The 72,089-nt window shown below is 40.4% G+C and overlaps 4 protein-coding genes across 6 annotated transcripts in view; 3 read left to right on the plus strand and 1 right to left on the minus strand.

The window, feature by feature from the left end:
* The first annotated feature begins 3,264 nt into the window (after positions 1-3,264).
* LOC133740748 (synaptotagmin-1-like) lies at positions 3,265-9,823 on the plus strand. Of its 2 annotated transcripts, XM_062168699.1 has the most exons (12): positions 3,265-3,562; positions 4,359-4,457; positions 4,570-4,620; positions 4,730-4,853; positions 5,159-5,277; positions 5,399-5,500; positions 5,920-5,994; positions 7,122-7,198; positions 7,282-7,528; positions 7,612-7,962; positions 8,710-8,841; positions 9,310-9,823. In XM_062168699.1, the coding sequence occupies exons 1-12, from the start codon at positions 3,452-3,454 to the stop codon at positions 9,439-9,441; spliced, it is 1,620 nt and encodes a 539-aa protein (XP_062024683.1). In that variant the 5' UTR covers positions 3,265-3,451; the 3' UTR covers positions 9,442-9,823. The 2 variants fall into 2 exon arrangements, with proteins under 2 accessions (XP_062024683.1, XP_062024684.1); XM_062168700.1 differs by lacking the exons at positions 3,265-3,562; positions 4,359-4,457; positions 4,570-4,620; ... (2 more) ...; positions 5,399-5,500; positions 5,920-5,994 and adding an exon at positions 6,018-6,168.
* Positions 9,824-10,690: 867 nt separating this feature from the next.
* LOC133735298 (L-ascorbate peroxidase 3-like) lies at positions 10,691-15,213 on the plus strand. The gene is made up of 9 exons (XM_062162717.1): positions 10,691-10,968; positions 11,150-11,274; positions 11,831-11,880; positions 12,006-12,071; positions 12,172-12,220; positions 13,210-13,292; positions 13,382-13,461; positions 13,592-13,694; positions 14,837-15,213. The coding sequence occupies exons 1-9, from the start codon at positions 10,856-10,858 to the stop codon at positions 15,023-15,025; spliced, it is 858 nt and encodes a 285-aa protein (XP_062018701.1). The 5' UTR covers positions 10,691-10,855; the 3' UTR covers positions 15,026-15,213.
* Positions 15,214-17,850: 2,637 nt separating this feature from the next.
* Positions 17,851-19,209, plus strand: LOC133735299 (myb-related protein 308-like). Its single transcript, XM_062162718.1, has 2 exons — positions 17,851-18,330; positions 18,448-19,209. The coding sequence occupies exons 1-2, from the start codon at positions 18,068-18,070 to the stop codon at positions 18,956-18,958; spliced, it is 774 nt and encodes a 257-aa protein (XP_062018702.1). The 5' UTR covers positions 17,851-18,067; the 3' UTR covers positions 18,959-19,209.
* A 50,030-nt stretch (positions 19,210-69,239) lies between these two features.
* LOC133740956 (uncharacterized) overlaps positions 69,240-72,089 on the minus strand; it is a 3,340-nt gene continuing 490 nt past the window's right edge. Inside the window, exons 3-8 of one of the 2 annotated variants that reach the window (XM_062168892.1) lie at positions 71,516-71,632; positions 71,320-71,430; positions 70,574-70,641; positions 70,376-70,438; positions 70,063-70,176; positions 69,241-69,974 (exon numbers count right to left, since the gene is read on the minus strand). In XM_062168892.1, coding sequence (XP_062024876.1) covers positions 69,564-69,974; positions 70,063-70,176; positions 70,376-70,438; positions 70,574-70,621 — 636 coding nt within the window. In that variant the 5' untranslated portion in view covers positions 70,622-70,641; positions 71,320-71,430; positions 71,516-71,632 and the 3' untranslated portion in view covers positions 69,241-69,563. Of the gene's footprint in view, positions 69,975-70,062; positions 70,177-70,375; positions 70,439-70,573; positions 70,696-71,319; positions 71,431-71,515; positions 71,633-72,089 lie in introns of those variants that run through there. The other variant, XM_062168891.1, reaches the window with a different exon arrangement.

Genomic DNA, 72,089 nt, shown 5'->3' on the forward strand with positions numbered 1-72,089 from the left:
AGGCAGCATTAACTGGGCTACGAGTTGTCTCATCAAGTCCCATGTTTGATAGATGTCTACTGTGTGTGGATAGCCATATATGCCCGTAAGCTGCCACTCATCTAGTGCTCTCCAATGGCTGCATCTACATGGCGTGTAGAGTAGTTTCGGATTCGTACCTGTGCATCAGTCATCCACAAGAACACTATACCTTGATTGTCATCCCCTTTTGGCCAACCTAAGCAGTTATCGAAACCAACTTTGATACGTAGGTTTCTAGCTGGTTCTTGTCGCATAAAGTCTCCGAAAGAAAGAGGATTTTTTGTTTCTCTTATCGGATTAAATCTATCAGTACGTGCTCTCCTTCTTGAATTACTCACAATCCCTTGACAGTTCCATGCCGGTATACGCAAAGCCATCACCACCGATCACTAGAGATCTTGTTTCCGTTCACGTTGACGGCGTTGTACCAGAGTTTCACTCTATAGGGTTTTATGTTATAATAACAAGCTTATCTTTTTAGAACTTTCGTGTTGTTTGAACCCCTTCCATGTTGTTATTATTGCTACTCCTTTATGGTCAACTACAAAAGTGAGAAGTTTCATAATAGACACACCCCCTGCTTTTTCTTTGAGTTTTCTTTCTTCAAATATTCCAAAAAAATTTGTGCATCTCAGATGGTCAACCACAACTTAAACTGAAAAGCCCACTGATCAACAGAAACAACATTTGTTGCTAAACAAAGGCAGCTCTTTCTTATCCTGGAGGAAACAGAAACACCAACTAGAGACTTTCTGGCACCACAAGGCAGTACAATAATACCGGATCTTGCCCTCCCTGAGTATCAAATGATATAGCAGTTGACATCTAAAGCATCCAAATTAAAGGCTGTGTTTTTTGGTTTCTATAGTCACTATGAAAGCCTTGTCAAAATTGAAACATAAGGCCATAAAAATCCGTAGCTGCTACTTCAGAGAATTTGGAGGAACTGACATCAATATTAAAAAGAAAATGAGGAAATTTTTTCAAATATGCAAGATATATATACTTTTTCAACTTCTAGTTCTTCTTCAGTAGTTGGATCTGTTGGTTCTTCTACAACAAATTTAGTACCAGTGGTACTTGTTTCTCTAGAGCTATTGCATCTTCTGAAATTTTTGTTTATCCTGATATTTTCAGGACATACGTCACTTTTTTTGTGATCGTCAAATTTTAAACTAATATCTCCAGTCTTTCTGCTTTCATAAATTATTGCTTTATCACTTTCTGGTAGTTTCTTTGGACCAGATAATTTCCATTCGATAGGAAAAGTTACTTCATTCCAAGTAACTTTATGTATTTTTCGTGAATGGTTCTTTTGGCTGGTGAGAAATCGAGTAGTAAGACCTAAGATATTTGATATCCTTGTCTTAAGTTCTATAGTGGGACTCATCAGTTTATAGTATATTCTGTATACTATTGCAAGTTCTTGCATATTTTCTTTCATTGTTATGCCATCTGTCTTGAATCTCAGTCTCAGACAGTGAGCAGCATATATAGAGAAGTTTGAGAAGCAGTTGAAATATGCTACTTGGTTGCATAAAGATGCTTCAAGTGTTCCCAACAGACTGGCTTGAAAATTTGTTAGTCTATTGTCTTGTAAGACACATAGTATTGAACACTTTATGCCTTCTCGAGTAAAAAGTTGTATGCCTACTTGGACTGCTCCAGTATGCATAAATTGATAATTTTTTGCTTTTGCTCTAGTAACTTCTTGAGGAATGATCATAAATAGATCTCTCCTATTGTAGATGGAGTTGTAAATTCCAATAATTTGAAATGGTGGATGTCCGTCGATCAATTCAAACTTTCCTCTTTTATAGATATGTTTGAAATCTAATTTAGAAATTGCAAAGTTTTTTACCTCTTGTTCTATTTCATTGTATTCGAACTCTTCTGCATTTAGGAGTTATACTCCTTTTTTTTTTTCAAAGATGCTCATCATTTTAACATCTCTTGCTACCAAGTGTTTTGGTTTTTCATATTTGATACTAGTCAAACTAGTAGAGGGTTCTAGAAAAATCATATTTGGAGTATGATTCTTTTCAGGTTTTTCTAATGGTTTGAACCCATTAGATTTCTTGGATTTTATTGGAAGATTTTTCTTATTTTTCAGTAAATGTTTCGTAGAATCCAATATTTCTGTATGTTCACTGATTTTTCTACTAACACTTGTTAGCTGTTCTTCTTCCATTTTAGAAAGTTCTTTGATATAATCTAGTTTAGTTTCCAATTTCTCTAATTGGAAGATTATATCTGGTAGTTTTTCTAGATGATATTGACATCTAGATAATTCTTTTATCAGATTCTGATGTTTCTCATCAGAGAGTTTTAAAAGAGAGTTCAACTTCTCTATAATTAATTCAGACATTGTCCCCATTGGGGATTCCTTTTGAGCTTTTTCAGCAAGCTCTGATACCAGTTTAGGTGGATCTAACCAATGCTCAAATAATCAAGAGGTTTTTGTTCCTCTTTAAGAGTATTTTTGATATCCTTCGAAATTTTATAGATTCTTTTCTGGACTATAAAAATAATATCTCAGTAACTTAGGATTTCTCTCCCGAGTCTAGATCTAAAATCTTGTAATTGTCTCAACTTTTCTCTTACTGCTAATTTTTTTACTAGTTTCTCTGTAAATAACTAATAACTCTAGCCTTGAAAGGACTGAAATTATGAAGGTGAAAATTAACTTTTTACCTTTGAATATAGAAGATGAATTTCAGCTGTAGTTGATATCTAAATAAATAACTTCAAAATATGGGCCCACCACGCTCCATCATAAAAATTAAAAATACTGTTTACACTAGTAGAGTAATATTGAAATGGTAATATTAAAAAGGATGGTAAAAGATAAAAGGGTTACTAATTGTATAATATTAAGTGAATTGGAAAGTTGGGAAGAAAAATGAAAAAAGTTAATGGGGTGTATGGAAAGTATTTTGATAGAAAGTGGGTAAGTGATCATTATTCCTTTATTTTTCTAAGAACATCTACTACGAATTTTGAAGAATATAATAGCTCGATTATACTAGGAAGATCCGGGACCCGAGCCCACACACATCTGAAGTGTCACTGGCAGGAGATTGCCAGCAGACGAAGATTCTTCCACGTGGCATCATATCTCTCACCACACTCCGCCACGTGTCAGCGAATGAGGTCAAACCGAGCCTTTGTGGAAACCGATTTGATTCAAATCGAATACGTTACGCTTTGCCTCGTTGCGTGACTCCCCCTCAACTCCTCTAGTTCCGAAACTGCCACCACCAGGTTACCCTCCCCCAGGCGAACCCGCCGAGGACAATTAAGTCATTTTTTAATTCTGAAATTTTGAGGCAAACGTAGTGATCTGAAGGAGTTAGAAAGAAGCAAAATGGGGATTTTGTGGAGGATTTCAGAGTAAGCCAAAGCTTGTGGAGAGGAGAGAGATTCGAAAATGGGATTCTTCAGCACCATTTTTGGCCTCTTTGGATTCGGACTAGGGATTTCGATTGGTCTCGTCGCTGGCTATTTCCTTTTCATCTATGTCCAATCCTCAGATGTTGAGGTTCGCTCTCTCTTCAATCTCTTTCTTCATACACACAATGCAAATCCTTCCTCTCAATTTCTAGGGTTTCATCTTTGTATTTTGATTTAACACGCCGAGGATGCTCAGTTCTATATCAACACGATGTGATTTGATTTCGCTAATTTGTTTTTGTTCTTGATTCTGTTGGAAATTTCAACCTGTAACTGATATTGAATTATAGGTTTCGTTTCGCTAATCGTCTGGAAATTATTGGATGTTAGAGTGTTTGTGTGTGTGTGTGTATAGATTATAGGCATGTGCTTCGGTTTTCGAGTTGTGTGTGCTGCAGCATTCTTAGGCATATAGATTTTACTGTGAGCTGTACAATATGAAGTAAGCAAAGCAATTTAGGTGCTTCCGAGCGCGAAATTGCTGCAGTTATGATAGCTCGGAAAGAGTAAGAGACTTGGCAGATCATGCATGCAAGGTGGTTTTACTAGGAAAGGGACTTTGCATAAAAGAGCATGTATACTTGCTCAGGCATACTTGTGGAGAATCGTTGATTTCTGTTAATTTTTGTAATCTTAGTGCACAAATCTACATGGACTGTGTCCGGAGAAACTTAGATGGTTCACAAATAGAAGTGACTTGAAATGGATTGAATAAGTTTATGAAAACTATCAGCTCACTAGGCAAACAGGTGTGTGTGTGTTGAATAAGTTTGACAAGAGTATATAGAGAAAAAAGACTGGCGAAAAAATTATGCAGCATGTTTCATGTAAGCACCGCATCTGTATCTGCCTTTGCTTAATGGTAATTGATTGCTGTTGTTCAGAACCCTGAAATTCGGCCGTTGGTTGAGCAAGACTCCGAAACTTTGGAGCGGATGCTTCCTGAGATACCTCTTTGGGTGAAGAATCCAGACTATGATCGCGTATGTAGTTACTCTGTTAAAAATTTCTTTGTTTTATATGTTGTGGTTCGTAACAGCATAGGTGTTTTAGCACTTATGTTCCTGCTGATAATTTTCTTGTGTCCTTGTGCAGGTTGATTGGCTAAACAAATTTCTTGAGTATATGTGGCCTTATCTTGATAAGGTGATTCAATATATTTGGATAATTTTAATTATTCATAGCTTATGGGTTTTTCATCTAATCTCGACTTTCTGGTTAAGCTTCATGGCTTTCTCTTTTTGTTCTTCTATAGGCGATCTGCAAAACTGCTAAAGATATTGCAAAGCCCATTATTGCCGAGGAAATACCGAAGTACAAGATTGAGTCTGTTGAATTTGAGAAGCTGACTTTAGGTTCCTTACCACCAACTTTTCAAGGTTAGCCGACCTGAGATTTCTCTTCGGAGTTTCTCTCACGACCAACTTTTTAAGTTTTAGAACATTAGGGTATCCTTTGTTTAACTTTGAGGCTAATTTATTATCATACATCAGAGGCACCTTAGTGGTCCTTGTTTCCTCTTCAATTACTGCGTATGGTTCATTTCTTGAGATAATTTGAAAATTGGTATACTAAATGTTAATGTACTTTGTAGGTCTTGTGTCATGGTTACATATATTTATTTTTATATTGATGTACTTTCAGAACACTGCATTTATGTTTCTTTAAATCTTATTATCTTTAGGTATGAAGGTTTATGTAACTGATGAGAAGGAGCTGATTATGGAACCCTCAATTAAATGGGCTGCAAATCCTAATGTCCTTCTTGCTGTTAAAGCATATGGAATGACAGCAACTGTTCAGGTCTTGCATCTTACTTTGCTAAGAAAATGCTCGAGTTAGTTAAGATGTGTGTGTGTGTGTGTGTGTGTGTGAGTCAGTGAGAGTTACTTCTATTAATATATTATCGTGTGGTTTATTTCAGGCGGTTGATGTGCAAGTTTTTGCTGCACCACGTATTACTTTGAAGCCCTTGGTTCCAAGCTTTCCTTGTTTTGCCCAAATCAATGTGTCTCTCATGGACAGGGTCTGTGTTAAAAGAGATATCTAACAATAGCATCTAACTTTAATTTGGGACTTGTTTACATGAATATATGTTAGATATGTTTTATATATTTTGTTCAAGAATCTTCATCTTTTTTATGCTACTATGATGCAAGTGCTAAATTATGTCTTGGGCAGTTGGTTATCTGGTTTGTTTTAACCTATAACTAGTGGCTTTAACCATGCTATATTGTTTTATTCTAGAATCCTTTTGGAGTTCCATATCATACATGTTTTACTTTACACGTTTAAATCCATTTCGGAAGTCCAGATTATCCTGGTATTTGCAGGATTGTGTTTCATCAGGAATATTTTTTGGTAAATCTATTCAGTATGGTTTACCTGCTGGAATAGTCTGTATATATTATTACTAATTCTTTACTTTTTCCCTCTCTTTTGCAGCCTTATGTTGACTTTGGATTAAAGCTTATAGGCGTTGATCTTATGTCAATACCTGGCCTTTACAGATTTGTCCAGGTGCTATTACTTTCTCTGGATGTCATTTGCAGAGGCGTATCCCCATTCGAAAAATACTTGTGCACTTGCTAAGCCTAGTTGGTTATAATTCATGCTAGAAACCTGATTGAGAGATCATAACTATATGGGTTATGTATCCCCATTCAAGATGAAATACTACTTCTGATCATGAGAGTATGCAAACTGTATTCTAATTTCATCTAAAATCATCCTTTACTAGCTATTATGAATATCATTTTGGGAGTTACTATGCTTTTTATTTGTAGTATTTGGCATCAATGTGTCATCAACTCATTTTACCTGTTTGACCAGTATAGGGAAGTTATTTCACAATTAATTTGGTGCAATATGTATAAAGATTGAAAAATGTTTGATAGTGTATATTTGAAATTGTAAGTACGCGCAACATATGAATGCAGACACATAATATATTCATGTGCCAGATAGAATGCAATAGAGGTTAGAGTATGGATTAAAATATCGGCCATGGGAGATTTACCAGGAGTCCAAAAAAAAAAATATAGGCAGATATGTCGTTTATTGATTGGAGATTTTTTATTAAAGACAAGTTCCCCAGTAAGATACTTCGGCAATAGGGATGTATTGGCAGATCTTTCATTTTCTTGGGTCAATGGGTTTCATTCTTTGGGTCAGGGGGTTAGAGTTGAATACATTTTAAGGATAAATGCATTCTCAAGATCTATGAGCTAGCAATAGTTTTCTCATTGCATCTCTCAGTCCTACTCTGGAGTAGGGTCCTTAGAACTGGCTTTCTGGTGACTAAGTTGTTGCTAGAAGTGTTAGTTTTGTATTTTCCAGGGGTTCTTAGCTATACTAATGCATATGTTATGCATATGAACCTAGTGTATAGATGGTTCAAAGCGGATGGTAAGTTGTGTTGGTTTCAACTATTATAGATCAGTGTGTAGATCAATTATGGAGAGTATAGGGTTTGATCTTCTTATTCTTGTGACCCCTCCATTTGCCTGGGAAGTTGAATGATTTGTTCCTGTTTATTCATCACTTCATACTTGTGCTGATTTTTTTAGAAGACTTCTTCCTCTTGCTGTTAAGCTTATCAGTTTGTAATATTGGTTTTGACTGCGTTAGAAATGGCTTTCCTGCAGGAGCTTATCAAAGACCAGGTTGCTAACATGTATCTCTGGCCAAAAACTCTTGAAGTACCGATAATGGACCCAGCAAAGTATGTTTCGGCATTCATCTGAAATATGTGGCAAGTACTTTCTGTTGCTTCTTTTGGCTGACAAAAGTTCTTTGAATTTGCAGAGCCTTTAACAGGCCTGTAGGACTTCTCCATGTGAAGGTTCTGAGGGCAATGAAGTTAAGAAAGAAAGATCTTCTTGGTGCTTCAGACCCTTATGTAAAACTAAAGCTCACAGAGAGCAATATGCCATCAAAGAAGACCACTGTTAAGCACAAGAACCTGAACCCTGAATGGAATGAGGAATTTAATATGGTTGTCAAAGACCCACAATCTCAGGCTTTAGAATTTTTAGTTTATGACTGGGATAAGGTATAATATTCCAGTTTATCAATCAGAAGTCATGTTTTCTGTTTTAGCCATGTATGTCTGAAGCATTTTATCCCTTCTTTTAGGTGGGAAAACATGAGAAAATGGGTATCAATGTAATACCTTTGAAAGACCTCCCCCGTCATGAGCCAAAAGTTTTGACTCTGGACCTCCTTAAAACTATGGACTTAAATGATCCTCAGAATGAGAAGAACCGTGGGCAGCTTGAGTTGGAATTGACTTATAAACCCTTTAAAGAGGAGGACATGCAAAAAGGGTATGAAGAAACACAGACATTAGAGAAGGCTCCTGAAGGAACGCCACCTGGTGGAGGTTTGCTTGTTGTCATAGTTCATGAAGGTCAAGATCTTGAAGGAAAGCACCATTGTAATCCATCTGTGCGACTTATTCTCAGAGGGGAGGAAAGAAGGACCAAGGTATGAGGGTTCTCGGAACATTTGAAAATAAAAATTTACCCTATTTATTTATTTATTTTTCTTTTTGAGGTATCCTGATTTTGATATACTTGCTCTTTTGTGCTCTTTTGAACTTTCAGTATTTGAATGTAGTGTAGATTTTTCTCTGCCAAGTATTATACCGTATGCCTGTGTAAAACTAGGTAATCTCTATTATACCCTATATGCCTGTGTAAATACTGTTTTTCCAGTCAAAAGATGACAAGGGATAAGAGTATCAATTCAACATGATTGTTAGATGTTCATATGTGAAAGGCTGGATTTTGGATTTTTTTTTAATAGATTTTTGTGCCTATCTTACTCACCGCCGCAGAATAGCATGTATGCATTCCTCACTTGAATATATAGGTTATACCATGTACAACTCTGTGTAAATCTTGGTAATGTATGTTATCCTTCAAAGTTACATTGATGGTGATATTTTCTGTCAGAAGATGGTAAGGTGGAGTCTATGAATTTAACGAGATTATTAAATATTGAAAGAGGCTGGATTCTGGATTTTTTTCTTTTCTTTTCATTTTTTGTGCATGTGACACACAGACTCACAGCCGGAGAATAGGATGTATGCTTATATTTTACTTGAATGGTGAAACTGTACAAAGTTGTTCTCTAAATGGTTCATCTTGTTAATAAAAAAAATTCAGAAATTGTAAGATTCTAAGATTATCACATAATGTATGCTTATGATCTTATTTTTTGATTATGCAGCACCTAAAGAAGAGTAGAGATCCAAGATGGGAAGAAGAGTTTAAATTTGTGCTTGAAGAACCTCCCACTAACGACAAACTACATGTAGAGGTTGTCAGTACCTCATCAAAATTGGGCCTGCTGCATGGAAAGGTGAGGATCATATTTGTTTTTTACATGGTATGCAACTATATATTGCACAAAAATGAACAGTTGTAGATTCTATTGTATGTCACTGCTAGGACAAGCATGCTGCATTTTGAGTGATCTGTTAAAATATAATTTTTGGTGAACTGCATTTTACCTTATCTATATCGACTAGATATCCCTTTGTGGGATCTTCTTGAGCCGTTGTTCATATTGATAATCAATGAAATAGCTTTAGAACAGAAAGCAAATCATGGTTTGTTGGCAAAGGTCCTAAGGTCAAAGTCCCCTCCCCCCAATATTCTTTGATAAAAAAAAAAACGATGCAATAACCTTGTGTTTCTACTGCCCTGATTTAGTGTAGCATGCTGGGAATATCTCCGGTACTTGAATTCTGGATCCTACAAAATTCTTTTTTCACATTTTGCTTTGTTTATGATACATGATTGAAACCATAATTTCTTTTGGAATCAGGAATCTCTGGGCTATGTCCAAATCAGTCTTTCTGATGTCATTTCCAACAGACGAATTAACCAGAAGTACCATCTCATAGACTCAAAGAATGGACAGGTCCAGCTAGAGCTGCAATGGAGAACTGCTGAATGAGCCGAATGTTTTTCATTTACTTTTATCTTTTAAACTTGAAACAGGGTCGATACTAGCACACCACATGAAATAGGATTCCTATACTATCTCCTAAGCAAATATCGGTTTGCTTCATCTACGTGTACATGGTTGTAATAATGATGCTACTGGCAAAGTGATACTAAATGGTTTGCTTTGCTCATGTATTAGCATAGATCTGGGTTGGCTGTGATCGATTACTTTAGTGAAGAAGATGCTCACATGGAAGTAATGGGAAGTAAAGTACTCGAGATGCTCACACGGAAGTAATGGGAACATCTTCCTTTTTGTCACAATGAGAATCATATAATTGACTTTTGTGTATTTCCTTATTTTTCTGTTGTGTAATCAAGCAATATCCATATATACTGTCTTTGGATAACACATTAGAAGAAGCTTTAGTGGACCCTCTATTTTGTAATCTCATAGAACTGTGAGACTAGATTGAGCAGATTTAGAAGCTGGCTAAAGAAAAAAAAATTGAGTTGAAGAAACTAGAAAATTTTCTGCTTACTAGAATTATTATAACCCAAACAAAATTGTTCAGTACGTAGATTACGGATTCAAATCTTACTGCGATTAGAGATAGGGGGATGAAAATACTAGTAGTGCTTTTGATGAATTATAAAAGTTCCTTTGAAGGTAGTCGGTGAGTCTTGGCATGTTTGTTAGCTGACCTAACTAACACCGTGAATGTCACAAGTTAAAATTTCACTAGCAACAGGGATGATTAGGGTGAGGATAAAAAAAGATTAAAAAAAAAAGGGTTTAATTCGAGAAATACTTGGACATGCACTTCTTGAAAGGTGCACCGCTCTATATGCTATTCTGCTTATACTCTTTTAGGTACCACTTAAATGGAGCCTAAGTTTCTCTTATAGGTATCTATGGAAGTTAACGCTCTAGGTATCGGTGGAAGTTAACAAGTAGAAGTTTATGGAGCATGGATTAAAGTTATGTGTCCGAATTTGACTGCGAAACTTGCAATTTTCTTTTTCTTTTATTTTGAGAAAGAGATTTGAACTTAGAACCTCATCCACTAGTAGATAGAAAATATCATTAGACCAAGATTACATGTAACAAAACTTAACAAAACTCTATTTTAATCTCCTAATTAGAATTTTAGTCTCAATTACTATTTTTCGACGCAAGCAAAGCTGCAAAGAGATATAAAATTCAGAGATGAATTTTCTTGGGTCAGAAAATTCTAGAAATGGATGAAAAAAAATCAAGTTATCCAATGGGGCTGGTGGAGCGCGCGTGATCAAGTCTAACAACCTCACTCTTGTCTATAGCCATTTCTCTTTCATCGCTCTCATTACTCTCACACTCTCTCTCTCTCTGATCGTTTCCTCTTCACTCCGAGTCGCCGCAGTAGCCCTCCGTCCTTGCTCCGATGGCGTCGCCGGTCGTCGACAAAGATTACCTCAAAGAAATCGATAAGGCTCGCCGTGATCTCCGTGCTCTCATTTCCAGTAGAAACTGCGCTCCGATCATGCTCCGACTAGCGTACGCTCTCTCTCTCTCTCTCTCTCTCTCTCTCTCTGTCTCTGTCTCTCTCAGTTGACTGAAGACCGTTCGGCTTGTTCTTCGTTTTCTGCGTCTTCAACGTAACTGTGTTCATACTTTCATGTGATTACTTGTACGGATTTTGTTTGAATTGTAATCGCCGTGATGTGAATGTTTGTAGGTGGCACGATGCTGGTACTTACGATGCGAAGACGAAGACCGGTGGGCCTAACGGTTCCATTAGGAATGAAGAAGAGTATACTCATGGCTCTAATAGTGGATTGAAGAAAGCTGTTGATTTTTGCGGTATGTTCATATTGTTCGTATATTAATCTTTGATTGACTTATTTTTCTTGTTAATCTTGATCTTGGTGAATTCTGTATATGAGAAGTGAGAATTGGTTTTGTGATTGTTGTTTGCATACCTGTAATTATTTTCTTGAGGAATGTATTCTGTCTTAGCTGTGAACTGGGAGCAAAGATAGAAATCTTGTTTGCAATTCGGATAGCTCAAGTACTTGTTGACAGGATATTCTCTTGGGTTTTAGATGGTTTTACTATCTTGTATATGTAACGGAGAATACTGGAGGAATTTGCTTAGTTTGGTTAGCTTTAGACCCCCATTTGTAACAAGAACCTGTACAGGGGAATGATAATAACATAAGCATGTCTATATTTCGGTTGTCACAAATGTGTGTATTTGTAACAACACTGTGAAAATTTCTATGCTTCTGGCTATAATGTAAGATAGTATAATTAAAATTTACAGTAACTACATTGATGCATTTGTTAGTCACATCTAATTATTTCAGTACGTTATTCTTTATACTTATATGGATGGTGGTTCTCTTTCTGATGTCAGAGGAAGTGAAGTCTAAGCATCCAAGGATTACTTATGCAGACCTGTACCAGGTGATTGTAGTTTTAAAAAGTGACTCTGTTTGCAAATGATAATACAAGTATTTTCCTTAAATTTCTTAGACGTAGCATGGATTCTTCAATGAAGCTATTAAAGGACAAAATTACTTTATTTTTAGCTTGCTGGTGTTGTTGCTGTTGAGGTCACTGGAGGCCCCACCATTGATTTCACTCCTGGCAGGAAGGTATGAACTGGTCACTTCTTTCTTATTTCAAGAAAGTAGCTAGTTTCCTCATAATTGCTTGTTAAATATTTCTATCTAAGCGTCTTGTTGTTATGTTTAGGATTCAAAAATTTCTCCCAAAGAAGGAAGACTTCCAGATGCGAAAAGAGGTCTGTTGCAATACCTTAGATATTTTTTGCAAGTTTTATACAACCTTTGCAAATATATTGGTCGTCCAGTTTGCTTTATGCTAGCATCTTGAGTGGATCGTAGATTCGTGAATGTTATCCATTGAGGTTTTGGAATCTTCTAGTTAGACTAGATGAGCAGTTCGTAATAACATTTCTGTAATATATTAGCATTCTGTTTGGTGTTGTTGTAGTGCAAGATGAGGAGAACAAAGAAGAGAGCATTTCAGATCTTATTTTGCCATCTCAATCATGTCAACTCATTATTTTCTTCCAATTTCTGTTCTGTATACATAGCTTGAGTTTCCATGCGATAGAAGTTTGCATTATTGCGTGATGGGATGGATTCGGTACTGAGGTCTTCTTTTATGTAGTTTAGAGGTGAAATTGTGAAAAAAATATATATATATGATGCACGGGGAGACTGAAGTGATGCAAGTCGCATGTCACCTGTGTGCACAGTGCATGGTCCTACATATGGTGGTCTTTTAATGCAACTATACTGTCATTGATTCGTAGTTGTGGACAGTTTCTTTACATCGCTTAATACTAGGCGTCAAAATGCTGTTCTTGTATTACAACAACAACAACTCAGGCTTTCCAAATTTTTTTTTTCATTTTATTTATTCCTTTTTGTCAAAACACTGTGATGTTCTTTGAGAAACTAGGAAGTAAAGCTTTTCTTCAAATACACTCTGAAATATACTTACAAGTTATAAGAATTATTTTTGAAGCACTGGGATGCATTGTGTCCTGTTAACCCATTTCATTTCTAGAAGCTGCTTGCTTCCATGTTGAACTCAACCATCCCCTCCAGGGCACCTTATCTTCTAACTTTGTTAATGTACTTAAGAATGCTAGATGCTTGGGTGAAGATGCCTGTTTGTTTGTTTGTTTGCGTTGCTTGTGCAATTTCAGTTAAGAAATTTGGATGTTGAATTCTTCTTCTGTCGATTGGATTCCAATTATAGGTGCACCACATCTGAGGGACATCTTCTATCGAATGGGGTTATCGGACAAGGATATTGTTGCACTCTCTGGGGCTCATACGCTGGTAAATCTTCCTTTTGTTTCTCTTTATGGCTTTTCTTTGGTATTAGATAGATTACATGCTCATTCTGTTAATCTTTTATGGTCTTATAGGGAAGGGCACATCCAGAGAGATCTGGTTTTGATGGTCCTTGGACTCAGGAACCCCTGAAGTTTGATAACTCATACTTCGTGTAAGACTTAAACATGACGATGAAAATTTCATAATTTCATATTATTATGCATGCATGTCTGTCATGCATTTGTACTCTTTCCATTTTGGTCTGAAATTCTGAATGCATGTGTACTCATTGTTGATACCAGAGAATTGCTGAAAGGGGAATCAGAGGGATTGCTGAAACTCCCATCAGATACAGCTCTGTTAGATGATGCTGAGTTCCGTAAATATGTTGAGCTATATGCAAAGGTAATTTGAGTTTGTTTAGTTCTATTTTACTGCTTGAAAGGTTGCATAGCACAGCCCTGCTTGATTAACAGTCTTGGAACTTTTAGAACTACTTTTACTATTATATAGAAGTTGGTGCTACCTTTACAAGAGTATCAAATGTGCCTCACCGATGTTCCCTTGGCTCATAATCTGGTCAACCCTAACCTGTGAACCACTGGAAATTGGTAGAGTTTGATTGAGCTATTTATATGATGGCTTACTTTTTATTAACCCCTGGTAAATTGTAAACAATCCCACCAAAACAAGTTTTGGTCTGGATTAAGAGCTTTTGTTCTTATGAACTAGGAATGGAGCGCACTCGAGTATAATAGCTTTCTTTTATTGTTGCTTGTGGTCTAAGTTTTATGAAGTCCCTGCGATTTTTTTTTTTTTTTAAATGAAAGTCCCTGTGACTTCTGCATTGACATAAACTTGATGATCCGCTACTTATTAGTGTAATCAATTTTATAATGGACTTTGCTGTGGTGACTGATTAATACTGGGTTAGACCTGGGGCTCATTGCTGTACTATGCAAATGGAAGAGCTCTTCAGGTGACTGTGCCACTTCTAATATGAGGCTAATTTGGTTAAATTTCGCACTTGCTATCACTAAGGTTATTTTGGGAACCATTTGGAGTGAATATGATTCTCCCAATCTGGTTCTTGGTTGAATGAAATGAATTATTTCAGTGAGATGCTTAGCTAGGGATGCGCATTGGTGGGTTCTAGTCCCTGCCCAAAATGGGTGATTCACTGATGGAGATGAGGATGATTGGTGACCTGTGCTGTCCAGTTTTCATACATTCTTACTTTATAAAGTATCATTGTTATTCGTTAAGTTAGGTAATGCTTTATTTGATTCTTCATTTTAGAACTCACATTGTATAGATCAATTACTGTTCTAAATGTCCATGTTTATATGGAAAAGAAAGGAGTTCCCACATGTAAGGATGGGGTATCAAAATTCCCCATGGGACATGGATTAGGAGTGAGTTTACCTTGAAAAGACGGCAGGGAAAGAATTTTAGGATAAGAGATGGGAAATACTGTTCTGATTGTGATATGTTTCTATTTGATATGCTTTCTCTTTTCACCTTTGCTAAAATTTGGCATATGGCAGGATGAGGAGGCATTTTTCAGAGATTATGCTGAATCACATAAGAAACTCTCTGAGCTTGGGTTTACTACAAGTTCCTCCAAGATTATTGCAAAGGATAGCACCATAATAGCACAAGGCGCAGTTGGAGTTGCAGTTTGTGCTGCTGTCGTGATCCTGGGCTACTTATATGAAGCTCGCAAAAGAATGTAGACTTGCTTGCTGATTACTCTGGATCCCTTATGAATAAGTGACATTGAATTTTGTTTCTTTATTTTTTCGTTCGCTTAGATTGAGAGAGGTCTGTACTTCATATCTTTGATAACATTAATATCCCATTCTTCCGTGCAGCTTAGCTGGTACATTTACTACTAGAAACATACAAGTGAAACTTTGAGTCATTTTGAAGTAAACAATATAGTGCACAGCTGACTTGAGTAGTTATAATCACAGAATATGACATCCTACAAAAAAAGTTGGTTATCGAATGATGAGGCATACTGGCTTGTTCAACAGATTTGTTTCTTTCAGTATTCTTCTTCTTAGTTCTTACATCAGATTAGCACCTGCTTTGTAAACTGGTATGATCCGCCGAGGAATCTTTATTCCTGATGGAGTACTTGACCTACTTCACTCCGGTTGTCATTCTTCTTGGATCACCTTCTTTGTGTCATTTATGTGCTTACCTGTCTTTGGTTAAATCCCTAAAACATGGTTTGGTTGGTGATGGTAGAAGGTTGCCATCTTGAGGGACTGGATTGAAGTCCAGCCTCCCCTAATATCGTTGGAAATTAATGAGAAGGGAAAAGCTGTTGTGTGTTGTCTATATCGAAATGGGTACCCAAACTAGGAACGTATTATTAGGAGGAACCCCAATTTTTATGAAGCTGTTTATCCACCATTGGTGGGTCATTGAAAAATAGACCCCTGCTTTGGTACAAAGAGCCCCACATGGGAAGGGGAGGGCGGCCAAAGAGGTAGGTAAAGGGTTTCACAGGACAGTCCCCCACTGTCCCACGAGTCTTGCTCAATACCTAAGCACATGCATGATCTCCACGTGTTAATGTGCTGGCTTGGTCACCACAGATTGTGTGAAATTGTTCCTCGATCCAGAACCACGAGAGACCCTGATCAAGTCCCTTAACCAATTTTACCTAATTCTATTTCTGATTTGATTCTTTATTCCACGTTTGTTGTCTAATTGTGCTTCATTGTCCATGTGCTAATGTAGGAAAAACCGGTTGCGGACAGAGACCATTGTGCTGCTTAATCACCGGTGTCATCCACACAGCCTAACACTGTGCTATCATTGAGTGCAATTCGTTGAGAATGGAGATTGCTGGAGAGGTTAGAATCAATCAATGCACTCTAGTTGCATCTTATTTCGATGAGTTACATGCTATTATCTTTTGCTGGTTCAGTTATGATTATCTTAATTTCTCTAAGACAATTGGTTGAACACTTTATCTATTGAATATTTTAATTAATGAATCGAAATGGTGGCACCCTCTTCGATCTGCTAGCTAGGGTTATACATGTGGGTTTTGAGATGAAAAGAAAGTAGTACTTTGTGCACTCTAGTTATTACACTAAGTTTAACAAACTACATCTTCTTGATTATGCTTTTTTGTCTTTGTGGGATTTTTCTGTTGCTAGATTATGGACCAATGGGTTTAATGCAAGGGCTATGGATGGGTTTTGAGAGGAAAGGAGAGCAAGTAGTTTGTGGGGAAATGAGATCAAAAATCATTAAATCATGCCAAAGGGTTCAACATCAGAGGGAAAGGGGCAGACTTTGGACTAGGGTGCCTGCCAGGATAGTTCAGAAAGGATGAAAAAAGGTAGGTGAAAGAAATACACACAATAATACAAGTGGACCTTTCTCTCACTCTCCCCCCTATGAAAACAACCTCTGCCCATGATCCTTTTAACTCCTACCTTCCACTTGAATTCCATGATGAGAGAGAGAGAGAGTGCATTTGTGGTGTAGTGTGGTGGGTAACAAATAATATGCAAATTGGGAAGGGTGATAACAACAAAAAGGTGAATCAACACCTTCCCATTCCTAACCCTACCCCCTTTTGTTGCCTAAACTTGCACCACAAGGTTGGGGATGAAAAGGAAAAGTGGAGGGTGAACCAAAGCCCACATACAACTACAACCACACTCATTACCTTTTCCTATACCCTTCTCCCTCCTTTTATTTTCATCATCTCTTCCAGCTCTTCTAGAAGCCCTCTCTCTCTCTCTCTCTCTCTCTCTCATGCATTTACCAATAGAATAAAGAACCACAACTACCATCTCTGTACTTATGCACGAGAATAGCCAAACCACTTGGGACATTTCTTCCCAAAAACCCACTACCAACAAACTTATAAAAGAATTCATTGGTTTATGAATCTGCCTCAGTTCAACATATGCTTGTAATTCCCACTCTACCACCTGCAATCTACATTTACTGATCAGCTGGCTCATGATGACATTCCATTGGAAGCTCTGAAGAATTCAAAGCTAAAACCAGTTGAAATAATCAAAATTCAAATCAAGTCTCATGGTCAGTGTAAATGGTCCAATTGGTTACCTGCCAACTACACCATTATTTTAATCATATTATGTTGTCTAGTGAGGCAGACTCGAATTTATTTTATCCTATAGTTTTTGGACCAGCAGATCACAAAGAATTTCTAGAAAAGAGTAACCAAAAAAAAAAAAAGAATTTCTAGAAAAGAAGTCTCTACGGTGCTCTGAATTATTAAAATTCCGAAGTTAAAAATGTATTTACGATATATCTCACGCAATGAACGATTTAAAATTTGAAACTCTAAAACATTATAGAACACATCGGAAAAATCTCACCCATCTTCTCTCATATTATATGTACTTTACTTTACACCTACCTGAAGGTTACCTGTAGGGCCTCAGTTAATGTCCCTTTAACTTATTATATGTGATTGATGCCATAATATCATCAAGTGAAGAGAGGCCACCAGCCACTCCCTCTAACCTGTCTCACCAACTCGCATCTAGAAGCAATTAGGGTCCCTTCTCTCTCCCTCTCCCTCTCTTTTAGTCAAAAGCCTATAAAATCATACGCCAAGTCCTCCACAAGGGCCGGCCTTTATGTTTCAGCAAATACAAATAGAAACTCCTCTACCATTTCCAGTTTCCACCACCACTCTGCTACAATAAAAATAAAAACCAAAGCCAACAACAACAGCTACTACTTCCAACTCTCCAAACTCTTGAACTTGCTTAATGGGGAGATCTCCTTGCTGTGAAAAGGCTCACACGAACAAAGGAGCTTGGACCAAAGAAGAAGATGATCGCCTCATTGCTTATATCCGAGCTCACGGCGAAGGCTGCTGGCGCTCTCTGCCTAAAGCAGCCGGCCTTCTTCGCTGCGGCAAGAGCTGTAGGCTGCGGTGGATCAACTACCTCAGACCGGACCTCAAGCGCGGAAATTTCACTGAAGAAGAAGATGAGCTCATCATCAAGCTCCATAGCCTCCTCGGGAACAAGTAAGGGCTATGGAAAATTATTTACTAGTAACCTCGTCGTCCCACTATGAGAACAAAAAGACACACACTTTTTCAAGTTCTTAAACATTAATGGGTTTTGTTTGGATTCTGTTTCAGATGGTCTTTGATTGCTGGGAGACTACCGGGAAGAACAGACAATGAGATAAAGAACTACTGGAATACCCATATAAGAAGGAAGCTTTTGACAAGAGGTATTGACCCTGCAACTCACAGACCACTCAATGAAACACCTCAGGACTCTGCCACAACCACCACTATCTCTTTTGCTGCTTCTTCTGCTATTAAAGAAGAAGATCAGAAAATCAGCACCAGTATTGGGATTGTGGGCAGCAAAGACTCAAAAAACCCAGTTCAAGAGAAGTGTCCAGATTTGAATCTCGAGCTTAGAATTAGTCCTCCTAGCCAGGCCAAACCAGCTGAGTCTTTGAAGAGTGGGGGAAGAGGTGTCTGCTTTTCTTGCAGTTTGGGGTTAAAGGACTCAAAGAGTTGCAGTAGCTGTGGGATTGATAATATTGGTGCCACAAGTGCCGGCACTAGTAATATTGCTTATGATTTCTTGGGATTGAAAAATGGGGTGTTGGATTACAGAAGCTTGGAGATGAAATAAGATTGATTAGTTGGAGTCATGAAATTGTAATATGTAGTTCTAAGTTGAGTGGGGGAGAAATCAGATGGAGATAATCTCTTGAGAGCTCTCTGTATGTTTTCCCTCTCTTATTATGTCTCTAATTTTTATTGACTATTAGAGCATATTTAGTATAATACCAGTACAGCTGATTGGGATTTCCCCAGATCATTTATCTGAATGTGAATCGTCTTCTGTTTCCAAAAAAAAAAAAAAAAATTATCTTTTACTTCTTTCCTCTTGAAAGGACAAATTGGGTTGTCAGGCTCACACCAAATCTTCAACTGGTGTTCTTTTATTTTTATTTCCTTTTCTTTTGGGGACAATTTTCAAATGGTGTTTATTGCTCTATGTTATGGTGGTTGTTGCTACCTGCAGCAAAGTAAATAAAGAGTTGGTAAATAATCTACTTGTACTTGCGCTATTCAAATGTGCACCCAAATTAAGGGAAGAGAGAAGTTAATTTTGTTGTAAATGAATGAGTTGGTTAAGTTGAGCCATGATGCATCTTCATCTCAATTTGCATGATGAGAAAAGAGAGGTTAAGGTCGCATTTTTATTTGGATCAAATAATGAAAGAGGATGCGGAAAGGGGTTTTAGATGTAAATGTTATGCTTTTGTTAAGTTCTTTCCTGCATCAAAAAAGCTAGGGGAGAAAGAGGTATTCTAAATCTTGTGTATTATCACTCTTATGCTACAACAAGTACTCTTCAATCGTAGATAACTAGATATTCAAATTCACATATATGGTTTTTTTTTTTTTTTTTTTAAATTTACAATGAATTTTAATAATTGAATTTTGAAATTGATTCATAGATTCTTTATTGGGGGGTTTGTCTTGTTGTTGAAGAAGGCATGGGATTTTTATTACGGAAAGGAAATGGATAAGCTCTGAGAGGAGGAGAAATAAGGAAGATAGGGAGTGGTGGGCAACCTATCATTTCTCAGTTAAAGGTCCGAAAAGAACTATTTAAAAAGCGTGAAGGAACTAACAACTGTCCGTAGTACCACTACCATCCCTCTACCAACCTCTTACCCTTTAAATTATCTCGATGGTGGCCTTGACCCAACCTACCATACCCTACTATTTATTGCATTTGCAAAATGAAGACCATATCTAGCTACATTTCCCGCCCTTATTTGAGTTTTCTTCTCCTTATTTGTAGGAACTCCTTCGAGTTAGAACTTTGAACCATTCGAGAGGAAATATATATTAGTCATTCATCGTGTCCTGTGGTAGCCTATAGTTACTATACGGTAGCCATTCCATATAGTAAACTTTGGGTTTTTAGAATCACTTGGTAGCTCGAAAGCATAAGCAAAAGCCATCACATACATTTTGAATGAAATTAATAAGATCAACATCCTTATAGTCACCGAATCACTGCAAAGCTTGGAAAACCAATTCGACATCCATCATTTGTAAGTCTTCTACTAAAGAGAATAGGTGTGGAGCGCATAGACCTTGTATTAGTATTAAAGAGGTACGTACAATCCGTAATCAACTGTAAGGTTCAACAATAAGTCCGGACTCACAAGCAAGAAAAATTGTAAAGAATTAGGGTTTAGATGTATAAAATGATGAATTGTTTGACAAGAAAATACTTATTTTTTTATGTAACATTACTTGTAATATTTGTTTGCAGGTTGGTGTCACCAGCTACCTCCATTAAGTATGTAATGGGGCATAACAGATTTAACAACATGGAGAGAACAGGCCGGAGAAGTATATATCGTTGGAGTACGATATACGAAGTCGGTGATCATAATTATATAAAAATTGGTTTTCATGAATTAAAGTCTCTTCTAACAAATTGATTAGACTTGAAGAGTCAACTCTATTCTTTTTCATCTTTCATTAATTCAGTATAGGACCTTCCATTGAACCCCCTTGTAAAGGGCAGCTGAAGGGCACAAATTGCTTGACTTCCGAACAACTTGATCGAAGCTTGAAATTATTTGATCCAATTAAGAGGCACACCTTTACAACTTGATCATAGCCAGAAGAGTTGAAGCCCTTATTTGTTGACTTCATTTAGAACCAGATTGTTATGTTATACGGTTATACCTAGAAAAGTAGAGCTACCAGATTTCATAGTTTTGTCAGCTACTGTAACCTAAAAATTAGTCTCCTCTTCGGTTTAGAATGACAGATAGACTCTTGTTTTGATCTAGTCATTTCGTACTTGATCCGCATTGGCTTAAGAACACTAGAGTATATATGCCCAGATAGTTGGAACTGATTAGTAAGGATAGATGAAAATAAACAATATTGGCAAAAACAATTGGGTCTAAAATCTAAAGCTAATAATTCTAATAGGCAATGAGCTTGATTACTTAAAGGCCATTATTTATTAGCTAAAGAATTTTCCATTCTATAGATCTATCTGTTGTGTATCATAATGTTTGATTATTGCCTGGCGTAATTTTCAATATTTATTGTTCTTGATAATTTGCTGTTTGGAGAGTAGAGAATTAGGGATCTGAATTGGAGACCTATATATTATACAGTGTTTGTGTTGCATGAGAATAGGACTGGAGAAAACCTACGATTAGAAACAAAAAGCTCTAGATGATTAGGGCACCGGTGTGTCACCCTTATACGATCAAATACAAGACGTTAATGAAGTAATAAGCATAGATTCGTATGAACAGCTTAACTTCTCATTGCGCACTGACAATATATATAGAAATTCTATCGTCATAATGACTAGAAAACCTTAAGTAGGCCACACATAATAACCCTAGTCGGTTATCCACTCTCTTCCCACATTAATTAGGTAGCAAAAGTCTAATTATGTGTCCAATATGGATCATACACATTTATAATCTTTAAAATTGTGACCGTAGTTACTATGAGTCGACTCGTTGACCCCAAATAAAGCAACCCTAGATATTGCCTCCACTCTCCTCTCGAGTCTCTCCTGATAGCGACATTCGCTATTGCTCGAAGTAAATGATTAGGAAGCATTTAACCGAGAGTATACCGACTCATGTAAATTTCAATTAATAATTAATTAAAAATAATAAACATAAAACTTCCGCTGTTTAACAGAAAATGCACCAAATTTCATTTGATAATTAATTAAAGGTAAATAAATATAAAACTTCCGTTCCAACTGACTAAAAATACACCGGATCATATGCTTAACTACTAAAGCAACAATTTCAACTACGTCGTACCTCCTTATATAACAATCAAAGTAATTTACTACCTGTCACTATAGTTACATGGGCTTTTTATATGGTTATAGTTCTCATGCTGCTTGCCTCGATCATGATCATGATCATGATCATGATCATGAATTTGACCAAAGTGGAGGTCAGTGAGTCACACCCACCATCCAATTTTTATCAACAAGCATCTAATTCAATTGGCTATGTCACTTGGGTCCGACCAGAACGACAAAATCAAATTCATCGATCGAGCTAGTAGTGCCCTAGCTGGCCTCTGTTTCTCTGGTTTAGACTTAATCCGTGACCACCAATTTTCCAATCATAGTAACAATTCTATTTTATACTAATCAGAATACTTATCATGGTTTCATGGATTAACAGAGGCAGACAAAATCTCCCAAAGAAGAAAGACTTCCCATTTCCCAAAAGGCGAATTCAAGAGTCCAAGACATAGAGATGGTCATGAACAAAAGGACACACAACAAAATTCCAAAAAATACGAAAAGTAAAATTGAAATTATAACATAAACAGAGGAAAGGGAAGGAAAGGAAAGGCCATCCCACATTGAGAGAAAAAGTAGCATACTTTTCAACCTTTTGCGCTCCTTTGCGTTTTCTTTTTCAAAGGTGTTAGGTAGAAGCATCGGAAGCTTCCATCGAGATATTTTTCATTCTTCTCCCTTATTATTATGCAATTGTCTCCTAATTATTACTGTTACACCTTATTAGGTTCTTAATGGGTTCTCTTGCAAATGGGTCCTATAGGGTTTTCTTCTGGATCCTTTTTTTTTGGGTCATAATTCTTCTGGATCCTTGGGGTTTTACTTAAGTGACCTCAGGGTTTCAATAATTAAGCAAAGTGCCTCATATACTCAACATGGTTTGGTAGAAAGGTACAATATCCCAACTGTTGCTAGATCACAACATGTCCAACTTAATGACAAAAATGTGCAATAGGGTCCATGTGCATGTGTAAGACTAATAATACCTCACCATTATCGTGCCCTATCTTCTTCTCCCATCAATAAAATTGAAATTGAATGTCAAATAGTTTGATGTAGCCAACTATTATTCACATTGCCTTGATGGCTTGATGTATCATTAAGAAATTGTGGGCATGTGTCCAGAAGTAGGTATATTCACTAAAATACTTATGAGTTCTTAGTTCTTACCTTATTCTCCTTGAAACAACTGCTTAAATATTTAATTGAGTGAATTCATTTAATTTTTCTTTTTTTATTACAGAAAGAAGTTACAAAGAAAAATCGCGAACAGCAACCCCTCTCAGCTGATCCAAATGAAAAACACAGAAAAGAGAAGACGCGAAATCCAGAGCTTAGGATTTTGATGGTTATAGGTAACAACTGGTATGTTGATCAGCTACAAAATTAGCTTCTCTAAATATATGTTTGAAAACTATAGACTGAAACTGAGAAGTCAACTTCTTGATATCCCTAACTAAAAGATTTATGCACCAAGGAACAGAAGATCTATCCATAATACTGTCAATTAGAAACTTTGAATCTCCTTCCACAATTACGTTAGAGACATTTTGAAGAAATGTTGTATGAAGACCTTCTCTTAAAGCAGTAGCTTATGCAACTTTACCCTTTCGAGTGAATTCATTTATTAGTTGATGTTAATATTATTTACCCTCTATATGAAGTACCTACCTATAAATAGATTCTAAATATATATAAATCTTAGACTTCAACTGTTATTCAAACATTTACAAACTGAAGTATATCTTAGGTTCTATATGCATGGATAAAGTAATTTTGAAAAGAATTTAAATTTGGCAGGTTTAGATTTGTTTTTTGTTCTTTTGAATTATATTGTAAAGGATTAGCTTTTAGGTCTATACGCACATGAACTTAATCAACACTTGAATATATATATGGATTTGAGGTAAGTACATCTGTTGCCAGAAGATATAACTTTATAACGCCCACTAAATCCCTATCTAGCAAGGGTTTCCATTGAAATGGATCGAGCTTTATTCTCTAAGAATATATGTTAGGTCTAAATCAACTACGCTAGTGAAGAAAACAGTGATTGGTTAACATGCAATGGCAGCGTTGTAAATGGTTGGGTGATCGAAGGGCAACACAAAAAGGCAGAAAAATAGGGTTCCATGTCGTCGTCTCCTTTCCTTCTCTGATTGAAAAGGAAAGGAGGGTCTCTGTCGAAGACGCTACCAACTCCCCTCGTTTCTGGGCTGTAGTTGGCAGCCGTCCGACCTTGGCTCATGTGCTCGCTTGCGGCGGTGGCCCCACCCCCACCACCTTCCCGCTGCTTCTGGGCTCCACCAACCCACACCACCGTTCCTCGACGACAGTCCGTTTTATAATAGCCTTATAATGTATAGCAAAGATACCAGAAGGAAACAGACTTGGACGTCGATCACCACCTTCTTCTTTCTTTCTCTGCTGGCCAGACACTTCCTCTGTTTTTTTCTGTTTTTCTTCTCCTGCTAACTACTGAGGTCACCTAATTAATTAAGTTAATTATTTGTACGTTGTGAAATATCTTATCTTTCACCTAACCTACCATCTTGTTCTTCTCCACGTCCTAGTCAAAAGTTGATTAGGGTTTCTAATATATTCGACTGGAAACAATGTAAAGTTAAGGATCGACCAGAAGAACATGCATATATGTTGATTGACATCCAACTCGGATCCATGAGCAAACAGTACCTAACTTTCTACTTTTCCTTTGCATGGCCTGTTCTATCACAAACATATGCGTCCAAACTCCAAACACAATTTAGGTGCAAATATCTTAATTAATTAACTTGTTAACTAGTAATTAATCCTCCAAATAGCAACACAAATATTAATTTGCTGCCAAATTTGGGCCGCGGCTTCCGTGGAATGAAGGAGAAGTTTCTTTATAACTAATTCTTCTCTACTCGGGAGCGTACGCAAATGGTGGCCTCTTGCGAAAAAGTTTTGGGGAATTTTATACGTATAACTCGATTGCAACTAGATGTTTCTCAATGTACTTATGCACAACCGGAGAGCTTAGTTTACGAGACCCATAGAAAATCGATCCCTTGATTGTTAGTGCATGACCCTTCCCCTTCCTATTTAGGTATCTCAAAATTTTGTTGCTAATTTGAAAAGAGGGATACACGTTGCTCCTACCAAATCTGTGTTGCCCCAACAACAGAAAAATGGACCTTCATCATTTTCTAGTGTTTTATCATTTTATAAAGAAAGAAAGAAAAATGAATTATCACAATTAACAATACCATACAACAATGACTATGAGTCTATATATGAGCTAGCTTTTAGCACATTTTCACTGGATTGCCAATTTGCCATGCTTAATTATACAACTAGATATATTAACCGGCCGGTAAGAATAATGTATTTGTGTTCCTAGGACATCTTATATAATTAAGCCAATGCTTCATGGAATGGTTAAATTTTTGAACTACCATATATGCCCTCACATAATATAACTATTAATAAATAAATCTTATATAATTAAGCCCATTCTTCATGGAATAGTTAAATTTTTGAACTACCATATATGCCCTCACATAATATAAATATTAATAAATAAATTATTTCTATATGAAGATAAGATAGTCAATACACTATATCATATTTGAAAAATTTGCAATACCTCCTATGAAAAAAGGAGAAGCTTCCCTAAAATTAAGAGAGAAATTGCTATAACTTTTTTAATTTAAAAATAAATAAATAAATAAAAGTCAATTGACATGTGCGGAGCACATGTTATAGGGCTAGTATGAATAATGATAATATTTTACATGCGACTACTGTAAGCTACAATATTAATTATATATTAACAGAAAACCTTAGTACCTAACCCTCACCTGCCGCTACTCTAGTCCCGGTCACTATATTTAATATTTTGGAGTGGTAAAGTAAGCAAATAATGCATTTGGACTTCTGCAAACTCTGATGTCCGGATTTAGGGTTTCTCGGGTGCATTGAGACTTAAATGTTGAAGGAGAAACCCTTCTATAATCAGCTATAGGTAGAAAGAAAGAAATATATTAATTAATTACTCTATAAGTAAAGTTCCCAAAAGTAACATGTAGTCGTTACATCTTCCTCCAAAGTTGCTTATTCAGTTGACATTTTTAAAGCTTAAACCTTACTCTATCTTAAGTAAATTAAATTTCCATGGATGATGCGGGACGTTATAGCGCTATCACATCATTAACAAAAAGAATTAACAAGATGATGTCGAAGATGCATTGTATCCGAATTATATAATAAGTTAGGTCAAGGCCTTAATTATCTATTAGTTTGTATTATTACGCTTCATGTATTAAAACAAGAACAATTGTCATTGATATGAATAATTTGATTATACTGATACCAGGGATGCCCAACATTAATAGTTTAGGTATTGGGTGAAAGAAACTGCATGCCATTAGGAACTTTGAAGGTCCTTCCAACTAATGAATCACGTACTACCTTAATCTACAATTACTTTCCCGGCCCTTAGTTCTCTCTATCATCTCCTTCCTCTTTGGCCCTTAATTACTATAGTTACTTTTCTCCTTCATGCATCTTGTTTGCATCAATTATTACGCTTATTAGCTTATGCATCGCTTGCTTTTCAATCCGATTATTCAAAGGAAGTGTCGAGCGTTTATCATTTTTTTTTTTTTTAGCAATTAAATAGAGTATTAGGCGATATTAGTTCCTCTGCGACAGCCGATATGGGGTGACTGGCACCCACCCACAATCTCGAAAGAAAGGGGGCCATCGCAACCGGGAACCCACCGCCCATCCCTCTATTTTATTTTATTAAAAAAGGAAAAGAAAACACAAGAAGAGAGAGGGGGACAAGAACTAAAATCTCTCTGAAAACAAAATGAAATAAAGTACTCAAAGTGAGCACTGAGCTAAAATAGTTACGAACTAATGAATAGAGCAATCATGCAGCAGAAACAACCGTTGCATGAAATCAATATTCAAGCACTTCAGAATTAGCTAATACGGAAATTCGGTAACCCTTGCAGATTGTGAACAAAGGCAGCTGATGCACAAGGAGGGCAAGAGTCCCACCAATAATGCCCCTCATGATCCACCCCATAGTTAGCTAAGCAATCAGCCACTTGATTCCCTTCTCGATAAATATGTGAAAACTGAATCTGCATAGAGGAGAGAATGGTACAACAATTGACCCAATCAACACTTAGACGCCAAGGGACTGAGTAATTTTTATTGGCAAGAAAGTGAATTGCTACCGCTGAATCACACTCAATCCAGAGAGAAGTCCATCCTTTTCCTGATGCTATTGAAACTGCATGAATAATGGCTTGAAGCTCTGCTTCTAGGGCAGTAGCAATACCCAAGGAACCAGCAAAACAACCCATACAATTACCCAAGTGATCACGAAAAATACCTCCATAGCCCGCGAGTCCAGGCGTCCCACGAGCAGCACCATCTGTATTAACCTTTAATTGAAAAGCACAAGGAGCATGCCAATTTACCTCACGAATTTGATGTGATCTTGAGGCTCTACCGCTGATTCTAAGAGCACTGAAAATACAAAGCTCATCTACTGAGTTACGCATAATTCCTAAACCCCAAGAATCAACCTCTCGAATTTGCTGCTTGATAGAGCGAATCAAATAATCAGTAGTTAAGCGACGCTCATCAAAACGGATAGAATTTCTAGCCTCCCAAAGAGAGTAGAAGCCAGCTCCCATCATTCCCCACCATAGCAATTGCAATTGAGTACCAAAACCATGTTGCAGTGGGTAAGAGAAGAAATCATATATATCCAGGAAATGAATACTGACTTTAAACCAAGATAAAACTGCAGACCATACCTTCATAGAGAAAGAGCACTCAAAAAAAAGGTGGTGGGCAGTCTCAGCAGATGCATGACAGAGAGAGCACATAGAAGCAAAAGAAAAGCCTCGCTGAAGTAAGAGATCATCTGTTAAAAGCTTACCATGAAGAAATTTCCATAAAGTAACAGAGTTTCGAGGACGAAAGCATTGACGCCAAACCCATCTATCCCAAAGAACAATTGCCTGTTTACTCCTCTTGAACTCATAGGCTATAGATAAAGATAAACTCCCATCAGAAGAATCCAACCACACCAGCTTATCCTCCATGTCTGAATAAGGAAGTCTAACAGCTGAAATTTCTGACCAAAGTGCAGAAAGATCAGCAATCAAATTTGTAGAGCAATACCAAGAGCCATCTCTGATGAAATCAGAAACTTTGGCACATAATAATTTACCAAGCGGATGCACAATACCCAATCTATCAACAACTGAACCATTAAGCCAATGACCATGCCAAAAATCAATTGATCGACCATTGCCCACTAACCATTTAGAGTTGTAGAAAATATCCATAAACAAGGGTCGCATGCCAGGCCAAATAGATGATTTTTTATAGTAAGAACATGGCTGACCTGAACGTTGAAGAAACCGAGCAGAAAAAAAAGCAGCCGCTAGTGTAGACTTAGTTAAGAAATCCCAAAATTTTTTTAGGAGGAAAGCCTTATTAAGAGCCATAATATTACGAACTCCAAGACCACCCTCCTTCAATGGAGCACAACACTTTTTCCAAGAGACTGGATAATGGGCTCTAGAAGACACATTGCCGGTCCAAACAAAATTCCTCATCCAATTTCGAACTTGTTGCAATACAGTCCTTGGCCAAGCATAAATTGTGAAACTATGGGAAAGCATACTAACCACCACAGAATTGACCAGAGTTACCCGTCCTGCCATGGAAAGAGAATGCCCTCTCCAATTAGACATAACATTACGAATTCGATCAGCCAAGACTTGGAAGTAAATTCGCTTTGGACGGCCAACAAAAATTGGCACACCAAGGTACATGAAAGGCAATTTACCCACTGAAACACCCAACCAAGAATATATTAGAGTACGACGATGAAGAGCTGACTTCCCCAAATAAACATGAGACTTGGTTTTGTTCACCAATTGACCCGAGTTGAGTCCGTACTCCTCAAAGAAAGCCATAAGATTTAGTAGGCTTCTTTTATCTCCCTTACAAAAAACCATTATATCATCAGCAAATAAAACATGAGAAGGGACTTTCACAGCACGAGGAGGAGCCGAGCTGATGCCAATATAGAACTAATCCATTCAACAAAAGTTGCATGAAAAACCAAAAGCATTAAGAACTCTTCGAAGGAAGTCCCAATTCAGAGTATCAAATGCCTTTGCTACATCAAACTTAATGGCAACATTCCCGCCACGACATTTATTATCCAACAAGTTAACACACTCAGAAGTCAGAAAAATGCAATCAGAGATTTGTCTTCCTTTCAAAAAACCAAATTGATTTGGCAATATAATCCTGGAAGCAATAGGAGCAAGACGGTCTGCCAGTATGCGAGTAATAATTTTAAAAGAAAAATTAGCCATAGCAATGGGCCGAAATTGAGTGATAACATCAGCTTCTTGAACCTTGGGAATAAGCACCACAAAGCTGGAATTTAGATTAAACCCCAAGTCAAAAGAAAACACTTAAGTTCATTATGAAAGACTCCAATTGAAAGTCAAGTAATAACAAGACAAGTTAGACAGCTAGGGAGTTCATTTCCTTAATGCTAATCGATTGTCGAGGAACTAAAGCGGAGGGAACGGTGTGCATGTTAAGAAACCAGCGCAAGATAGAAGAAGCCCGGCCGGTAAGGAAAGTGAACAAAGTTAATTTGGTGTTGGCGAGGTGCATACTTAATTGAATCAACAAGTAGAAGCACTACTAGCATATGCCTTATAGAACACTTTAATTTTTCTGTATCTTTTGCTCTAGAGAATATGGATAACCGTATCAAAAAGTCATTAGGTACGGTGCAGCCACGGAATGAAAAAGTGTATCCTCTATTGCAGGCTCCAGTAACCAAAAGCCACGCTTTTGACTTTGGTGTCTCTATTTTTTATTTTATTTTAAATGTTATATTAATGTTTTTCTTTCTCTCTCTTCGTTTTCTTTTAATTCCTATTTATATATTTATCGAAATATAAAAATACTTGTGTTTGGCTCCAGTTTTTCTTGAGCTGGTCAACAGTCTCTTTTCTTGCGTGGGCGTGCCAGCACCGTTCGGGTGCGGTCGTCGGGGGTGTCCCTTGACCTGACTTCTATCAAGAGATTGTAGACGAGGAGAGCACCAACCTCGTCGTGGGATTCTTTGTGCCTCGTGGTGAGGACTTTGCTGAAGTTTCTTCTTGTTCACAAGTCGATACTCAATATTGCAGATTGAGCAGAGCAAAATCACCGGGAAGTATAAAGAACTTGCTAAAGCATGACTTTAGCTTAGCTGGTTTGCGAGGGCGTTACCCTTGCTTGGCTGGTTCCGTAACCGTTGTGGTCGCGGTACTACAGTCGGCTCCTGAGGAGACTAGGACCGAAGCACTTTGACAGAGGGTTTGGTGGCACTGAAAGTCGGCTTCCGAGAAGACTAGGACTAGGAGTGTGATCACCGATAAGAGAAAGAGAAGGAGAGGAGTTGCTCTTAGAGAGGTTTGCTCTAGAGAGAACTTAGATCATCTTAGAGATGTTTTGATGTATGAATGAGTGAGATGATACTTGTTGTAGCCTGTAATACCCCGAAAATCCAAATTAAATTCCATGGATTTTTAGAAATGATTTCACGATAGTAGGAGCGAGTACGAAGCTTGGAAAAGTTGTGGAATTAGTTCGAACGATTTTATTTTCGAAAACGAACGTTATTTAGGGGCTCATGGAAATTGACTTTTTATACGTATGGAATTTGGGAAAACTTTCTTCATGAAAGTTGTAGAGCTCGTCGATACGATCTCGTACATATATGGAACGCAGTATTCGGAGTTCGTATGAATAAGATATGAATATTTGAAAATTGAGATTTTTCTATAAATAGCAGAAAAATCAGAATTTTTCATTAAGGACGAAACATTTCCCTTTTTGCTGAACAGTCCCCCAGCTCTCTCCGTTCTCTCTCTTCCTTCGACCCTCAGACCCGACGGGTCTTAGTCGACCCGACCCGGCCGAAAACGGCGCCTCCGGCCTCCTCCGTCCCCGGACCCGGGCTCCCCTGAGATCGCCGGCACACGACGAGCCTCCCTCTGGTGTCACTTTGCTCCGCCGCTGCCCCGAAAGCTGGATCGAAGGAGCCACAGTTCCGATTGGTGACCCGACCGGAAAACCAATTTTCCGGCATCCCCTCGGCCGATCCTTCCCATTTTCGTGATCTCCTCCTCATGCTGATCATCCCCATGTAAGCCTTTCATCACGATTTTGTGTATAGAACGCTAGATCATGGTTTGACTTTTTCAACGTCCCAGATTCAATCTGATCAAATCAGACGCACCAGATTAATCCAAACTTCAAAGCTTGATCTAGGACGATCTAGGCCAAACCAGACTTAGCTCCAGGTATGGAAGTCGATCACCCTTTCATTTTGAACCAGTTTGTAGTTGGTCACTTTGCCATCGGAGGTGGTTGACCGGCGTTGACCGCCGCGTTGACCGCCCACTGACCACCGCTTGTGGCGGCGTATCAGACCATATTTCGAGTTTTCATTATCTAGGCGATGATCTATGCATCCATACGAGCGTTTTGATATATAACTTGGTCATGTTAGAAAAAGTTGATAAATAGTGGATTTACGTTTTTACGTTACTATTTACGGTTTTTACGTTTTATCTTCGGTTTACGATCTGCGAAGATCAGACCATCGGTTTTACTTCAAATTTTAATATGTTGATCGTATGACTGTCCCGGTGACTTTGTGAGGTCACGGGCGAAGATCTGACCGTTGGATCTTCGTATAATTGAGAAATAGTGATTCGGAAGGCGATTCGTGAGAATCCGACCGTCGGATTTTCATATAATTTTGTGGAGATGTTAGTAAGGGCGATTCAGGAAGATCTGACCGTTGGATCTTCGTGATAATTTTGGAGGATGATCCTAAAGGCGATCCGTGAGGATCCGACCGTTGGATCGTCATTAAATTCAGATCCGACCGTTGGATCATCGTTTAATTTGAATCTGAGCGTTGGATCGTCGTTTAATTACATTTATGAGTTGTTGGCTAAGTTAAGATCATTATTGGATTAGGTTATCGACGGATTGATTTGGCGGACAATTCGGGAAAATTGTTGTTTTAGCTGTTAAGAAGACGCAGCTGAATTAGAGGTGAGTAAACCTCACGTGGTTCATATTACGAACTGAATAAATTTAATTACTTTATTTTTGTCGTAATTGTGTGAAAATATTTATGGAATAAATATTTGTTTTAAATCATATGGACTTGATCAACTACGGTCCATAGGTAAGTAAAATGATTTTATTATACAAATGAATTTCACGGTTTTTTTTTATGTTTGAACTATAGTTGGTATTAGTGGTCATCCCTGAGCGGATGATTACGTATATATATATTTACGTGGAATATATATATTGGTTGACGTGTGATTGGTGTGATGAAATAATTGAGAATGAATTGGATATTATTCAAGCTATTAATCTCGCATTTAATTGTTGAATAATGAAATGTTGATCATGTGGTGTGAAAGCTATTTTATATGCCCAATTGTGAATATGTGGAAATTATTTTAAGAAATAAAGATTTGTCTTGAAATAATATGTCTCTTTATGTGGGTGTACATATACATATATACGATCTATAAATCATAAAGATTGTATTTTGTGATTTTGATTATGTCTGAGAAGTACAATTGTGAAGCCGGGTGTTATCTACTACCCCGTGCTTAAGTGAATTACTGGTAAATGTGTTTTGGTGTTATGTGGAAGTTAGCCTTGGGCCCTAGTCCCTACAGATAGTGCACTATTATACTCTTAGGAAGGTTGCTTACTTTGAGTATACATACTTGGGTATAGTACGTTGGACCCTGGTATGCTGCGGCTTACCCATGCTTTGGTATTATGGACCCTAGCATGTGGTTTCCCGTGCTTTGGTATTATGGACCCTAGCACGTGGATTTATGAATTGTTACCAATCAACCTGGCTTTCCCGTGTTTTGGTATTATGGACCCTAACACGTGGATTTATGATTTGTTACTAGTTAATCCGAAAATTCACTAAAAAGAAAAGTGTACTTATATTATTTTGATCAAATATCTATCTGTGATATATTGTTAATATGTGAAGGTGTTAGTGAAAAGAGAATCAAGCATGCTTTGCTTTAATGTTATTTCACATATTAATGTTGCAATAGTTGTTGGTTGTGATCAGTCAAATGTTGAGTTTTAAAAGAGAGTATCGAGAATATACTTGCTTTTATGTTTATGTGATTTTTGGAGTTACCGTGTGACTGTGTTGATTGTTTACTTGAGTTATAATAAATATAATTGAATAAATCAACAGTTCTTTCTTGTTTACTCATACGGGCTGTCAAAAGCTTACCGGGTTTTGTGTTGTTGCAATTCCCGGTACACTATTCAAATTGTGTAGCGGGTAGTCTTACAGGTCAGGAGAATCAGGGCAGTGATCGTGCGGTTTAGAATATTAGTATTACATTTATAGCATTTGTTTTGTGAGGAGAATTGTGCTCTCTTGAGCTTTATAATTTGTTTTGGTGAGAGTGTACTATAATAAGTAGCTTGAGGATTTGGTTTATGTAATTATCGAGAGGTGTAATGTGCAGTTGATTTTGAAAAAAAAAAATTCTGAGATTATAAACAGGGTATTTGAGGTTCATGCTTCGAATATGAATTACTTAAATTCAGAATTCGGGGTGTGACATAGCCTCTATATATAGGCTTCCAAGCAACACTATTTGGCCTTAAACAACTCATAATGGGTTAGGTTTTAGCACTAAACATTAATGGAATGTTAGGTTTGAATACTTAAACACTTAATGGAATTTGTTAGGTTTAAGTCATTTTCTGCTCCCTTATCCTTTAATTTTTATCTCCACTAAGAACTCAGATTAAACCTTCGATTTCTTCATATGAAATGATCCACCATGAATGTAGATTGTTGTGGTAAAATTTCAGAATTTATTTCCATGTGGTTGGGCCAGAAATGCTGCTGGACCTCTTACAGGTCCAGTTTTCCAGTTTTGCTTCTGCAGAAAATTGGATTGATTGTTTGAAGGCCTTACACTCAAAACTAGCTCTGGCACTCTTCATAAGAAATGATTCTTGGGCTGTCTAGAATGGATCTGCAGAGTTTCAGCTCATTTAGAGTTCATTTGGTTAGTCTGCCAACCCTCCTTCCTTGTTTAGCTCGGTTTCTCCTAACCGAAGTAGGAAAATGTGCTATAGTTGACTTTTCATTTCCATGTTTGGTAGGCCTTATTTAGCCTCTTAATAATATATTTTTGAACTTATCGAAAATATATATGTGAGCCACTGATATTGGCTCAATTTCTCCAAGACACGCTTTGTCAAACCAAAATGCTCATTTTGGGTCCAAACAACTTGTTTTATACGTTTAAGATACTAAATACCTTAATATTTCATTTAATATTTTTTTTTTGAGAGATTTCTTTAATATTATAAATTTTTATATAATGTTAATTAAGCAAAGCTACGAATCTTCTTCAGTATCTATTATGCGTTGGATACCCTATGACAATGGTATCATTTGAATTTTTATATTAAAAAAGAAATTATTGAAACCTACCATTAATATTCAGAGCAATTTTTTTTTGTTTTTTAAATCTGCTATTATGAAAATTCATATTGCTGCAATAATCTAACATCTCGTTATCAATTGTTTCATGATTACAACCATTATAACACCCCTGCAAAGAAGAACCTCAATGAAATATTCATATTTAAAATCAAATCCACCAACATTTAAATTTTACCAGAAGTACATAAATAGTTTTGTTATTTATAAGGTCTACATAATTTGAAATAAATGCCGAATTCAAATCGTAATCTAGTACTGAATTGAAATCATAAATGCCGAATTCAAATCCTAATCTAGTACTGAATTGAAATCCTAACATGACATTGAATTGAAATCCTAATAGTCTTGAAGCTTGAAGCAATGACCACCATCTCCACAAGATTAGCTCCCGTTCTTGTTGCATAATTAATGGCTGATAGAGGCATGATTCCTAAACATATGGACCAAGTTAAAGACGAGTTACTGATCAGAAATAGCATATGTACAAAATCATAATATGAACTGTAAAAAAGTTCCCCATCTCGTGGTCTCTTTTCAGAATGCCAAACCATAAATTCAGAGGTGTGGCGAGACATGTACAACCTTTGAAGTCTTGGCCCTAATGGAAAGTAACGCAAAACTTTGGCTGGTACCTTCTTCGTGGGGGAGGTGTTCTCTTTGTACCGAATAGTACCACATACATGACAAACTGTGTTTGAAGCATATTCCTTCCAATATAACATGCAATCATTAGGACACGCATCGATTTTCTGGTATGTCAACCCAAGACTTTTGATGAACTTTTTTGTTAAATAGAAGGAAGCAGGAAGAGTTTCCCCTGGGGGCAAATAAGCCTTTAACAATTCAAGCAACTGTGTGAACGATACATCACTCCAACTGTTCAATGCTTTTATTTGATATAGCTTTATCAAAAAATCGAACATCTTTTTTCCTGCACCAGGGTATAATTCAGTGTCAGCTTTTTCTAAAAGCTGGTAAAATCTTTGTGCATCAGGGGTAGGGCCGTTAGGCAAGGATGGACCTTCAGTAGGCTCTGCTGGTTCTTGTAAATCATCTTCACCTTCATACATGCCAAATGCATCGTGCAACATATCTTGCACATCAGAATCTGGTTGATGTGAAGACGGTCCTGGCAAATTAAAATCTGGTTGATATGATGAAGGCCCTGCCATATTATGATCAACTGCAGCTGGTAAATGCTCACCATGCTCGGTCCAGGGGATGTTAACATATTTCGGATCCATGCCATCCACCCTAAGATGCTGCTCAACAACAACAGGCAGTCTATTGTAGCCATTATGACACCTTTTACACGGACACTTGATTGTTCCTTCAAAAGAAGCATGCTCTAAGGCATAATTGAGGAATGCATGCAATCCAGCATTATATTCATCAGTGTGCTTATCTAAAAATATCCATTCCTTGTCCATATCGTTGATCAAAGATTTGTTATCAAGCTGCATAGAAAAAAAAAAAAAAAGAATTAAGTTTTTGGTGAAAATAAAAATTGATTTCTAAAGTCATAACTGATACTAAAAAAGGATCGATGGACAAATATTAATAATAATTGGAATAAAAATTAATACCTTTTGATGATTGATACTATCTCGTTTTCAACTGAAGGTTTGTTGATTAAATTTTGTTTCCCGAACTGCAATTTATAGCACCTCAATATCAATATCAATGAGTGGTTTGCATTGGATGTGCACAACGTGCACAGTTATTCAGTATATATGGAAGTACATCAGTGCACAATTAGTATTGGATTTGGAAAGTCAATGCATAATTAACATTGGATATGGAAAAGGGTACACAATTTGCATTGGATATGGAAACTGAAATTGTAGCTATTGGTTACCATATTAAATACAAAAACAAGCAAACGTAGCTAATAAAAACTAAGTACGATTCCTAATCTGTATGTTAGAGAAAAATTTGAAATCTTATTTGTATTTTGACTCTAATCCACTTCAATTAAAACTCTTTTTTTTTTTTTTTTGAAACTCATTCTCAATCTGCACCTAATATATTAGAAATAATAGATATGCGGCAAATTAAAACTGATAATTATGTCGATGAATTAAACCTGGTTAATAATTATATTTGAAATACCACCAATTTTTACTAAACGTATGAGAATTTAATTAATGGATACAGATATGCATAACTAACATTGAATATGGGAACAGGTGCACAATTAGCATTGGATATGGAAACTGAAATTGTAGCTATTAGTTACCATATTGGATACGAAAACAAGGAACGTGGCTAATAAAAACTAAATACGATTATCTGTATGTTAGAGAATAATTTGGGATCTTATTTGTATTTTGACTCTTACCCACTTCAATTAAAACTTTTTTTTTTTTTTTTAAACTTATTCTCAATCTGCACCTAATATATTAGAAATAATAGATATACGGCAAACTAAAACTCATAATTATGCTGGCAAAGTAAATCTGGTTAATAATTATGTTTAAACAACCATCAATTTTTATGAAACGTATGACAATTTAATGGATACAGATATGCATAGTTTATGTTGCAATTATGCCCATTAACTAATTATACAAAAACTCTAATAACATTTTAAATATAAAAACACTAGAAAATAATGACACAGATACTTTTTGAAATACGGATTGCAAGGAAAGATGATTAATTTGTAAATTTGAATAAATTAAATACAAATAAATAATTAGATATTATTACTTCACACTCTTAACCGTATCTATATCAGATACTTATCCGAATATTTAATATAATATATTAATTTAGTATTTTATTTAGCAATGAATACGGATTTTTGTCTTTAATAAATGTATTAACTTATTTTGTTGATTATATTTTTTATTTTGTCACTGTTTTTTTTTTTTTTTTTTTTTTTTTTTTTTTTTTTTGAGAAACTGTCAACTCAATTTTATTAATAATAAACAGAATAAAAATTACAATGGATAGATGTAGAAACTACATCAAAATATAAAATAACAAAAGAAATACTAGATGCAACAAAACATCGGAAATAAAACCTAACAAGGGTACGAAGGGATGCAATTAAGCATTTGATGAAGCACCAGACAGAGTCCGGGCAATGTAAAACGGGATCAATAGTATGGTCAACCATACTTCCACGCAAAGATATACGTCGAATAGAGGGTAACCTTCTATCAAAAGAACCGCCGGTAGTGTGACCGATCTTGCCTACTCCACGCAAAATAATGCGCTGAATAGAGAGCAATCTTCTACCTAAGTAACCAAAGAAGCAATGCCAACAGTTAGATAAATTTAGGGCCCAAAAGGAATCTCCCGGATCCCAAATACGAACCCAACCAGCTTTGGGCTCATTCACCAGCTGCACAGCCCTAAGAATGAAGGCCCAGCCCAAGGTCATCCTGGAGCAATCCAACAGAGCAGAGGCCCAAGTCCACAAGGGTTTACTTTGGGCACCCACACCCTCTCTGGGCACCAGCAGTGCTCTCGGCCCCGACAGCTGCACCACCGCCCGTCGCCGGAGAAAACACAGTTCGGTCCCACCACCGCGACTCCAGTCGCCTCCACCAGATGTATCGCAGTTCCAGCCCAAAGCCCAAACGCTGCTCCACTCAGATCTTCGCCTCCCTGACCTCGGCCCCGACCACTGCCTTCGTCGGAGCCTGACCATCTCGGCTCCATCTGATTGACACTGTTATCAGTACCCATAAAACAAATAACACTAAAAATATAAAAGGGTGCCATTTGCTCTACTCAAATGATATGGTTGGAAAAGTGTATCCAAAGGGGGTGGCTACTAGAGATTTTTCTAGTAGTGAAGTAGGGATAAACTGATAAAGAAAGCCTATGAAAATTAATAAATGGGCAGAGGCATGAGAGTTGGAGGGGTGAGAGAGTTGAGAGGGGTGAGGATGTGGAAGTGTTCGTGGCTGAGATGTATGGATGTTGAAATTGTTAGGTGGTGGTCGCTAGGTTGATGGTGATGCATCGCGAAAGTCCTCTAGAATATGAGTCAACTTTATGTCATTTTCACTATCAAACTCATATTTTTTCTCTGAGAATTTTGATTAGTAATTCACCGTCTTCGACCCATGTCATCCTTCTTAATAAATTCCCATACCTGCCCTACAATCCTCTTCTGGCTTTATCTTGTAAACGTATGCAATTTAATAAATATGAGAGGGAGAGATAAGCAGATACCCGATAATGTTCTTTTATCTAAACCTCACATGTCATGTTATGATAGCCATTTTACATTGATTGTCAATGACTCGATATAATGGAGTACACTAGAGGGATTGATTTTTAAAAGATTGCGAGGGACAAGTGAACTTGACAGTTGAAAATAAATGCACAGTTTTAAGTTGTTTTAATTTTAATTTTTTAATCATTTCAAATTATTTATTTATTTATTTAATACATATGGTTGAGATATATTTGTCCCTTACAGTCCCTTAAAACTGTCATTTAACTAGGTGAGCAAGTCTCGTACTACATATTCAAATAAATTTCCAGCTCTTCATTAATAGGGCCTATTTTTAAGAATACGGAAGCTTAAATTATTGAAATGAGACTCTTATTCATAACAAATCAAGAAATGAGACTTGATCTTTCATACTGTGATATTTTTTAGGTATGTACATACCAACAGAAATTAAAACAATCAAGATATGGTATTTTATATAATGATATATGTTGTTCTTTTTATTTATATAGATGAAGAATATCTGACTTTTTTGTTATAGTTGGGGTGTCGGAGTTGAAGGCTTATTTCAGTCTCCTCAGGCCTGCTTTGCTTACTTATATATGGATTCTGGCATGAACTATTTGAAATTTGGGATTCAAATGATCTACTGATCCTTTCGGTGTTAGTCTTATACAGTTATACTTTTGCTTAAAATTACTCTGTCGCTTTAGAAGTGCATTCGAACATCTATGCATCGAAACGCAAATACCAGAAAGATACACCCTTAAATCCGAAACAGTAAAGAAGTCTTTTGCTTCATTGTTGATTAGTGATGAGAAATGTAGCATTTCTTGGCATTGAAGACCATTCATTCGTGACATCAACAATAGTTAATTAGATGATTTATAGGTGTCTATACCTCGTCACATGTTTGTTTTGGTTTAATGTCACATGATTATTATATATGCTTTTTACCAAACAAAGGGAAAAGACAAAAATTTAGAGAGAGGACGCAAAATAGTAGGTAAAATTTGCATACATGGTGCCTGCACTTGCATCATTGCCTATAAAAGATTGCTTTTCGAAAACCAAACAGATGGGTAGGTCGAAATCTTTCCGAGTAGATCGATAACGGTGGATTATTATCATATTCATGCCAGATTTGAATATAAAAAATGAGTTGAAAAAAAAAACCAAAACAGAAAACTGAAGCAATTCCAACATATATAATTATTAGTCCAACTTTAATTAGTGGTATGTCGAGTCTCAGTTAGTTGAGGAGTCAATTTGATCTGTGTGCAAAGTTGCAACCATATCCTTATACTGTATGTGTATACAGGTCCGTGTATATGGGCATCATAGATATCCTAGCCAGTCCAAATTACAAAATATGATTAATTAGGTAGTGTTATTGTCATGATTGATCCCATAAACACAAGTCGGTAAGAAGGGCAAGAAATCCGTGTGACTGAGATGTTTTTCCAGGAGTTGGAGGGGTCATTATTATGACTGTTTAGACTTCACAGTCCAAACTGCAAATCAAGTTGTGGTGGTATTCCAAGCTGACGGGTTTTCTGCTAGGTCAAAAAGTACTGGTATTGAGTTCATTAAGATCAGGTAAAGTACATGGAAATGGAATGCAATGTGTGATTTTTTATTCAAAAGGATATAAGATCTTGTGCTAAGCTGTGCTGGTTTTACTTCAGAAAAGAATTCGAACTCTCTGTCTTGCGATGGGCCTGGTATGGACAATTAGCGAAAGGCATGCATGTTATTGGTAATGGCCTCACGATTCACAAGCACAATATAAAGTATAAACAGGCCGGAAGGGAACAACAATCAACCAATATAATAATCAAGTAAGAGGCTGTTTGGGGCCTTTGATCCAAATAACATGGACAAACTACCTAATTTTTCAAGCTTCAGAGTTTCAAATAAGGGAAGAATAATAAGGTTCTTCATATTATCGGAAGGCGCATTTGGGTTCTTCCCGTAAAATACCATATGGTTTTGATGCAAAAAGGAGAATTGAATCAGCTTGGTTGTTTTTCTCTATTTAGCGTGGCTTTGATAATTTTTAATCATCAAGGGTGTTGCTGCTGTTTTGTGTTCTTCAAATTTCTGGCATTTGTTTTTGTTGGTATAGTGGGCATATTTTGTTGGTATGAGATGGGCCACTGTGGCCTGCTAGCTTTTCTGTTACAGTGTTACGGTGCACTCTATTTGGGTGTCCATAGTTTGTTGTACTTCATGCATTTTTATGAGGTGCATATGCCACCAGCCACCCTTGTAAAATCTAACAAAAGAATAAAGTTTAATTGTTGAAAAAAAATTTAAATATGTTTTAGGGAATCAACTGAGAGAAATTTGCTGTATATTCTCATTGATAATAGGGGCCTCTTTATATAGAGGATTACAATGCATAGAATCTCAATCATACAAGGAAAGTAATTGTACATTGAATAGGAATCTAGATCATTCTAATTTAACCCTATTACCACTAGGTCAAGTAACCTAGAGTTTGGGCTAAACACAAATTAGGGTTTACTTGAACACTCCCCCTTGTGTTGCCAAAACGCGGTGCTTTTCTCGTTGCCACGTTAAAAACCTTGCCGAGTAAGAAAAACCCAGTGGGACAAAAATAATCTCGGTTGAAGGGGAAAAAGAACACAATACACCCTTCACGTTTCGAGGTGAACATGTAGACATCTCCCCCTGATGTCTGAGCCTCCCCCTGATGACTACAATTATGGGAGTTCAGATAATTTCCGCAAGCCAATTCTTGCCACATGTTTCTCGAACGTGGATTTGGGCAATGATTTAGTGAACAAGTCTGCCACATTGTCCTCAGATCGAACCTGGTTTACTTTGATCTTGAGGAGCTTCTGTTGTTGCTGATTGTATAAGAATTTGGGCGATATATGCTTGGTGTTGTCGCCTTTGATGTAGCCTTACTTCATTTGTTCAATGCAAGCAGCATTATCCTCATAAATACTCGTTGGCTCATCTGTGGTAGACTTCAGACCACAATTGCTTCGAACATGCGTAACTATGGATCGAAGTCATATACATTCACAAACTGCTTCGTGAAGAGCAATAATCTCTGCATGATTCGAAGAGGTAGCGACTAAGGTTTGCTTTGTAGACCTCCAAGATATCGCGGTCTTTCCCATGGTGAATACATAACCAGTTTGGGAGCGACCTTTGTGTGGGTCAGAGAGGTACCCAGCATCAGCAAAATCTTCCAAAACACTTATATCGTTTTGGGATGGGGAGAGGGAACGCAGTCCACCATGTGTGGCGTCCCTGGCACTTGATGGGTCCGAATCCATCGTCTCTCTGTAGGGATAGAACAAGCCCATATCGATCGTACCACTTAGGTATCGAAAAATATCTTTAACACCAGTCCAATGGCGTCGTGTTGGCGCAGAGCTATATCTAGCTAGCAAGTTCACAACAAATGAGATATCCGGTCTTGTGCATTGTGCTAAGTACAATAATTTGCCTATTGCAGTTAGGTAGGGCACTTCTGCCTCTAGCACTTCTTCATAGTCATCTTTTGGACGAAATGGATCCTTCTTTGGATCAAGACTACGGACGACCATTGGGGTGCTTGAAGGCTTAATCTTGTCAGTGTTGAAACGCCTAAGCATCTTTTGGGTATAAGCTGATTGATGAATCAGGCTACCATCTCTACGGTGCTCAAGTTCCAAATCAAGACAAAACCGTGTTTTCCCAAGATTTTTCATCTCAAACTCGGATTTCAAGTGTTTAGCGGTTTCCCTTAACTCTTTAAGGGTGCCAATTATGTTCATGTCATCGACATAAACCGCTACTATTGCAAATCCGGAACTTGTCCTTTTTATGAACACACATGGGCATAGTTCATTATTGACATATCCCTTTCCAATCAAGTAGTCACTCAGACGGTTATACCACATCTGTTTGGATTGTTTCAATCCATATAGTGAGCGTTTCAATCTAATCGCAAACGCGCTCCGTGGTTTAGAGCCACTTGATTTGGGTAACTGAATTCCGTCTGGAATCTTCATGTATATTTCTGTATCTAGATCCCTATATAGATACGCAGTAACCACATCCATAAGTTACATGTTCAGTTTTTCGGAAACTACCAAACTGACAAGGTAGCGGAACGTTATGACGTCCATTACGGGAGAATAGGTCTCCTCGTAGTCGATTCTAGGGCGTTGTGAGAAGCCTTGCGCCACAAGGCGAGCTTTGTACCTTACAATCTCGTTTCTCTCATTACGCTTTCTAACGAATACCCATTTGTGACCAACTGGTTTGGTGTTGGGCGGTATTGGTACAACTTTGCCAAATACCTTTCTTTTCACTAGAGAATCAAGTTCTGCCTGGATCATATCTTTCCATTTTGGCCAGTCAGCTCTACGTTGGCATTCATCAACGGAGCGTGGTTCGATGTTATCGGTCTCAATAATCTCAAGCGCCACTGAATACGCGAATACATCATCAATGATGATGGAGCTTCTTTCCCACGTCCCATTTACACTAGTGTAATTTACAGAGATCTCTACGTTCTCAGGGACAGGTTCTGACATTGAGGCGTCCCCCAATGATGTCTCTTGGACATAACCATAATCCGAAACATTCTCATGGGACAGATTTTGAGTATCGATGATCAAAGGATTTGTTTGTGCCTCATTCGCTCTCTTTCTAGGGCGAGTATCCTTCGAACCAATTGGTTTACCGCACTTCCTTGCGGGACCTGTGGCCATAGACGCCACATCATTGCCATGCTGGGCAATGGCGCCATCTCCTGGTGTCACAGGAGTGGCGTGATGTCTAGTATTCGGAACATCAATCCTTGCAGGCACGTTTGCAGCAGGTATGTGTGATCTCGTCACTTTGGCAACATCAGAAAACGCATCAGGCAGAGTGTTTGCTACGTTTTGGAGCTCGATTATTCGTCTCACTTCAAGTTCGGACTGTGCGGTACGGGGATCGAGATGAGACATAGTGGGGACAGACCACGATAATTCCTGTCGTTCCTGTTGAACATCTATGTTCTTATCTCCCCCTAACGATGGGAAGACTATCTCATCAAAGTGACAATCCACAAATCTAGCGGTAAAGAGATCGCCTGTCAAGGGTTCAAGATAGCGGACGATAGTTGGAGATTCATATCCAACATAAATGCCCATTCGTCGTTGTGGACCCATCTTAGTACGCTGTGGCGGCGTAATAGGCACACCCAAAAATGCGTAAGTGCGAGATATTAGGCTCGTACCCAGTCACTAGCTGTAACGCAGAGTAAGATTGGGTTGCAGTGGGTCGTAGACGAATTAGCGTCGCTGCATGCAATATTGCATATCCCCAAGCAGAAACAGGATGATTGGTGCGCATAACTAATGTCCGTGCTATCATATGTAGTCGTTTGATAGCGGCTTCTGCGAGACCATTTTAGGTATGAACATGGGGAACTCGATGCTCTACATCAATCCCCAGTGACATGCAATAGTCATCGAACGTTTTCGATGTAAACTCCCCAGCATTATCAAGTCGAATTGACTTAATAGGATGGTCAGGGTAGTGAGCCCGTAGACGGATAATCTGGGCGAGGAGTTTAGCATAAGCAGCATTTCGAGTGGACAACAGCGCGACATGTGACCAGCGTGTCGACGCATCAACCAATACCATAAAGTATTTAAAAGGTCCGTATGATGGTTGAATTGGTCCATAGATATCCCCTTGGATTCTCTGTAGGAACGGAATGAGTATTTTAGAATCCTTTGCGTAGGACGGTCTCGGTCCTAATTTCCTGAAGAAACAGGCTTTGCAAAATGAGCGAGGGGCCTTAGAAGCAACCAATGAGGATTTTGGTTGGGCCTGAGCGTCTGTTGCGCTATTAGAAGCAAAATGTGTGACTACATCTCCCCCCATGGCGGTGTAGCCATGGGAATTGTTGTTTATGGCGTCATAGCCATTGGGATGAACAACCATGGCGTCATGCTCATGGTTGGCGCCATTAATGGCGTCATCACATGGGACTTGGGCGGCTCTGTGGCGCCCCAAGACGGCTGCAGCGCTAGGTGCTACAATTGTTGTGGTCTTGCTAAGTCCAGGAATCAATTTTCGATTCTTGCTTCTTCTCACTCTGAAGAATGGATGTCCGTGTGAAGTCTTTAGTATACGAAGCATCATATCACGACCAAGGTGCCTTAGTCGGTCATGCCAAAGCCAATATGTGTCAGAATCCAAGAGATCTTCTCTGATGACATTATTGGATTCAATTGGTCGAATTGTAGTGACATAAAGTCCACTAGATTGACACATAAGCTTCTCTAAGATGCGCTTTCGTCCGCAATCATTAGAAGTAATGCAAAGGAACTCTTTTCTGTTCTCATTATGCGTTTCCGCATGGAATCCATTGGCTCTTATATCTTTGAAGCTCAATAAGGTTCGATTTGCCTTAGGAGCGTAGAGAGCTTCAGTGACTTTAATCAAGGTGCCATTTGGAAATAGGAATTGGGCCATCCCATGTCCTTGAACTAAACCTGATGGCCCAGCCATCGTAGTCACAGAGGAATATGTAGGCAACATCTATAAGAATAATTGCCTATGTCGAAGAATGGTGTGCGTAGTCGCACTATTCGCAAGACATTGTAGTTCATCCATTCCTAAAAGAAAAGCTCGTAATTAAAAAGGAGTCATAAAGAAAAGAACTCAACTTTTATTAATAAGCCAAACGGAATTACATCATCGTTTCTTTAACCAAAGAAAATCTAATCCAATAAACAAGTTAATGCAAAACAATGGTAGTCGTCTAACTCATTTCGGTAATTCCAATGTAAATGTGACCAGGTGAGTAGAGAGATGTCGGTGAAGCAAGGCTCACTTAAGTACCACTTATCTCAAAACCTTCCTAGACATCACACTTACATTGAGTACGCTTACTTTGAAGAAAGACTAATATCATTGGCATCTACTACAAAAATAATATGGCAATTGCCTACATCTCTTGGAAAATAAAAAGACTTAATCAAAATCACCAGTTTCTGGGTCTTGATCCTTGTAGTCTTCCACCCTTAGATCGAGATCGCCATCTTGATCTTCTTGTTCCTTGTAATTTGCCTCCCTTGCTTCACGATACATCTTGTATGCTTTTGCAACGTTCTGGGATGCAGTACACTTCTTTGCCCAATGTCCACTTGATCCACATCGAAGACAAACATCTTTATAGTCAGGCTCCCTTGATCGAGATGCTTTTGGTGCATGATTTGGACGACTATTACTCTTGGTGGCGTCACCACCATAGCCGGAGGCTCCGCCTCTCTCTCTTCACACGTTGACCTCCACGGTTCCGTGCACGCCTCTGTTGGCAATTTCCTTCCTCTTTAGGGCGAGAATATGGACCAGAACGTCCAGAATTGTCCCTACTCTTAGGGTTTCGCTCCTTGCGTCCTCCCTTGGGGGCGCAACTGTACATACATGTACATTTGCAAGCATAATTAGCTATAATGGGCCACGCTCATTCGATCGCCAAAGGTACTAATTCCAACCAAAGGAATGACATGCAAACACACCGCCAGGCGCGCTACAACCTCGGCGGCGGATCACCCCCAGATCACCGCCAACGCGCCGCGCCAAGGTAGCATCAGAAGCTCCCAGAGCTGGGGACTGAAGCACATCAGTCCCACATCGAAAACAAAGAGAAGATCAACCTCTTCCTCACCTATAAAAGGTTCTCTCCTCTCTCCTCATTAATTACGCATTCAATACTTACCTACTGTTACTTTGTCAACATAAATACATTGACTAACTTAGGCATCGGAGAGTTGAAGACCGCCCAACGCGGTCTCCCTCTGACGCCCTTTGTATTTTACTTGACAGGTAGCGGAGACTTTGAGAACGTCACAAGTATCGATCCGCCCACCGGATCAGCGTTAACAAAGGTTCAGCTACCGCCGAACTTTTAGACATTAACATTGGCGCCGTCTGTGGGAATCCTTGAACAAAAGGTCATCCCACTACATCCACCATGACTAACGGTAGCGGAGGGAACGCTGAGGAGCGGGCGGACCAGTCCACCATCCCCCAACCCTCCGATCCAACGATAGGCGTTAACCGCGCACTATTTACAACACCGGCCAACCCCGGCGGCGAGGCAAACCCAAGCAGCAGCCGCCCGCCGGGCCAGGATCTCGTCGCTATGTACGAGATAGCACTGGCGGATCTTCATAGGGCAAACAGAGAGCGTGAGGAGGAGCGTAAGGAGAAGGCTGAGGCCCAGGGACAGGTGGCTACGCTCTTGGCACGTTTTGAAGAGCTAAAGAGGACCCTGGAGCCTACCGCCCGCCCAGCACTGAGCGAGCAGTCACGCAGCACCAGACGTAGTCGACCCGGCACTGGCACATTGGCACCAGGGCCAGTCATACAGATGCAGGTACCGCTGAACCCACCTGAGTTGTCGGGAATGGGACCACCGCCCATCCCCCAACTAATGATTGAGCAGGAAGCGGAATCAGTGCCGCATACCAACCGTTCGGAGGCTAGGGCAAGGACTGAGGGCCATCCGCCTGCGCCAAGGCGCAGGCAGGTCCAGCGGAGTACCCGGGTTGACACCGCCAGCGATGCAACCGCCCAGATATTGGAAAGGATGCACCAACTGGAGCAAAGGCTGATCCGGGCGGAGTCGGGCGCCCCAGCGCCAACCCAGAATCCACTATTCGCTTCCAGACCTGGGCCATTCACCGCTGAGATTCTGCAAGCTATCAGACCAGCGTCTGCAAAAACCCCAAAGATGGCGCATTACGGCGGATTGTCTGATCCCTTTGTCCACATGGACACCTTCAAGAAAGTCACCAACAACAAAGGATTCGATGACGCCACCTTGTGTCACTTGTTCAGTGAGACGTTGGACGGTGAGGCAATGAACTGGTTCTTTGAGTGTCCGCCGGGGTCTGTCAACTCATTCCATGCACTATCACATGCCTTCCTCTCCCGGTTCATCCTATTGTCCGCCGGACACCACAACACAAGTCAACTGTTCAGCGTCAAGCAGGGGGAGGACGAATCACTGAAGGCCTTTGTCACAAGGTGGCGGGCGGCAGCATCTCAGTGCCGTGACCTAGACAAAACGATGGCGTCAGCGGCCTTCAGGAAGGGACTGCTCAAGGGACCGTTCCTCTATCACCTCAACTACAATCATCCCAATGGGACGTATGACCACGTCATGAGTGAGGCGGTCATTCACGCCCAGGCGGAATTCATCACATACGGAGAAATCCCACCGCCACCACTAACACCAAAATCAACACAACCATCTTCCAGTCATCAGGAAACCGCTAGCAGGACCCCCTCAGCACCATCAACTGACAAGAAAAGGGAGTGGCAACAGGGCCACCACCAGAGCAAGCGGCAGAAGGACCAGCATTACCATAAGGGCAACCGCCCAACCCATGGGGATAACTGCAACAAGCAGGCGGAGTCCTCGCAGCGGTATGCAGTTTTCACGGTCCTGACTGCCTCATATGAAGACATCTACAATCAGTGCAAGGATCAGATCCCACCGCCACCCCCTCCAAAATACCCAAAAACAGGCAAACCCAGGAACACCGGCAAGTGGTGCAAATACCACGAGGACAGCGGCCACAATACCAATAGCTGCAATGCTCTCAAAACGGCCATCGAGACCTTGTACCGTGACGGCAAGTTGGAGCAGTTCAAGGTGCGTCAACCACCACCGGTAATTGTCAACGTTGAGACCTTGGGCCGCATCAACACCATCGATGGCGGTGCTCCAATCACCAGCATGTCTCACAGGGCAAGGAAGCTGTTAATGCTCAAAGTCTGGCGGTAGCCAAGCCTTCGTTTAACGCGGGTCCGGCGGGCGGACAGCTACTCTGTATACTTGGTGATTCCTGCTAGCTGCCAAATGAAAGGCAGGGCGTCAGAGGGAGACCGCGTTGGGCGGTCTTCACTTCTCCGATGCCTAAGTCAGTTGATGTATATAGGCAGCATAGTAATAAATGAGAGTTAATGCGTAATTTAATGAAGGGAGAAGAGAGGACCTTTTATAGGTGAGGAGAGGTCTGATCTTCTCCTTGTTTTCGATGTGGGACTGAAGTGCTTCAGTTCCCAGTTTCAGTAGCTTCTGATGCCGTCTTGGCAGAGTGCGTGGCGGCGAGTCAGCGGTGATCCTGGGGAACGCTTGTGCTCAGGCCGTGGCCCGCCTGGCTGCCTATCTGTGGGTTACTCCTTTGACGATAGTTGGTACCTCTGGCGGTACGATGAGGGTGTCTGATTATAGCTAATTATGCTTTGCAACGTACATGTAGGTACAGAAGCGCTATGCACGCGCTAATCACCCAAAGGAAGTCTGCAACATCCGCTACGAAAGATCCGCCAAGCTCCCAAAATCAGGTTGGGAACCTATTACCTTTTCGGAGGAGGAAGAGCGCGGAGTGCATTTACCCCATGACGACCCATTCTTGGTCGATGCCATTCTGGGCAAATTCTCGGTGGGGAAAATTTTGGTAGATAGCGGGTCCGCTGTCAACGTCATCTTCAATGGTTGCTACGACCATCTCAAGCGGAACAAAAAACTACTCCAGGATCACGAGCCACTGCTCAGCTTCTCCGGTGACGTCACACAACCGCTGGGGTCAGATTACATGCGGCTGGTTATTGGCACTAGCCCCTGCATGGCAGAGGTACATACAGAATTCATTATTGTCGACTGCTTCAGTTCGTACAACGCCAACATTGGTCGACCAGCGCTTAACAAGCTCAAGTGCATCATTGCCGGGTACATGCTTCTCATGAAGTTCCCCACACCCAACGGCACGGGCTGTGTCAGGGGAAGCCAACAGCTGGCACGAGAATGTTACTCAACGACTATAGCCCGGTCGACGCGCCACCATGAAATTCTGACAGTGGGTAGTGAGGCACCGCCACCAAACATCTTTGAGGATCCTAGGGATGAGGAGGAGAAGTATGTACTGAAGGAGCCGGTCGACCCTGACACGTCGCTAAAGGTTGTCTGCCTCTCGGACGAGCACCCTGAGCGGACAGTCCGCATAGGCGCCCATCTTAACCCAGAGGTGGAGGCAGAACTCACTCAGTTCCTACGTGATAATGCCGCCGTCTTTGCATGGTCATACGCGGACATGCCAGGTATCTCTCCTGAAATTATCACTCATAAACTGACCATCAAACCCTCCTTTTATCCCATCAAGCAGAAGCGAAGGGCCTTTGATGAGGAAAAATACCGGGCAATCAGAGAGGAGGTTGCCAAACTCCAGGACATTGGGTTCATCCGCCAAGTCATCTATCCCCAGTGGATCTCAAACCTGGTAATGGTCAAAAAGGCCAGCGGCAAGTGGCGGATGTGTGTCGACTTCAAAAATCTCAACAAGGCATGCCCAAAGGATAGTTTCCTGCTACCTCGTATCGATCAGCTAGTCGATGCAACTGCCGGACATGAGCTCCTCAGCATGATGGACGCTTTCTCCGGATACAATCAGATCAAGATGCACCCCAGCGACCAGGAATGCACCACCTTCACCACCGACAAAGGCCTCTACTGCTACAATGTCATGCCTTTCGGTCTGAAGAACGCTGGTGCAACTTACCAGCTAGCGGTTGATGAACGCCATGTTCGCTGAGCATCTGGGAAAAATCATCGAGGTCTACGTGGACGACATGCTAGTCAAGAGCGTAAGGGCCAGCGGACATGTGGCAAACCTCAAGGTCATAGTAACCATTCTCTTGGCCTACGGCATGCGCCTCAACCCAGAGAAGTGTTTCTTTGCGGTCACCGCAAGCAAATTCCTGGGCTACATCGTCAGCGAGCGAGGCATCGAGGCTAACCCAGACAAGGTCCAGGCCATCCTTGACCTGGCAGATCCTGAATATAAGGTACACGTCCAGTGCCTCCAGGGCAAGTTAACCGCCCTTTCTCGGTTCATCTCTCGACTCACTGATAAGTGCGCCCCATTCTTCAAACTCCTCAAAACAACGCACAAGAAGGTCATCAACTGGAACCCAGAGTGCCAGGCGGCGTTCCAGGGCTTAAAGGAATACCTGGCGGCAGTCCCTCTCCTTTCTGTTCCTGTACAAGGAGAAACACTATTCATCTACCTGGCAGTTTCGGCATCGGCGGTAAGTTGCGCCATTGTCCGGCGGGAAGGCCAAGATGAGCTTCCAGTGTTTTACGCCGGCAGAGGCATGAACGGAGCAGAAACAAGATATCCTCCCTTGGAGCAACTGGCCCTCACACTTATCGTTGCTGCCAGACGCCTCCGGCAATACTTCCAGGCTCACACGATCCATGTGTTAACCAATCAGCCGCTGCGGCAAGTGATGCAGAACCCTGAGCACTCGGGGCGCCTCAGCAAGTGGGCCATTGAGCTCAGCGAGTTCGACATAGATTACAGGCCAAGAACCGCCATGAAAGGCGAGGCAGTGGCGGACTTCATCGCTGAGCTAACCGAGCGACAGCCGGAGCCCGGTGTTGAGACAAGGCCCGGAACAGAAATGGTGACCGTTGAGGAGGTAGCCCCCCCACAGTCAGATTGGAACCTGCATGTGGACGGCTCCGCCAGCGCCAAGGCCAGCGGCGCCGGAATCATCTTAACAGGACCCGGGGGACTGAACGCGGAATAAGCGTTAAAATTCAACTTCAAAGCTTCAAACAACATGGCGGAGTACGAGGCACTCATCGCCGGTCTACTCCTCGCCATTGACTCTGGGGCTGACAGCGTCAACATATTCAGCGACTCCCAGCTAGTCGTTAACCAGGTCAACGACAGCTTCCAAGCCAAGGACCAGCAGTTAGCGGCATATTTGGGGTACGTCAAAACGTTGCTAAAAAAGTTCAAATTTCACAACATCACACAAATCCCCAGGGAAAAGAACGCCAAGGCTGATTCACTGGCGAGACTGGCAACCGCCCAGCCACATCAGAGTCCAGCGGACACAAGGGTAGAATACCTTGACAAGCCAAGCATCACAAAGACCCTGGCGGAGATCTTCAACATTGAAGTCAACTCCAGCTGGATGGACGAGATCATTGCATATAAGCGCAACGGCACATTGCCAGAGGATAAGATCCAGGCAAGACAGCTCAAGCGGAGAGCAACCCGCTACAACATTCAGAATGGCAAGCTGTACCGTCAGGGGTTCACCTACCCCAACCTCCGCTGCCTAACCCCAGAGGAGGGAAAGATCGTCCTGGCGGAAATCCACGGCGGAGAATGTGGAAACCACTCAGGTGCCAGATCATTGGCCAACCGCACATTGCGACAGGGCTACTTCTGGCCCACACTGGGTGATGACGCCCGGAAAATTTCGAGGTCTTGCCACAAATGCCAACAGTTCGCGGATCTCCCACATGCACCGGCGGAACCTCTGTCAGTCATCATCAGCCCTTGGGTTCACTCCACGTGGGGCCTCGATTTGATGGGAAAATTCCAAACCGCCAAGGGCCAATTCAAGTACATCATTGTAGCCATCGACTACAACAGCAAATGGATAGAGGCGGAGCCACTAACGGCAATTACTACCGCCAAGGTCATTCGCTTCCTCTGGTAGAACATCTACTGCCGCTATGGTGTCCCACACACAATCATTACAGACAACGGTACACAGTTCAACAACAAGGAACTCATATCGTTCACCGCCAACTTGGGCACCAAGTTAAGTTTTGCATCTGTCGCCCATCCCCAAACCAACGGCCAGGTCGAAGCAGCAAACAAGATAATCAAGAAGCTGCTAAAAAAGAAGCTCGACAGCGCCAAGGGTTTATGGGCGGAGAAGCTTCCAGAAGTCCTATGGGCCATCCGGACGACTCCAACTACCGCCACCGGCGAAACTCCTTTCTGCATGATGTTCGGCACAGAGGCGGTCCTACCTATTGAAGTAACTCAGCCTACCGCTAGGGTCGAGGGCTACTGCCCAGACACCAACGGCGACGGCATCAACCTAGACAGGGACCTCCTAGAAGAAAAAAGACTCAAGGCCCATTTGCGCAACTTGCAAAACAAAAGGCTGGTATCGCGTTTCTATAACGCCAGAGTCAAAGCCCGGAACCTCCAACTGGGGGACTGGGTAATGAAAGAAGTCATTCCACCTCCGACAAAGCTCCGCCCAACTTGGGAAGGCCCATACAACATTGTGGAAGTCGTGAGCCTAGGCACCTTCTACTTAATGGACAAGGATGGCGTCAAATCGGCCCACCCTTGGAATACTGAACACCTTTGGTATTATTACAAATAGTCAGACCGCTACCCAGGAGCATCTTGACTTAGCTAAATTTTTGCTTAATATTTAGGACTAATTTCAGTTTACCCCCCTGAGGTTAGGGGTCGTCATCATGTTAGTCCCTCTAGTTTCAATTTAATCATGTTAGTCCCTGTACTCTCAAATTTCATCATCCGTGTCCAATTTCTACTATTCCGTCCAATTTGGACCGTTAAGTCTGACTTTTGAGGGCTAAAATGGTAATTTCAAGACAAAAAAAAACTAAAAAAAAAAAGATTTTTTTTTCTTTTTTTCGTTTTTTTTTTCTTTTTTTTTTTTGCATTTTTTTATTTTCTTGTTTTTTTTTTTTTCTTTTTCTTCGCTTATTATTATTATTTTTTTTTTATAATTTTGTCTTCAACCTATACACCACAAGTTATAATAGGTTTATAAAAACAAAAAAAAATACTCTAGGTAGTTAAAAAGCCGCTCGCTGGTCTAGGATATTTGTGATATATCTCCGATAAAGCGAAAAATTTTAGGATATATCTGTAAAATATATTTATAAAATATAATAGGTTTATAAAGTGAAGAATAATAGGATATATCCCCAACAAAGTGAAGAAATATCTGTAAAATATGATTAAAAAAATAAATACAGATATTTCTTCACTTTATTGGGGATATATCCTAAAATTCTTCGCTTTATCGGAGATATACCACAAGTTATAATAGGTTTATAAAAACAAAAACAAAAAATACTCTAGGTGTTTCTTTTTTATTTTTTTATTTTTTATTTTTATAAAGTTTTTCTTCAACCTATACACCACAAGTTATAATAGGTTTATATAAAAAAAAAAAATACTCTAGGTGGTTAAAAAGTCGCTCGCTGGTCTACGATATTTGTGATATATCTCCGATAAAGTGAAAAATTTTAGGATATATTTGTAAAATATATCTATAAAATATAATAGGTTTATAAAGTGAAGAATAATAGGATATATCCCCAATAAAGTGAAGAAATATTTGTAAAATATGATTAAAAAAATAAATACAAATATTTCTTCACTTTATTGGGGATATATCCTAAAATTCTTCGCTCGCTGGTCTACGATATTTGTGGAACATCTCCGATAAAGCAAAGAATTTTAGAATATATCCCCAATAAAGTGAAGAAATATCTGTATTTATTTTTTTTAATCATATTTTATAGATAAATATTCACTTTATTGAGGATATCTTAAAATTCTTCACTTTATAAACCTATTATATTTTACAGATATATCCTAAAATTGTTCGCTTTATTGGAGATATATCACAAATATCGTAGACCAGCGAGCGGCTTTTTAACTACCTAGAGTATTTTTTGTTTTGTTTTTATAAACCTATTATAACTTGTGGTGTATAGGTTGAAGAAAAAATTATAAAATAATAATAATAATAATAATAATAAGTGAAGAAAAAGAAAAAAATAACAAGAAAAAAAATGCAAAAAAAAAAAAAAAACGAAAAAAGAAAAAAAAATCTTTTTTTTTTTTGTCTTGAAATGACCATTTTAGCCCTCAAAAGTCAGACTTAAAGGTCCAAATTGGACGGAATAGTAGAAATTGGACACGGATGATGAAATTTGAGAGTACAGGGACTAACATGATTAAATTGAAACTAGAGGGACTAACATGATGACGACCCCTAACCTCAGGGGGGTAAACTGAAATTAGTCCTAATATTTAGCTAAGGGAAGCTACCCGACGGGTACTACCCCACTTTTGTACGCTGATCAATCAGCTATCAATGAAACGAGGAATTATTCAAACCATTGTTACCAAGTCTAGCACTGAGGGCAACTGGTAACGCCAGCGATCGTCAGCGGACCTCGTCCGCTACGAGGTGCACTTGGACCAATTTTAATTCCTTTAATGTGTCATTGATTGACAAAAGCAAAATGTAACTCAAGGTACTAACGGTACAAACACATGGGGCAAACACAAACTCAAAATTTCATATTATTCAGCAAAACATTACGAAATGGCATGCCTCAACGGCTACAAAAGAAACAAAGTGGAAAAATCGGGAGCGATCCAAACTGGTCTCAGGGGTGGCCTTCGACATCTTCTGCTTCGGCAGGCGGCGGCACGACCGCTCGACTCGTCTGATCGGACCCTCGCGCTGTCGGACTTGGAGTCTCGATGGTGCCATCCGCACGGGTGTGCGCCGCCAGGAAACCAACGCGCGACACCTCCGATGGGGTGGGGTTGGGAGTCTGCTGGGACCCTTCCGCCGGATGCGCACCACTTTCCCCGCTACCTGACCGGGCACCTCCCGCTGGAGCGGCCACGCCGTCTCTCTCCGTGGGGGTACTCTTGACTGGCAGCGCATCGGGCTGCGACGCTTTGGCGAAGTCGATGGCACCCTTCCGCTTCAGCATATCTATGTTTGCCAGGGCCCCGGCCTTCGCCGACTCGGTCATCGCCTTCTTAAACTCCGCAGATCGCTTGAATGCCTCGACAGCGGCTGCCGCAGCGGTATTCCCTTCAGCTCTCAGACGAGCAACCTCACCTTCTAACCGCTTCAACTCCGTCACCCTGGCGGCGGACTCCCGCTGTACGATAATAAGTTTTTTGTCCTTGGCGGCAATCCGCTCCTCCAGCAACGCAACGTCCCGCTCCAACTTGGAGACGCGGTCATTCCTCTCCAAGTCACGCTCGATGGCCACGCGAAGCTTACCGCGGGCATCGGCAAGGTCACACTCTGCCTTAGCCAGGCGCCGCTCTGCCTCTGCCAGCTTCTCCTTCTCCTCCGCCAACTCCCTCTGGAGACCTTGAATTTCCTCCCGCAGCTCCCCCTCCACCATGGGCTGCTTCGACGCCGCCACAAACATGTCGTGCAGTCCCGCAGATATTTGCCCAAACGCCAGGTTGAAGGGCGATTGGTCAATTGCTGTCGGGCGTGAGATACCCGCTAGGCCGCCGAACCCTAGCCGTTCGCATAGGTGGAAGAGAAATTCCCGCTCCCCATCTGTCATGAACGGTGCGTACTCGGCAAACGAGTCTAGCTCGCTGGCGACGGGCTCTTCTCCCTCCCCCACAACAGTCTTCGACGGAGCTCCTCGGGCCCTCTTCTGTCGGCGCGAGCCGATCACCTCCACGTCCTCCCCCTCTTCCTCGTCAGGGGAGTCTGCCTGCCGACGTTTTCTCTCCGGCGCCCTCTGGTTCCCGGCGGCAGTCTTCGTCACCCTCACCGGCGGTTCCTCCCTTGCTGCAATGACAGTATCCGCCGGCGGCACCACCTTTTCCTTTTGGGGGCCACGCCTGTTGGCGGGCATCCGATCTTTCTGCTGCCCAGCCGCAGCGCCTCCCTTCTTCCCGCCAGCCACTGGGACCCCCGCCTGCACTACCGGCAGGCCATCCTCACCAAGATGGGAGTGGTGCGGCATTGGCAGCACTACCGGAACCTCCAACTGGCTCAGCGCCAGTGTCTCGGGGTTCACCAGCGTCTGTTGGGCCGCCAGCCCCTCGGCGTACATGGTCTCCAGATAATTGTCCACCTCGGCGCGGTCCATTGCTTTTTCGAAAGCGTCGCGGCTCGACTTATTTCCTGGCGGAGTTTCTGGGAAAATATACATAAGCCAGTCAGTCTCGGCTACTTATTACAAAGGAAACATCGGTCTGACGGAAATTTCTTACCAACGGAGCGAGTAAGTTTCTGGTCGACTAGCAACTCCCAGCCAGTCAGAAGTCTAAAGTCCAGCAGGTTACGGTTCCGCCAGCAGCCTCTGATACGAGCAATGCGACACTCCTCCTCCCGCGTTAGGTTGTACCGCAGTCCCGCTGCACAAACACAAGTGGATTAGTAAGAATACAAAGCCTTCAAGATAAAAACCCCGCCAGCGGAAAATGGTCACCAACCTCGGATAGGTTGGAATTCCGACTTAATCCTAAACGTCGGCCCTTCTTCGTTCGCTCCAGCCTGGTACTCCCATCCCTCCGTGGCGACACAGAAGGTCCCCCGCCAATAGGACATTGAATCCCTTAGGTTTTCTATCTGCTTCGGTGCTCCCTGACGGCGGCTCAGGTTCACTTGCCCTCTGCAACCCTGGCGCTTCACGTACACCAGCTCGTAGAAGTGAAGCACTTCCGCCACGGTAGGCCCCTCGCACCCGGACAACCGCCACAAGGAGTTCATCGCCAGCAGCAGACGCCACATGTTGGGACAAACCTGACCGAACGCAAGGCCGAATTCACACACCAGGATTTGCAGATTCGGCACCAGCGGTAATGTCACTCCTTGGCGGAGTATCGCTTCGTGAACGGCCGCAAATCCCACCGGGAGAATTGACGCCTTATCATCCGCAGTCGGCGGGCGCAGCTTCACAGAGCCCGGCAGCCGGAACATCCGCTTCATCTTGCTAACAGCGGCGAGAGTCATCCGCCCTCCCGCCTCATCGACGGGGGTGCCATCCCGGAGGAACCACGCGGACTCAGCGTCCTCCCCCGCTGTTTCCTCATCCCCAGCGGATCCGCTGGCGGCACTGTTGCTCGCCAAGCGCTCGTCGCGCCTAGCTTTGGCCGCCGCCACCTCACCCGCCTTAGAGCTCTCCGGACGTGACGTACGACCCATGGCTATTGCCCAAGGTATGGTCTGTAGTGGCTCAACCTCTAGCGGTTCTGGCAGTGAGGTTCCTGCATGGGCAGACGGACGCAACGAGTCAATAAATACCCTATCCGCCGCGCTGAACGACACGTCAGACCCGGAATCCTCACTGCTCGATATCTCTATGACGTTAGCCATCCCAAACCCTAAAACCCACACCAGTTAGCACAAGCACAGATCTAGCCTATTCTTACATCAGTTATCGACAAGAACATCAGTCACAGTTTACCCAGAAATCACAAAAACAGGAACAAATAACCAACAAACACTGAACCCAGATTCGACCATCTAGCAAACCCAGAAATCCCAACTGTCAAAAACACCAAAACCCATCCCCCAAAGCCCACTTTACACACTCAGAACACCCCAAATTCACAAAACCCAGAAAACTGACAACAACAAGTACATAGAAATTCAATGGAACAGGGATAGGATTCAGAGAACCAACCTTACTGATGAAACCTTTGCTGTGATTGCAAGCGCTTGTCCTCACCAATAGAAACCTCGTTCCCAAGACCCGGTGACTCCACAGCTTTCGCCCCGCAGGACTCTATTCGCAAATCGCAGAGAGCTTGAAGACGACGACTCGGGTTTGAAGTTTTCACAAAATGTCAAATCTCGCTAAGGTTCCCCCCCTTTTATGTCAACATCAACGCGTTCTAGGCCGTCCGCTAAAATACGACATCACACACCAGCCGTACACGTGTCACCACTTTTCACTTACTCTCCGGATTAACCGAGGCGTCGCCTCGGTTACGAAATCCATCATTACTATCATTAATGACGAGAAGACGGCTACGCTTAGGGGACAGGCCTGCGCACGCTAACCCTCTACGGGTTCAACACGTGTTTACCACCACCAGACGAAGCGTCTGGTGGAGGTAACCACTTGCGATGGATTCCCCAACCGTCCGAAGTCTCCGCTGAGCGAAACCCCGCCAGCGGAACTTCTCCCTTGTCATTTTCCAAGTGACGAAGTCTCCGCTGAGCGACACCCCGCCAGCGGAACTTCTCCCTTGTCATTTTCCAAGTGACGAAGTCTCCACTGAGCGAAACCCCGCCAGCGGAACTTCTCCCTTGTCATTTTCCAAGTGACGAAGTCTCCGCTGAGCGACACCCCGCCAGCGGAACTTCTCCCTTGTCATTTTCCAAGTGACGAAGTCTCCGCTGAGCGACACCCCGCCAGCGGAACTTCTCCCTTGTCATCTTCCAAGAGACGAAGTCTCCGCTGAGCGAAACCCCGCCAGCGGAACTTCTCCCTTGTCATTTTCCAAGTGACGAAGTCTCCGCTGAGCGACACCCCGCCAGCGGAACTTCTCCCTTGTCATCTTCCAAGTGACGAAGTCTCCGCTGAGCGAAACCCCGCCAGCGGAACTTCTCCCTTGTCATTTTCCAAGTGACAAAGTCTCCGCTGAGCGAAACCCCGCCAGCGGAACTTCTCCCTTGACATCTTGCAAGCGGGGCATCTTCCGCTACACACCTCTGGCGGAGCCCCTTATCATCTTGCAGGCCGCGTACTTTGTTTAGCGCAGTATCGCTCAATAAAATACCGCCAGGCACGTCTACTGGACGCTGCTTCCTGCTCCAATCAGCGGGGGGACTTCCGCCAGCGGCGGATCCCGAGGCTACGCCTCACTCTGACAACGACCGCCACGCGGCGTTACGTCAGACGGTCCCTACGGGACACGGGGACTTGTGTCAACAGTCTACGACGGCCCTGATCAGGCACGTTGACCCCCGTCACTTGGGTGCTCAAGATTGGGCTCGCTACCCAACACCCTCTGCTCCGCGCAGCTCCCCCTCAACAAACAATTTACAGACCATCCGGAGGTCTATCTTAGCCGGGGAGTGGGGGACTCCCTGGGGGGCCTAGCAGAGGCCCACCCGAAAGGGTATAAAACGTTTGCTCAGTAAAATCCATGGTTGACAACGCACTGACGCTAATTATGCTCTTGCAAGCCTAGCGGAAGAAAACGCTTCGAACCGCCGAACAACTCCCCAACCAAGATTGCCCTCCTTGACTGGGGAATTGGGGGACTTGTACATACATGTACATTTGCAAGCATAATTAGCTATAATGGGCCACGCTCATTCGACCGCCAAAGGTACTAATTCCAACCAAAGGAATGACATGCAAACACACCGCCAGGCGGGCTACAACCTCGGCGGCGGATCACCCCCAGATCACCGCCAACGCGCCGCCACGCGCCGCGCCAAGGTAGCATCAGAAGCTCCCAGAGCTGGGGACTGAAGCACATCAGTCCCACATCGAAAACAAAGAGAAGATCAACCTCTTCCTCACCTATAAAAGGTCCTCTCCTCTCTCCTCATTAATGACGCATTCAATACTTACCTACTGTTACTTTGTCAACATAAATACATTGACTAACTTAGGCATCGGAGAGTTGAAGACCGCCCAACGCGGTCTCCCTCTGACGCCCTTTGTATTTTACTTGACAGGTAGCGGAGGCTTTGAGAACGTCACAAGTATCGATCCGCCCACCGGATCAGCGTTAACAAAGGTTCAGCTACCGCCGAACTTTTAGACATTAACACGTGTTAACAACCAAGTACCAAAGATTATGTGAAACTTGTGGATCTAAGCTAGTCTTGATAATCGATTCCATTTTGTTGACAACACCTGAGATGATTTCAAGTTAACTCGGTTGTGAAAATCATAAGATAACGTGGTTAAAATAGCATAAAATTTAACTTGGCTGGACTTGAAAAATTAGTGCATGGATCCAACTTAATGATTTACTTAGATTTGCGCAAGTAAATTTACTACGAAAAGTTTAAAGAGGATACGAGGTACATATACTTAGGTCATTTGCAAGCGAGTTAGAGTACGTTGTAAACCATATTTCCTAATCCCACAAATAGTCAAACACAGAAGATTACATAGACACAATCATATAAACATAAATAACATATACAAGTAACAATTCAATTAAACAAGAAGTGCTACAGGATCAACAAACTTGAACAGGCTATTGATCTTAAACTCAGGTCTTCTGCATCGCTCTCTAACTGTTTCTCTCTATGGGGCAAGATTCTATGTAATTGTATGTTAGAGAGAGTGTAGGGACCAGGTTTATATTGTTGAGAATATATATACATTCCACATGGGAAAAATGGAACATTGTCTATGAGTTTATAAGGGTTTGGGTCACTCCATCCATTGCCAATTGGTTTTGGATGTGAACCCCAAATTACTTTATCATGGTATCAGAGCGGGTTACCCACGTGTGCATGCCTCACAGCCACACGGGCTCCACGTCACCCAAAGTTGTCCACGTGTATGGCTTGAAAATTCGCCACACGTGCGGGGGCGTGTTGAGAATATATATACATCCCACATGGGAAAAATGGGACATTGCTTATGAGTTTATAAGGGTTTGGGCCACTCCATCCATTGCCAATTGGTTTTGGATGTGAACCCCAAATTACTTTATCATATATATGATTCAACTAGGGTTAAGGATCCTCGCATAAATGAAACTCAATCATATATTCTTGCATGTATATTATTCATGTTTAACTTAATAACAAGGATATTCAGATTTCCAAAAGAAGCTCATGTAGTGAATAAACATAAGACTAATAAAATCAACTGTTTGCTTAAGGTGTTGGAAAACCTAGCTAGGCGTCTCCGAGCTTCTCGGAGCGACTTAGGGCTTTCGAAACTTAGTTTCGACGAGGCGGCGGCTCACTTCCCTCGGGTAAGGCGGCTATCGTTTGTGTGGCAGGGTACGGTGGCGGCGTGGGGCAGGTATTCAAGCTTCGATCTTGTTTGCGGCGAGAAGGTTCCGTTCGGGGGCCTCTTCGATCGTGCTTCCAGGTTTCATTCCTAAACCAGTTCGGACGGCGTTGGGATCGGCAGTGTCTGGGTAGTTGTGGATCAGAGCGGGGCGATCGTGTCGGGGTCTGCGGTCACAGCGACTTCACCGGCGTTGCAGCATCTGAGAAGGGCGGCGAGCTGTTTCTTTAGGGAAGCAGTTTGATTGTCGCTTGAGTTCGGGTAGAGGTCCAGGTTTCTTGTGATGGTGGAAGACAGGGGTCGGCCGCCGGATTGGTGACGGGTCGCTGCTCTTCCGACAATTTTCTACATGCCGATCTGGGAGGGAGGGGAGGATGATGGGCTCAGCTCCGTTCGGGTCGCCGAGGCGCTTGGGTGGAGCGGTCGGACGTCTCCGGGTTTCGGAACCGGAACTCCTAGTTTCACACTAGGTTTGGGTTGGGCCTGGAGATGTGGGCCATCCCTTTTCCTTTTCGATCTGTTGGATCGGGCCTGTGGTGGTTGTTGGGGGGTGGCAGAGCCCTTTTTTCCCTTTGTTTTTGATTAAGATCAATCGTTTTCGGATCAGGACTGCTTCGGGAGTTGGTAATTATCTGGAATAAGATTGACATTTTTCAAGCGGCTTATGGATAAGGAATTGGTCCTATTTGTTTGCTAGGAAGTGGCTCTCTGTTGGTATCGCAATTGCGCGCCTGGCTAATGGGGATGCTAGTAAATGATTTTGCCCTAGAAGACACGGAGTTGTTCTTTGTTTATGGGTTCGCTTCCAAAGCGGGCTCAAAATCGACTTGTAATGAGTGTTACATTACTTAGATAGGAGTGTGGTAGTTACCCCACAATTTTTCTGTCGTTAAGTGTATGTTACACTCTGGCTTTTTGGCTGGTCATCTAATGCAATGAACCTTTGTTTCAGAAAAAAAAAAAGGATATTCAGATTTCCTACCTTAACCATATAGATACATAATGATTAGGTAATCTAGGATTTAAAGTTTCTAGATTTCCCATTGCTTATTTTGCGAGTGAATGACAAGTTGCTAAAGTGTTGTTCGGTATCGTTTTAGGATACCCTTTTTTGTATTATGAATCCAAAAACAGACGGAATATGCATTTGGTGCATTGAATTTTGAAAACAAGGAGAATTGTTCTCAGAGTACAATTCTGAACCTCCCTGTAAATTGTGGAAACGACTTTTTCTTGTTTTCATTTGTACTCGAGTACAATCAGAGCAAACAAAAAACACGCAAGCTTCTCATACTCCCTGCCAAGCTCTCTATGTTCATTCACTTACTCTTTCACTCTCTCCCCCGACCCTTGTTCTCCTGCAGTTCTTCCCCCAATTTCTTCCTCTATCTTTCTTTGCATGCTTTTTGGATCTCTTGGATTTATAGACCTTGTCTATCAAGAGAGAGGTAGAGACACCACAAAATTTCATCCTTGTGCCATTCCTTTTCTAATTGGACTCATTGTAAGTCGAATTGATTATGAGACAGATCTACATAATCCCACAAATATGAATAGCATGAAAATAGGAACAATGACAGCTTACTTAGGATAAAAAAATATGAATTTGAGTTTGGGATTTGTGTTTGTGCATGCTTGATAAGTTGTTGCAGACACATGGAGGTATTTGGGAGAGAGAGTAGAAGAAAGACCGACAAGTGTAAAGACGACGGCGATAAAGATTTATTTATTTATTTTAATTTTATATTTCTTAGTAGTTCATGCTTCAACAAGAAAAGAATTTTACAAAATTTTCTTAAGATGACCATACAAGTTTTACTGTTTTATTTCTCATAAACTGTTTTCGAAACATTTTACTGAACACATTCTCAAGTCACAAAAATGCCAAGTACAATTCATTGTTTTTGTTTTGTGAAACAATTTTCCGAATATCGTTTTGTAGAATGTTACCGAACAGGCCCTAAGTATTTCGGTTCATGACTTGGCTTAACACACATTTTTGTAAGCAAGGGCATACTGTATGTATATCACGCAAAGTTTCACACACCTCTATTTTTCACACAAAAGTTGACTCACCTTCCTTTTAACCGTCTTCGATCTCCTTGTTTAGTAATAGCTTTGACAAATAGCTAGTTTGCAATCTTCTCACCAACAACGGCATTGTCTGGTGTTTGTAGTTAATTATAGTGCTGCTTACAAATAGTTGATAACTCTACTAAGGGGACTCACAGCAATATATAGTACGCCTGGCAAATTTGGGGCCTAGACATTCATCTACATAATACTTACCGACTTTATCAGAAGCATTGTTGCTTGCAGCAAATGGAGTTCGACAAAAGACTTACTTATAGTGTCGCCAACATGGTAGTCTTTTTATTATACTTCCGAAAAGAGAAAAAGACTTCAATGTGGCGACACGCTAAATAAGCTCTCTTAAAAAAGAAAGTACTTGATCGAGATCATCTTTAGAAACTACGTACATTTCTCTATACTTTTTACTTTTTAAAGATTTAGACATAAAAAATATATATATCTGTGGCGTTGAGAAAAATCGTGAGATTAATTTTTAGTAGGTTGTAAGATTTTTGCACTGATCCGCATATAAAATCTCTCCAAAATCAATGTGAAGTGTACCTTAATTGCTCGTGGACTTGTTGAAGTTCGTCTACTTAGCCTCTTATACATAGGTAATAGATTGCATATATGATAGGTGGCTAGGGCATTTCAATCCAAGGTTGAGTCAGAAATTCCTTCCACTAAAGCAATAATTGCATTATTATTTCGTCGCCTTAATTTCATCAAGATTCAACAATCCCAATCATGAACGTTGCTCCACTACGTACGTACTTTCCACCACTATATATTCTTGTTTAATTTGAGTGATCTATTTACCAATCTTTTGTGTGTCTCACGCGTGAACGACCCCGTATAAGAAAGTATCGCAGTCAATCACTATAAACCTATATGGTTTGAGAAAAACATGTTCTGATCACAAGATTGACCGATACAATTGTTACTTCAGTATTTTTTGTTTTCAATATATAGGTATCATCGATGAAAACAGTCATTAAGGCACATCACTTAATAAGTGCTTCAAAGTTTGTGATCACTTCAGTATAATAGTGTTTGAACCTATATTTGGCAAGGCCCACGTAGCAGATAGGTGGGCCCGGCCCGCAAGGCCTAATGAAGGACCGCGGTTAATAAAGACCGCGGCCAATTAGCCGTGGCACATTAAAGATTTACAAAGTTGATTCTCAATTAGCCGTGGCACATTAAATGTTTATTGTCAAATTTATGACCGAAGATAACATGTGCAGAGAGCCATTATTAGAGACCAAATGAATCACAAGGCGTAATGAATATTGATTGTCAGGAGAGACGTTACCAAAGTTTGGGGGCAATTAACTTGAATGAGCATCATGAGGTGTTATTGTCAATCATCAGTTACAAGACCTGATTGATTGCTCATGAAAGAATCAATCATTGATAACGTCAAAAATATCACAAACATGAATACTGTTCTATTTGTAATCAATGTTGTCTTAGTTGTAAAGACTGGGATTGTTTCTTTTCCTTCATTCAGTAGTTTAGCTTCACTATAAAAATGACCATAGGATTCATTGTTAGAGGTCCTCGACCAAACGCTCTACGCGATTACACTAATTTTATCTCAATACATTTCAACATTTCAGCAACACTTATCAATCTTCACGTGTTTATCTTATTGCTTTCTTTACTGGTATTTATCTTTCCTGCACTTTACTTTGTTGCTCTTTACATTCAAGCAGTTTATCTTCCTGCACTTTATTTGCTGCACCTTTACATTCCTGCACTTTACTTTGTCTTTACTTACACTTTTATTTTATGTTGTTTACTTTACGTTATTTAATTACTTTATACAAAATACAAAATCACAAAAAGAATCATCATCACTTCACTTTCACCTCAATCACCGAGTTACACAGCACTGCGGCCAGATAAGACCGATCTGTGCTAAAGTCCTTGCATTCAAGGCAGAGAGAACCCCGCGGCCGAGATCGATCCTTCCTTGGCCCACAATCAACTGATCAGAAGTCATATCGGCGCAAGATCTACAATCTATAACAAAACCTTGCTTGGCCTACCGGCCGCGAGTTGGCACGCCCGCTCACACGTCACCACTCCAGAAGGACACGTGTAAGCCAAAGAAGCCCTTGGCCCAGTGACATGTGGCCGAGACGATTTTTGAGCGAACAAATAGAGGTGGCAAACGGGCCGGCCCGGCCCATTTTAAGCGGGCTTAGTCGTGCTTCGTGCCGTGCTTGGGCTGGCCCATTTATTATCGTGTCAGGCTCGTGTCGGCCCATTTACTTAAACATTAAGCCCGGCCCGGCTCATGGCCTGACCCCATATCGTGCCGGGCCGTGCTCGTGCCGGGTCAATAACGGGCCATGCTCGTGCCTACCCACTATAAAGCACGATTTAAAAATCTTAATTTGAACAAATAAAAATTAATTTTATTTAACTATTTAGAAAATTAAAATAAATTAAGTTTTACAACGTTTTTCTTAATCTTAGTTTTTTAAGATTAGATTTCAAATAATTTTTTTTTTTTTTTTGACGAAAGGAGGTCAGCCCATTATATAGAATCAGCAAGCAGTACAAAAACGAAACACCCCTAAGGGGTCGACAGAAAGAATCGTTTCTCAGAGTACCCTGAGACTCCTATTCTAAAACAAGAACAGGAACCCACTATACCCCCAGTACACCCACCTTTTAGACAGTTCACGCACTTTAATTCCAAACAAAAATCAGTAATCTCCGAAGCAAGATAAAAAAAACCCTCAGAGATTATGAAATTTGCGACCTAACAAAATGAAATAATAATTCGAGGTTGTCGTCCTGGATCCCAAATCTTTATAATAAATCCACCGGGATCCCAAACGCGAATCCAGAATAGAAGAAGCCCACATTCTGCAGCCTTAGACAACTCATTAGGGCCCAAGCCCAAGTCAGAAAAGTAGATCCAAGCCCAAACCCAATTAGGGTTTACCATTGTAGCCAACGCATGAATGACTCTGGTCGTGCCGCCATCGCCGCACCCACCTGCCACCATGCCTCCGGTCAACCTGCCCAAGGAACCAGACAACTCCCTACTCCAACGCCACCAGATGACAAGTGTGAACCAGTCGATCTAGCCAAATCAACGACCCTGACTTCCATAGCAATAGCCAACCCAGACAGAGAGATGTCGCCTGCATCAACAGCTTGGGGAGACACATAGCCCCCAGAAGAGTAAGCCTCTGGCTGCCCTTCATCTTCCCCACAACTCCGGTAGCCTTGCATCTTCTCCACATGTCGGACCAAATGAAAGTGTCGTCGTCGCCATCCCTGGAGAAAGGACTCCAACCAAACCCGATCCAAATCCGGCTCAATTGAAACCGTGAAAAGTCCAGGGTCCCAGATCCTCCAACCACCAGTTCAGTTGGTCGCCGAATGGAACTCAGCCGCAAGCCCTGTTGTGAAACAAAGTGAGACGAAGGGAAAGCCCCCGATCTCACCTTCAAGGAGAAAAAAGAAAAGACGGGTAGGACGGCCTGGACCGTACCCGAAAGCTGCGACACCAAGGGATGGGCAGAAATTTTTCTCCATCAGAGATGGAGGCAGGTACAGAGACGCCTAGCCATGGCCGGCGCTCCCTCAAACCCTAGCAGAGAGTTTTGGTTTTTAGAGTTGTTTTTCAAATAATTTTTTATATTCCACTATAAGAAAGAAAGAAAAAAAAAACTCAAAATATATTGTTTTTAGTATATTATTGTGAGATTAATCTTTATTAATATAATGAAGATTTAGTATCTATTATTCTTTCCTTTATTCTATAGTTGTATTATTATGACTGTATATATGGTAGAGTTGGACCTCCTTAATTGGCTCCACATTTTTTTTTTTTTTTTTTTAAAAAAAAAAAAACCCTTAACCCACCCCACCCTTACATATGTCAGTGAGAATCGAACTCATGACCTATACAATGTTGGAATTATAATTTACCAACAGGTCACAGCTCACCCATGACCTTAATTGGCTCCACATTCTTGTTGAGGTTAATTAACCTTGCTGTTTTATCTAGTTGATGCGTACGTGTTATTGATCTCCTGTATTGAATTGCTAGCTTGGAGCCTGGGATAAGTGGTACGATCTTTCACCTTGTCGGGAATGGTATCATGAGTGCGTCGAATGAGGTTTTGATAAGGCCACCTCTATTCCAATTCTGTTTCTTGTATCCCAACTTTATTGTTCCGAGTAACTATAAACTCTGTCTCAACTTTAAAATAAGAGTTCTTAACTTAAGTCTAGCTAGCACATGTATATTTCATCTTACTGTAAAGCGTGACTATATATTTTTGAGTTGAATACACGGCAACACATGTCATATCAAATTACATACAATAAGTTGGAAGGTTTTCTATTTGGGACACCAGTCGTTTCTCACATCAATGAAAAAGGCTCAAGATCAATCCAAAATGATAATTGGTACTAATCTGTGGCCAATGTGCTGTTAATTAGGGCATCCTCTCATGGTGCTGTTGATTGTTGAGGGTGAGTCACGAAGCATATATAGTGGGGCAAGTAAAAACCTCCATAAATAGTTTGTAGAATTAATGAGACCTTTCCTTTAAGATTTTAGTTGTTAACGGTTGACTCGAGGAGACTTCACTGTCCCATATGAAGCATGATTGAGCAGGTATCTTTCTAAATAATATTACCTAAGCTTGCTATATATCCCCCAATTTTTGCATTAATCCGGACGAAGAAGATGAGAGAGACCAGAAAAGGCGCAACAAAAAGAGGTTAAGATCAACAATATATTTTCATGTCCCAAAGTGGAATGTTGACATGCTACCACTTGCATAAGCAATACGTACAGTACTGAAATTAAAATCTCAACACATATGCATATATATATAAACAAACAAATTAATAAGTTTTGCATACAGAGAAGATATATACCTAAAATCTAGTGCTTACCTTGCTGATGATATCTGTTGGAAAAAGTTTATACTGTTGGAAAAGTTGCTAGGATTTGTCAGGACTAAGGAGTCATAACAAGTAGTACAATACAGTCATTTAGTAAACCTCCCAATAAGTTGGAAAAGGAATATATATCCTCAGATCGAACTAAGTAAATTAATAGTTCTCAGATTTTGCCTCAGGTGTCCCATAATACACCAGCAAATAATGATTAAGATGAGTTCAGAAGCCTTAGAATGGTGCTCTGCACTTTGTAATTACTTTGAACTGCTAATTACGAGTTTAATAGCAATGAAACTAAACCTCTGAACAATTGGACAGTTTGTGGACTCTACTGTGCCTCTATTTGCATCCACTAAAAGATATACATCAGAAATAAAATTCCTACACTACTAGAAAAATAGGTACTTTCACACGGATGGATTCTGTGTGAATACATTGAAATACACACGGAAATCTGTGTGTATGGGCAGTTTCACACAGTACAGTCACGGATTCACAATTCGTATGTGTTGCGAGCGTTGCTAAACCATTTTCACACGGAAAGCTTGTCCGTGTGAGCTATATTAAGTGGGTCCCGTATGAATCCCAATTATATTAACTTCCAAATTTACAAACATTTAATTGAACTGTAGCATCAATGTTTCACACAGACAGCATCCTACACACAGATGATATAACCGTGGGTTTCTTTCCAAAAAAATTAAAAAAAAAATTCTATTAAATAAAATTATACAACAGAAAGTTTAAAGATACAACCCATCTTCAAAAGCTTAACTATATTCTTCAATATATACAATGGTAACTGCTGCACTAGATTAATAACTCCTAGAAATTTTTAGACAAAAACATACAGAATCTAGATGTCATTAAACCAGGATCAAAACAACAAAAACATGATTAAGTTAAGAGCAACAAACATCATGATGAAGTTAAAGAGCAGCAAACATGGCTGAGCAAATCATGTCCTTGGCATTTCCATCAAGTCTTGCATTTTTTTCATGTTCTCCATCATCTGTAGTTGATCAGCTCTTATCTTATCCAACTCTGCCTCACGTTGTTTTTCTCTCTCAGCAACTTCATTCCTTTCCCTTGCAGATTCAATTCTCAATCTTTCAACCTCCATCAATGCTCTTGCAGACACACTTTTTTGTTCCTCCACAGCAGCCCTTAGTTCCTCCACCTCTTTTGAAATCCCTTTGTTTTCTGTATGGATAAAAGGAACATCAGCCCATTTATATCCCGTTCCCATTCCTCTAACTCGGTTCCTCCTCTCAACACCAAACACGTCAGCATATATATCTTCTACAACCTTAGAGGTTATTTCTATGTTTTGGTTAGCTTTCTCTGCTTCTTTTTGTTCAAAGATAAGCTACAACCATTGAATACAAACAATCATATTAAGCTGCAACAATTTCAATTATAATGCAAATAATTGTAGTCAAATTTATAGTACTAACCACAGCTTGTGTTGATGCTTCATCAATGTACTCTGTTTTAGATCCCTTCTTTAGGTGGGTTATCTTGAATCTCTCTTTACGGTTAGGCGGTGCATCCTTTTTGTTTTCTACTTGCTGCCAAAATCAGTACTAGTTAAAAATAGGGTGTTGGTGCAATTAATGCAGATAGTTTATTATATAATTAACCACACACTTACATATAGAAATATATAATAAACTGGTTTTACAACTGAAAAATTTAGAAGTATGAAATCAATTAGGCAGTGACAGTGACAACTCAAAAAAAAAAAAGAAAAAAAAAAAAGGCAGTTACCTGGGAATCAAATGCTTTCAAGTTCAGATATTTGATCTTCACAGTCCATTGTGGATGAGACACCTGATCCATAAATTTCAGCGGTATGTTTGGTATCAATAATGGACATGTAAAAAGCAATCCTCTATATAAACAAAAAACATAGTAATACATTGAAACAAGAGTGATAAGAAACAATAGATAATAGCAATTTATTACCTTTTCGAAGTACAGTGAAGCCGTCATTCCAAAAACTTTTGGCTTCATACTAGAACTGTGATAAATTCCTGCACCCAAAGAGAAAATATTGCCAAGTTGGTCGACTACAAACGACATAACTATGCATATCTCTTAACAAATCACAACAAAGAAATGGGAGGAATACAGCAACGAAATCAACATTCATTATCTTTGTATAAGGGTGGCTTCCGGTAGCCTGATGACACTCATCCATAATCATCAAGCATACTGCTTCTATGGTCAAAAATGCCTTTCTTAAGGCATCCAAAAGAATCTGAGGTGTCATAATAGAAGTATGTCATGTGCCTTATGAATAGTAAGATATTTTGAGAAGCTAGTTCAAACAAATTACACTTGTTAAGACTTTAATGACTCTTTTCAAATGTGGTTCTCACTATGCTAAAAACAGAAGGGGAAATACAGATAAAAACTCAATAATCATGCAGAAAAACTAGAAACAAAAGGATTAACAAAATGAACTGTGATAAATTATACTACATGATTTCTGAACAAATTAAGTAATTTCTCATAACTAGCTAATAAGCAAAGTGAGCACGGATCAGCTTGTTACTTCGTCAGCAATAAAAAAGATGCCATCTTTCAAATCTCAACGGACTAAGAATGTTGCAGACAGTGCAAAGATAAGGAGCACTGACATATAAGCATGAACATCAACCTCATTAATCTAAACTACTAGTCAAGATTTTCAAAAGAAGTAAACTTACATCACGGGTTTTAAATTCCTTTTCCCAATGCTCCTTATCCCACGCAACAACCCCCTTGGCTCCATAATACTCCTCTTTAAAAGTAGTGTGTTCTTTAATAACCTCAAATTGCTGGCAATACCAAAAGCCATTCAGTTCAACAATCTTTGAGACAACCAATGATCCACTTTACCAAAAGGGGAACAGAAAAGAGTACCTGACGAACAAGATGAACAGTTGGGGCCAAGAATATGATCAATTTGTTGTCACCAGATGACTTGATAGCTTGACCAATTTCATCAATGAGCATCACAGCTATGTGGATTAATACCATCTGCTGACAATGATCAAGTGATTAACACAACCCACAGAGCATCGTCCACAATGCTTTCATATTCATATTTGGAAGTCTGATCAATAATGATTCATATCAAGCATCAGAAGCACAACATTACAACACAGTATGTATATTATTCTCAGTCCAACAACACCCCACAAAACAAGTCTACGAACAAAGAAAAGTACATTTCAAAACTACCAACAGCCAATTAAAAAGTTTGAATTCATTAGGCTGCATCACATGAACTCCAAGCTATTGCATCACACAAACTCAATACATTGCTAGACTGATCAAAATATGGAAAATGCTATCCGCCTCTAGTATTTTCTTTTAACAGTTAGTAACAGCCTTCACTAATTTGTCCATTGCTTAACAAAAGGAACAGCCTTTCAGACTTTGTAATCATATACTACTTCATGACCATGATTTCAACCTACTATAGGTCCAAGCA

Source organism: Rosa rugosa, chromosome 3, assembly GCF_958449725.1.
Source record: "Rosa rugosa chromosome 3, drRosRugo1.1, whole genome shotgun sequence".
In the NCBI taxonomy this organism is placed as follows: domain Eukaryota; kingdom Viridiplantae; phylum Streptophyta; class Magnoliopsida; order Rosales; family Rosaceae; genus Rosa; species Rosa rugosa.

Coding starts and splice junctions, on each gene's coding strand:
- LOC133740748 (XM_062168699.1), top strand. CDS start 3,452: ATGGGATTCTTCAGCACCATTTTTGGCCTCTTTGGATTCGGACTAGGG. Junction 5,501..5,919: donor ATGTGTCTCTCATGGACAGG/GTCTGTGTTAAA, acceptor TCTCTTTTGCAG/CCTTATGTTGACTTTGGATT. Junction 8,842..9,309: donor TGGGCCTGCTGCATGGAAAG/GTGAGGATCATA, acceptor TTTTGGAATCAG/GAATCTCTGGGCTATGTCCA.
- LOC133735299 (XM_062162718.1), top strand. CDS start 18,068: ATGGGGAGATCTCCTTGCTGTGAAAAGGCTCACACGAACAAAGGAGCT. Junction 18,331..18,447: donor CATAGCCTCCTCGGGAACAA/GTAAGGGCTATG, acceptor ATTCTGTTTCAG/ATGGTCTTTGATTGCTGGGA.
- LOC133735298 (XM_062162717.1), top strand. CDS start 10,856: ATGGCGTCGCCGGTCGTCGACAAAGATTACCTCAAAGAAATCGATAAG. Junction 10,969..11,149: donor CCGATCATGCTCCGACTAGC/GTACGCTCTCTC, acceptor GAATGTTTGTAG/GTGGCACGATGCTGGTACTT. Junction 11,275..11,830: donor GAAAGCTGTTGATTTTTGCG/GTATGTTCATAT, acceptor TTCTGATGTCAG/AGGAAGTGAAGTCTAAGCAT.